The 72089-nt window shown below is 39.2% G+C and overlaps 2 pseudogenes; both read left to right on the top strand.

The window, feature by feature from the left end:
- The first annotated feature begins 29332 nt into the window (after positions 1–29332).
- On the top strand, positions 29333–62449 carry LOC141495809 (uncharacterized; annotated as a pseudogene).
- On the top strand, positions 42485–44039 carry LOC141495795 (trafficking protein particle complex subunit 6B pseudogene; annotated as a pseudogene).
- Positions 62450–72089: the final 9640 nt, after the last annotated feature.

Below are 72089 nucleotides of genomic sequence, written 5' to 3'. Positions count from 1 at the left end.
ACACATGGGGGTGAGTCGCTCAACACATAGACCCCTATACACATAAAAGTGTATGTTAATATTTTATATACTATGCCGGGTTTTTATTTACAACGCCGGCTTCTTAATGCTAGTCCGTCCTCTTACTCACCAGTCCAACGCGTGGTGAGTCTTCGGGGTACCTCCGGCCCCCACTCTTTGATGGGGGAAGAACCAGACAGAGCACCTGAGGTGGGTCATGAGTCTTTATTCTTCTGTGATCACGTTCCCGCTTCCTCCCCACCTCTCAGCAGACACTTTTATCCCCCCTGTCCTCCCTCCCATGAACTCTTAAACAATGAGGGGCCGAGTTCTGTAACATTCCTTTATAAGGGGATTATTTTATCCCTTCTGTCCTCCCTCCCATGAACTCTTAAACAATGAGGGGCCGAGTTCTGTAACATTCCTTTATAAGGGGATTATGTTTCCCCCGCTAAGCGACCACCAAGCCTCTTCCCCCCGCCCCCAACATCTCCCCCTTTCTGTTTTACAAGGTTATCACTTGGTGTGACCTTAAGCGGTGCTGAGGTTAGCCTTAAGCGGTGTCATTTCTACTGGCCTCTGATAGCCGGGGGCGAGGAACCCTGTCTTAGGTCATCTCCTTCAACCCAGGACCTTGCCCGTCCTAGGCGCCCGACACCCTCAGGGCCTGTCTTAGGTGGCTGGGTCAGGAGAAGTTGCCCGTCTTGGGGTTTACCTCGTCTTACCCCTAGGTGTCATATGTCATGCATGGCGGCTAGCCAGACTTGGGGATCCGCCGGGGGCGAGGAACCCTGTCTTAGGTCATCTCCTTCAACCCAGGACCTTGCCCGTCTTAGGTGTCTGGGTCAGGAGAAGTTGCCCGTCTTGGGGTTTACCTCGTCTTACCCCTAGGTGTCACATGTCATGCATGGCGGCTAGCCAGACTTGGGGATCCTCCCCCGTCTCCATGGCCATGAAGGCTTTCTGAGTAAGAAGCATATAGCCCCTCTGTCGCCTAGCTAGGCGGCAGAAACAGACAACAAGTAGGGTGATTCCCAGAATCAGCGTCCTTGTTCACCCTCAAGGGGGTATCCTCCCGCCATCTGGCAATCCCTCCATGGTATGGGATCCTCGATGTCTTCCCCTGTGGCCACACATGAGGGGCCCCACCGAGGCAGAAGGGAGCCCCATCGATGTATTGGTCACTAGCAGGCGAGGGTAGATCGGGGAGTTCCGTGCTACCGGAAGGGGAGAGGGAATAACTCGGAGTATTCCCCATGTCGGATTTCCTTCAGATGGAGCACCTCCAAGGATCCCTACGATGATCAGAAGGCCTGAAAAAGGAAGAAATTCCTCTCACCCCGTAGGGTTGGGCATTAATCAAGGTCTCTTATCTTGTAAACAGGGAGCCATCTTTCTGGCTCTTCTATCTTATCCTCGGGATGAAATGACAGGTGGCCCTGTCTTCTGTTCTTTACCGTTACAGGGCCATGCCAACCTCCCTCTTCATCTCTCCACATGACTTTAGAGCCTGGTAGGGCCTTGGTGGGAGAGGGCAGGAGCGTTGGTTCTTTCTTAGCATGTCCTTTTGGGGAGAAAAATCTCTGGGCGGCTGTAGTGCCGTCATCCCTGACTTGTAGGAAATTCATGGTAAATAGTACCTGAGACAGGTCTGAATGGGTCAGTGACCTGCCAACTCCCCCTTTCTGTTTAAAAAGATAGGATGTAGCAGAGTATCCATGTAGGACGGTGAACTGATAACGTTTACTGGGGGCTTGGAAATTGATCGCGGGGAGGGAAAAGGCAAATTTTTCTTTGTCCTCCGGGTGGAGGGGAATGCTATAGAAGCAGTCTTTAACATCAATCACTATAATAGTCCACCCTTGCGGGACTGCAGTGGGCATAGGGAGACCAGGTTGGAGGGTCCCCATGGGTACCATGTTGGCATTTACTGCCCGAAGATCAATCAACATTCTCCAACTCCCCCCTTTCTTTTTTATGACAAAGACGGGGGAGTTATACGGGCTAAGGGACGGTTCCACTTTGTTCTCGTGCAGGAGGGTCATTACTATGTCTGTGAGGGCGATGAGCTTTTCTTTTGTCAGGGGCCACTGCTCAACCCAAATAGGTTTCTTATTAATCCATGTTATTCTGGGGGAAAAGCTCATCTCTAGAGTGGCCCCAATTAATTTCCCCGCAGGCTATCAGGGGTGGCAAGTGTCAGGTTAAGCTGGCTCAAGATATCTCTACCCCATAATGCATAAGGGAGGTCGGGTAGGCACAGTGGGGTGGGGGTTTGTGACCCTTACGGATGTGGGACTTCCGGGACCAAAAATGACCTGGGTATGGGTGACTAAGTCCACACATCTCTCAGCCCCTGTGATGAGCGCTGGGAAAATATTTAGCTCAATGGGAATCATCGAGGTTTCCCAAGGCCCGATCTCTCTCTGCTGTGTCCCTTCTCTATAGTCAACCCTCACGGGGATAGTCACAGTAATGGGGCCGCTGTCTTCGAGCACGGGGGGGGGGGCCCCGCGGCCGGGCCCCTCCCTTTCCCTTTTCCCGACTTCCCTTTGGATCGGCAGAACCTGGCTATGTGACCTGGCTTTCCACAGGAATAACAGGTCGGAACTGAAGTGGAGGGGGGCCGCTGCCTGCACTGTGCTTTGAGGTGCCCTGGCTTTCCGCACCCAAAACAGGTGGGTCTCACCTGCATACCGTGAAGGGCGGTCAGGAGGCTATCCTCCCGGTTCTCCATGGCAGTCACTAAGGCTTGAATTGAATCCTCGCTGGGCATGTCCAGCAATTTGTCAACAATTCCTTCTAATGAAGCGTCGGGGGGAAGGCTGCTAATGGCTGCGATCCCTTTGGGGCGAAGACCCTCTTTAATCAATTGTCTCATAAGTAGATCAGATCCCGGGGTGTCTCCCATTATACGAGTCACTGTCTCTTTAACCTCGTTCACAAACGAGAGGGGTGTCTGATCTGCTCTCTGCTTCAGCCCAACCAACTTCTGTGTGGCTCTCCCCCCTTTCATGGCTCCAATCTTATCCCAAGCTGCAACATGTGTTTCTTTAACAGTCTCTAGCTCAAACTGGCCATACTGGGCCTGAACAGCAGGGTCAGTATAGGCTCCAGTTCCACACAGGAGGTCAATGGCTAAATCCAGGGGAGTATAACCCCGGGATTTTGCCAGCTTAGAGGCCTCTCTGCGGGCCTGAGCCTTAAAAGCTAAATATGAGGAGGCATCCAGGCACGCGGCTGCAATTTCGTCAAAGTCAGCAGGGGTCCAAGGGTGCGTAGCGAAGAGGTTTTGCATCAGTCTTTTTACATAAGGGGAGCTTGGGCCGTATTTAGTCACGGCCTCCTTAAGTTCCTTAAGCATCTTAAAAGGGACAGGGCGGTAGTCTCGGGCTCCGGTAAGGGGGTCCGTAAATACCGGGTAGAGGCCCCAGTCATCCCAGTCCACCTCCTCCCCTTTCTCTATAGCTATGGAGGCACTGGTGGCAAGTAGGCCGGATGGGCGGAGCCCTTGAGGGGATCTCTGAAGGGCGGACAAGGAACACGGGGGATTTTTTGCCTCTGTTTCCTGGCTGGGCCGCCAAGCCTGGGGCGTGGCAGCTGTCCAATCAGCGCGGACTTCTCCCTCCTCGTCAGCAGCCTCCCGGTCCCACCTACTCACGCTCCTCTTCCTGCCACCCCTGAGGACTGTTTGCACCCCTCCCTTCCCGCGCTCGGAAACTTCCGGCCCTGAATCTCTAAGTGTGCCACATTCATCGCCCTCCCCCTTTTCATTCTGTCTCGGTAAGGAGGGGCATGCGGCATTTTCTTCTCCCTGGGGGCCCCTTGTTCCCCCATTGTTTCTTCTAAGTTCCTCCCACGGATACAGGGGAGGGAGTGGCCTTCCCTCTTCCTCTGGGCTCTCTGAATCCGATCCCGCCAACGAGCTACCCACCTGAGTGCTGATTGTTCGTGCCAAAGTCACCTTTTGGGGATGCAGGGCTGCATCCACTATCTTATACACTGTAAAATCCTTGGGGGTTAGTTTTCCCGGGCAGGTGTCATTATAGGAGGCCATCTGCTGCCCTACCACCTTCCATTTATCTGGTTGGATCCCACTATGTTGCACCCAAGGGCAGATGTTCCAGATATTCTCAACAAAAGCACGGCACGTCTTGATAGGTAATTTACGGCCATGCTTAGCGCAGAGTTTATAAAGCTGCGCTGCAACGGCCTCTTTTTCCTCCGGCTCAAAGGCGGGAATACTATTCCGGCCCCCTATGCTGTCTACTAGCCGAGGCTGCAATCCTAACAGGTGGCAGAACTGGAAAGTTCCCGTTCGGCGAAAGAGAAGGAGGCAGCAGGGCACAATCAGACAGGCCAGCACGGCAAGGAGCGTGATTAGAGCAGAAGGAGAAAGGGAAGAGAAAGAAAGCATAGTCAACACAATAGGGATATGTCCCTCAGGCAATATCTGAGAGTAAACGCCCTCTCCTTCCTCCCGGTCAGAAACGACCGAGGCTGTCTGGAGAATCCGACCAGCGGATTCAGACGTTCCCTAGCAAAATCAGGTCCCGGGTTTCGGCACCACTTGCCGGGTTTTTATTTACAACGCCGGCTTCTTAATGCTAGTCCGTCCTCTTACTCACCAGTCCAACGCGTGGTGAGTCTTCGGGGTACCTCCGGCCCCCACTCTTTGATGGGGGAAGAACCAGACAGAGCGCCTGAGGTGGGTCATGAGTCTTTATTCTTCTGTGATCACATTCCCGCTCCCTCCCCACCTCTCAGCAGACACTTTTATCCCCCCTGTCCTCCCTCCCATGAACTCTTAAACAATGAGGGGCCGAGTTCTGTAACATTCCTTTATAAGGGGATTATTTTATCCCTTCTGTCCTCCCTCCCATGAACTCTTAAACAATGAGGGGCCGAGTTCTGTAACATTCCTTTATAAGGGGATTATGTTTCCCCCGCTAAGCGACCACCAAGCCTCTTCCCCCCGCCCCCAACAATACTATATATAATTATTTTATATATTGTTATAGATAGGTTTAAATATTTATGGTCTAGACATCACATATTTGCCCACATATTTAGACAGTTATGTATTAACTATCCATATACACATCCATCATATACTTTCACAATGAGCTATGGTATATAAATATATATCACAGTTTTCTCTCTGTGTAGCCTTAGAAGCTCTATATAACTGAAGAGCATCAAAGAGGTCTTTCAGTCCCTTTGAATGGAAATAGACCCAGAGAGTTTAAGCCAGGTTTGAAAGGTCTCCCAAGTAAAAAGAAGCTTCCCTGTCCTCTGACGTTCTAGTACCCCCACCCCCCCACTCCCACCCCCACCCCAGGTTGCTTCTCCACCTGAGCTCACAGAGAAGGAAAGAAAGGATCCTGAGGGAATTTGGCCCCAGATGAGCTTCTCTGACCTCTCCAGCTCTGACAGGAGTTATAACTATTGAGAGTTATTGTCTGTGTCTGAGAGGAAAAGAGGATTCTACCTTTACATCTGTCCTGGCAGAAACCCTCTGCTTATTTGCTTGTTTTCCTCAAGGACAAGACCAGCTTCAAAGAACCTCATGATGGGCAGAGACCAATCAACTAGAAAGAGGGTAGGGACAGAAGGTGGGGTCCTAGGCTCGACTGCTCTGAGGTTCCATTGCTCTGGATCTCAGGGGACACACTATGAAGGGGAAAAAGATGACAGATTAGATTACAACCTACTGCACACTGGGCAGCTTTTTGACTATTGGGGCAAAGCTATGAGGAAAAGAATTGAGTCTGATTAATAGTTTTACCAAACAATGTTGTTTCTGTCTTCCAAGACAAAGCAGTCTGATCACTCATGGGCATATGTATCAATTTTTTTCCATGTTTGTTGTTTTCTCTCTCATTTCATGATCCCAGGGAGCTGTTGTGCTGCTTTGTCACCAGCCTCCTTGTCAGTGTCTCCAAAAACAGTCACCATCAAATGCAAGGTAAAATGCAGACATTTCTCAGGACTTTCAAAGGGAAAGGCACCAAATCTGCTTCTTTACAGCTCAGTTGGCCTCTAGAGTAGGCACCCCTGCTTACTTCACTGGCAGTAGATCTGAGACAGATTTCACCCTCTCCACAGGCTGTGTTGAACCTAAGGACATTGATGGACAGGTCACTATCTTGCCTCCAGTACTACAACCCCAAACGAAAACCTCCCAAGAGGCAGATCACCGTGGTTTAGCTGCCCCAGCTGGTTCCATCTACCCTGACAGCTGAGCTGGAGACAATCTAGTTGCCCATGTCCAGATGAAGTGTTGCCTGGGCTCTGAAGGCCCACTTGTGACCCTGGATCTGGCCTTTCTCTCCTCAGAGTTGTATATGATTACAATGGAATCATATGATGGCCAGAGATGTGAGGATAAAGACAAATTCAGAAAAAACTGGGAAGGCCCCTATTCACCAATACAGAGCAAGGTGAGCAGAGTTGGGAGAGCAATTTAAACAATGATTAACAAGACAAAGAAAGACAATTTGGAACTTAGAACATGGGTTAATGCAATAATAAATCAGAAGTCCTAAAAATTAAGGATGAAACATCCCTCACCTTCTCCAAAGAGAATTTTTGCTCCTTTGTATGTCTGCTCCTCTGTCCTACATGGCATCCTATTCATAGAATATACAATTGTTTGGTTTTTTACAAATATCAGTTCTAATCAATCATTATTTTCAAGCAAGATTTCAGTATTTTGGGGTGTATCTTTTGCCAAGTTTTTAATTCTTACTTCACAATTTTCTTACATTACTCTTAATTCTACCAAATTTTACTCTACCACACTTAATTTTTTTTTTAGATTTTTTTTGCAAGGCAATGGGGTTAAGTGGCTTGCCCGAGGCCACATGGCTAGGTAATTATTATGTGTCTGAGACCGGATTTGAACCCAGGTACTCCTGACTCCAGGGCCGCTGCTTTATCCACTATGCCACCTAGCCGCCCCCACACTTAATTTTTAAAGTTTGTTTTTAAACTCTCAAAATCTCTCAAGTTCATCTAGGAATTCTTCTTGGTCTTGTTTCCAATCTACATTTTTCTTTTGAGACTTTGCTTATAGATATTAACAAGTCATTGCTTCTGAGTTTATGTCTCAAGCTGCCAGATGCCCATGGAAATTTTTATGGGCACTTTTTTTGGCAGTTTGCTCATTTTTCTAGCTTGTTTCTTTGAGTTTGGACTTTTTGTTAGAGTTGGGTTCTCCACACCTTTGGAGGCAGGTATACAATTTAGTCTTGATTCTTATGTCTTGCTGTTTTCTGAGCTAATATTTGGACCTGAAAGTTGTTGCTTCCCAGTTGGTGTAATATAAATTACATCTTCCAGGTCTACAAGTTGTTCCTTAATCAGGTAAGGTAACTGCTCCATTGCCACTGTAGCTACTCCTCTCTCTTTGAAACTGCAAGTCAGGTAATGGGTGATGGAGCTAACAAATTGAACTGTATTATGCACCTAATCTACCACAGAGATCCTCTGGAACCTCTTTCTGGCCAAATGTTCAGTACCCTTACCTTCCTTGGGTGCAGTTTTAAAAGTTGTTGTATGGGGGTGTGTTGGGAGAGCTTGGCAAAAAATGTTGACATCACTTCACCATCTTGGCTTTTCCCTATATATTAAAGTTGAAAGCCTTCCTATATTCACATATTAATATTAATTCATAACATTACTCTAATATGAATTCTCTGTTGCATACTAAGGAGTGTCACCCAATCTGAAGATATGCTTACATTAACTGCTTTCAGAAAGCTTTTCTCCAGTAAGAATTCTCTAATGTTAAGTTCTGTAGTCCAGCTGAAGACATTCCTATCTTCATCACATTCTTGAGGGGGCTTTTTGGTTTTTTTCTTTTAGGTTTTTGCAAGGCAATGGGGTTAAGTGACTTTTCCCAAGGCCATACAGTTGGGTAATTATTAAGTCTCTGAGGCTGGATTTGAACTCAGGTACTCCTGACTCCAGGGCTGGTGCTCTATCCACTGCACCACCTCGTCACCCTACTTCCTCACATTCTTAATGTTTGTCTTCCATTTGAAATCCTTGGCATTAATTAAGTTCTTAGTTCAGTTGTAAGACTTTCCCAAATATATTATATTCACAAAATTTCTTTCAAGTAAGACTTCTTTAGAATCAAATAAGTTGAATTATAGTGGAAGGTATTCCCAAACAGCTTAGTTTCATAAGGAATCCTTACAGTAGAAATTCTGTGATAGACAGTAAGTTATATCTTACTTTTGAAGGTCTTCCTGAATTTATTAACATTCTTAAGGTTTCTCTTTCATATGAATGCTCTGAAGTCAACATCTGAACTCATGACAAAGTTCTTTACTCATACATTACATTCAAAGATGTTTTGTATAGGATAAAATTTTTTGATGCCAAGTAAGATCTGTTCTCTGAATACCTTTCCACAATGACTACATTCATAAAGCTTCTCTCTAGTAGGCAATCTCTGATTGTGAGAATAAGTTGTTTCCTCAATCTAAATGCCTTTCCACATTCACATTTATAAGACTTCTCTGCATTATGAATTCTCTTATGCTGAGTAAACTGTGCCCTCAGTCTGAAGACCCTCCCGCTTTCATTATATTCATATTATTTTTCTCTAGTATGAATTCTCTTATAAATACTGCAATCTAAGAGAAGGTTTTCCTAGTATGAATTCTTTGATGTCAAATAAGTTCTGAGTTCCAAGGAAAACCTTCTCACATTCCTAATAGTCATAAGAAATCTTCCTAGGATAAGCTCTCTGATGGTGACTAAGTTATATATCTAATCTGAAGGCTTTGCCATGTGTCTTCCACTTAAAAGATTTCACTCTAGGATAAACTCACTGATGATGACTAAGTTGTGTTCCCAGACTGAAGACTTTCCCAAATTCATTGCATTCATAAGGTTTCTTTCCAGTATGAACTGCCTAACACTGAGTAAGGTGTTGTCACAGTCTGAAGGTCTTCTTACATTCATGAATAAGAAAATGAAATTTTCTTATAAGTAAGTTCTCTGGAGCCTGTATGATGACATTCCTTCCTCATGAATTTACCTTCCCCCCCCACTCTGGACATGCCATACATGATTTGGCTGCATTCCAAAGATTCCAGGAGCCAGCCACTCCTTGGAATACAGATAGTATGGTGGAGAACTGGCTATTCTCACAGTATTGACTTTATTTAAAGTTAAACCTTCCAGCCCCCTATGGCATTCCTTTGAAGTCATAAAACCTGTAGACTTTTCCCATATTTCTGTTAAAGAAATCGGGAATCCCTCCCAACTGAATTAGCAATTAGCCTTCTTTGTTCTCCACTAATAAATACTCTGAGGCTCCAAGCATTAACTTTCTTTCTCTCTTTCTTTCCTTTTCTTTCTTTCTTTCTTTCTTTCTTTCTTTCTTTCTTTCTTTCTTTCTTTCTTTCTTTCTTTCTTTCTTTCTTTCTTTCTTTTTCTTTTCTTTTCCTCTCTCTCTCTCTCTCTCTCTCTCTCTCTCTCTCTCTCTCTCTCTCTCCCCCCCTCCCTCCCTCCCTCCCTTCCTTCCTTCCTTCCTTCCTTCCTTCCTTCCTTCCTTCCTTCCTTCCTTCCTTCCTTCCTTCTTTCCTTCCTTCCTTCCTTTCTTTCTCTCCCAGTCGGGACTCAAGGCTGAAAAGAAGAAGGGATTCCCCCAGCCACGGAGTTGGTGCTCCCCCGAATTGGTGATGTTTTCTTTATCTTTTTCTTCTACTTTGATCATAGTATTAATAATCTTTTGTCTTTTTTTGTATTATCTGCTGTATTGGATGTTATTGCAATCAATCTATTCCTTGTGTTGTGTAATTAAAGTATTTTCATTTTTACTGGTGTCAGCGAGAGTGTCATTTGCAGGAACGAATCTGAACCTCATTTAAAATCACAATACAATTCATTACATTCAAAAAGTTTTTCCCCAATATGAATTCTGAATTGTAATGGAAACAGTATGAACTGTCTGATGCTGATTAAATTGTAACTGTAATGTAAAGGCCATTCCATATTGCTTCCATTTATAAGGCTTCTTTCCAGAATGAATACTCTGATGCACTTCAAGACAATATCTTCCTAATTCACTACATTCATAAGGTTTTTCCCTGTATGAATTCTTTGAAGTTCAATAAACTATGAATTGTAATGAAAAGAACCCTTTCTAGACTCCTTATATCTATAAGACTTCTCTTCAGAGTTCATTCTTTGATGTTGAATAAGAATCTCTCCAGTATGAATTATCTGAAGCATATTAAGTTATATCTTACTCCTCAAGACCTGCCCACATTAAATAAGTCTTTTACTCTCTGAAAAAAAGAATAAAGGATCAACCCTTCTTATTTTTCCTTTCCCAAGATTCCTAGTGGCTCAAAGATTTTAGAGCTATTCTCAGCCTTCCCACTTGAGAAGACTAGGCTCCCTGGTCTTTCCCTAAGGATCAAAGTTTATCTTATGTGACAGTATTAGGACACACAAGTAGCTATTATATAAACTAATTGACAGGATGAAATGACCTGGAGAGATAAGCCTTTATTCTAGTAGAAATAGATGACATTTAAATGGGATAAGAAATTGGAAGACTATCTACAAAAAAAAATAAGCCTTTAAGATCTTCATCTGAGGTGAAAATAGAAAGGGAAAAACACTGAATAGAAAGAAAAAGAGAGTCATCAAGTTTAGAGTGAGGAGAGATAGGAAGAGATGTGAAATAAGTAGAAAAAAAGAAGAAATATGAAGATTGTATCAACTAATTTTTGTCATAAATTCCTGCTAAAAATTTCTAGTTGTCTACTCTGAAAGGAAATTCATTAAAATATGTAATACTATTGTTCAGTAAGAAATGATGAGGAAGATCGATTAAGAAAAACCTTGGAAGATTTGTATGAACTGAGGCAAAGTGAAGTGAGCAGAACCAGGGGAACATTGTACGAAAAAAAGAGCAGTACTGGAACAATGATCAACTGTGAAAGATCTATCTACTCTGATTCATAAAACAATTAATGAAAATTCCAAAGAACTCATGATGAAAAATGAAGAGAGGACTGATATATTTTGATTATGGGTTAAAACATAATTTTTCACTTTCTTTCATTTTTTTTTAGGTTTTTGGCAAGGCAAATGGGGTTAAGTGGCTTGCCCAAGGCCACACAGCTAGGTAATTATTAAGTGTCTGAGGTCGGATTTGAACCCAGGTACTCCTGACTCCAGGGCCGGTGCTCTATCCACTGTGCCACTAGCCGCCCTATTTTCTTTCATTTTTCTAACATTTTTGTTTTATTTTCGACATGACTATCAGGAAATATTTGCATAATGGGTATTTCCTATTGCTCGTCTTCTCAATGGGTAGGAGAGGAGCTAGAAGGAAAGAAAGAACTTAGAATTCAATTTTTTAAAAAATAAATGTTTAAAGAAAAAAAGCCAATATTTGGTCTTTTTTTTTGACATATGGGAAGACAATAAATGGACAATTCCTGTTATCTTTTAGCTCTAAATGTGTAATTTTTGATGGGCACAATTTCTAGGGTTATAACATATGAGAAAGAATTCCATGGTCTTTGAACTGAGATGACATTTCAGTAAAGAAATAATCCCTAGGGGCAGCTAGGTGGCACAGTGGATAGAGCACCGGCCCTGGAGTCAGGAGTACCTGGGTTCAAATCCGACCTCAGACACTTAATAATTGCCTAGCTGTGAGCCCTTGGGCAAGCCACTTAACCCCATTTGCCTTGCAAAACCCTAAAAAAAAAATAATAATTCCTACTTTCCTGGCTGTTACCAGTACAGGGAGTCTTCTGAGAAGAGGATGGAGGACAATGGAAGCGTGAGCTTTGGCGTGGGCTTCGTATTGTTGAAAATCCAGGGAGATGAGGTCCTGGGCCCCATTTGGATGCGACTAGGGCAGAAGGCAGAGTGGCTTGCTTCCAGGAGACTGACCCAAGGTCACTAAGGTGGTATTGGGAGCATGCCCACCATCTTGATCTCCTCTCCAAGGAGAAGTGAGACTATCCAGCCCCTGAGTAGGGGCTACTCATGGAAGAACAAGAGGCAGTGTTCTGGGGAGGAAATGAGAATCACAAAGAGTGGAAGTTATATTATGCGTCCCCTACTTGGAGCTGGAAATTCTCATTTTTCGACTGAGGTGGAGATGAGGGAGTGGGCATGGGGCTGGGAAGGGACCAGAAGGAAACAATCATTTCTGTTGTGGAGAGGGGCAGGATCTCTTTAGAAACAGAAAAGCTGGTACCTTCTGCAGGGGGAGAGCCCGGAGCAGCAGCATCCTCAGAGAAGGCTTCCTAGAGGAGGGGTGCCCAGGAGAACGCAGGGAGGAGGAGAAGGAGGAGCGGCCACGGAGAAGCCTGGACCAAAGCTGGACACGCGTCAGTGGAAGCGTCAAGAAGAGGGGCGTCACGTGGCGAGGGCGTGTCGGGGCGGGATTTGACCCTGGCCCCGCCCACATCTCTACGCATGCTCCCTTCTCGGTCTCCCCCCTACGGCCCGCCCATCTCTGTGCGATTGGACAATCGCCCTCGGTACTCAGGACCGCCTCCCCTTAGGGAATCCTGTTGCCCCTTGGTTGAGAGACCAGGAAGAGGCCAAGCATGGCAGGCGAGGCCTTGGGAAATGCTCCCGCGGCCTTCTGGGAGTCGTAGTCTGAAGCCTTCTGCATCCTGTGCGCATGCCCGGAGCTGCCTTCCAGTCTGCCCCGCCCCTTCCTGGCTCGGAGCCCCGCCCCCGCCGCGCCTCCTGCCATCTCGCACGTGGTCTCCGCCTTGGGGCCTCGTCCTTCCGGGGGGCGCCTCCCAACGCAAGCCGTCCTCGCGGCCAATCAGCAGTGGTCCTCAGGCTCCAGATCCGTGCTTCCCGCGCGCCGGGATCTTCCCAAAAGTCAGCCATGGGGCCGCGAAAGGAAGCCGGGCGGGGGGAGCAGAGCGCATGCGCGCGCCGGGGCTCCCGCGGGGAGGCGGGGGCGGGGCCGGGGAGCCGCGCAGGCGCGGGAGCGCCAGGGCCCGGCCGCCCAGGGAGACCCCGGGCCCGGGGGAGCCGCTGCCTTCCAGGGGCCCGCCGCGCCGTCAGGAAGGCGGGCGGGGAGCCTCGCCGCTCCGCAGGGCTGGGCATCCACGACGGAGCGGGTGCGGCCGAGCTTGGCATCTTCCTGTAGTGCCCCGGGGCGAGGCCAGCCCGCGCCCAGCCCAGGCCCCCGGGGCCCGCTTCCCCTCTCCTGCCCCACCGGGGCCGCACCCCGGGCACCTCTCTGCTGTTCCTACCTTGTTTGTAAGACTTCATTTGGGGCGATACAGCGGATAGCGCACCGGCCCTCAGTTTACCCCCCCCAAGAAGGCAATTTGCCAGACTTTACATTGTTTCTGTTGTACATTGATCCAAATTGAATGTGATGAGAGAGAAATCGTGTCCTTAAGGAAGAGACATGAAGTGTAAGAGCTAGCATGTTCTTCCCTTGTTCAGGGACCTCGACTTGACTCCCACGTGCTTCCCTTCAGCCTTTCTTCCCCTCAGCTTTTGTTAGGTTCCCTTTAAAAAACTCACTATCCAGCTGCTTCTCCAAAGGCCTTGTGAACTAGTAGTTTGCAGACTTTTTGTGGTAACTTGTAAACCGCAACCCGTAAATTAAAACCTCAGCCTTTCTTAACCTCCCAGAGTCAGTGTGAAGTGATTCCCCCACGAAAGGAACCACAGCTGTCCCTCGACAGGCTTTCCCTTTTTCTCTTTTTTTAAAATTATTCCCCCCCCCCAGTTATATGTAACCATTTTTAACACAAGTTGTTTTTTATTATAAGTTTTGATTTTCAAATTCTAATACTCCCTTCTTCCCCTTCCCTGAGAGAGTTAACAGTCGGATATAGGCTACACATGTGCAATCGTTTGATCCATATTTAGTCATTTTGTGCAAAAAAAAAGACTCAGATTTTTAAAAAGATGAAAAATAGTATGCTTCAGTCTGTATTCAGTCAACATCAGTTCTTTTTCTGACAGTAAATAGCATTTTTTTTATCACAAGTCTTGGATCATTGTATTGTGGAGAATAGTCAAATCATTCAGTTATTCATTGCACAATATTGCTGTTACTGTGGACAATGTTCTGGTTCTTCCCCCTTTGCTTTGTATCAGTTTGTGTCTTTCCAGATTTTTTTGAAATCATTTTCCTTATTATTTCTTATAGCATAATAATAATATTTCATTATTTGTATGCCATTCCCAATTAATGAGTATCCCCTTAATTTTCCATTTATATCTACCACAAAAAGTTACTAGAATTATTTTTTTACAAACAAGTCCTTTTGTTTTTTTTTTAAATCTTTTTGGGATACAGATCTAGCAGGGTTATTGCTGAATCAAAGAGTGTAGATAGTTTGATTGCCCTTTGGTCAGTTCCAAATTGCTCTCCATGATGGTTGACTCAATTTACACCGCTACTTATAATGCATTAGTGTTTGAGTTTCCCCGTATCCCGTCCAACATCTATCATTTTCCTTTTCTATCCTATTAGTCAATCTGATACATGTGAAGTGATAGTTCAGAGCTATTTAATTTGTATTTATTCTATTATTAGTGACTTAGAGCATTTTTTATTCATTATATATAGCTTTGATTTCTTTGCTGAAAATAGCATGTTCATCCTTTGACAGAGCCACAACCTGGGCCAGCCAGTCTTTTTTCCCCCCTTTACAATCATGTCATATATATTTCTACATTAGGCATGTTATATGAGAATCAGAACAAAAGGGGAAAATCCTGAGAAAGGGGAAAAAGTTAAAATAGTATGCTTCTATTTTTCATTTAGACTCCATAGTTCTTTCTCAGAATGTAGTTAGCATTTTCCATCTTGAGTCTTTTGGAATTGTCTTGTTGAGGAGAGCTAAGTCTATCATAGATGATCATCATACAATAGTGCTGTTACAGTTTATATTATTCTCCTGGTTCTCATTTTGCTCAGCATCAGTTCATGTAAGTCCAAGTTTTTCAGACATCTACTTGGTCATTTTTTAAGGAACAATAATATTCAATTACCTTCATATGCCAAAACTTATTCAGCCATTACCTAATGGATGAGCATCCCCTCAATTTCCAATTCTTTGCCACTACAAAAAGAGCTGCAATATTTTTGTACATATGGGTCCTTTTCCCTTTTTTAAGAACTCTTTGGAATATAGTTCTAATAGTGGTATGTCATTAGATCAAAAGATATGCCCTTCCTTTTCTTTCATATTAGCCAATCTGATAGGTGTGAGGTGGTATCTCAGAGTTCTTCTAATTTATATTTTTCTAATCATTAATGACTATAGAGAGCTTTCACATATAATAGATAGCTTTAATTTCTTCATCTGAATACCACTGGACCAGCCATTCTTGAAAATAATTTGTAACTGCTGAAATTGCTAAACTGTATATACTCTTTAATACAGTAATACCGGTACTAGATCCAAAGGGATCAAAGAAAGAGGAACATGACCCAAATGTATCAGTTTTTTGTGGTGGCAAAGAATTGGAAACTGGTGAGGTTCCCATCAATTGTGAATGACTGAACATGTTATAGTATATAGGTGTTAGAAAACTATGTGCTATAAAAAATTATTGGGGGAATATTTTCAGGAAACCAAGGAAGACTTGTATGAATCGATACAAAGTGAAGTGAGTAAGCCAGAAGAAAAATATGACCAATGTGAAAGCATTTTAAAGACAAATAACTTTGAAAAAGTTAAGAACTTTTAACACTGTGACCAACTGGTTTTTTTCTTTTTTAAAAATTTATTTAGTATTTTATTTTCCTCCTAGTTACATGTTAAAAACAATTTTACCATTCATTTTTAAAACTTTTGAGTTTCAAATTCTCTTGCTTTCTCCATCCCCATTCCCCCATCATTGAGAAAGCAAATTCTGGCACATTCGTGGAATACAGTCTGAAATGAAGACTTAATGAGCAATTAGAAAATACTTTTTTTTTAAATAATCCTTTTTTGCTATTTTACCACAATCATTTCTGGAAAAAGTCTTCTCTCCCTCATCCTCCAAATCTAATCCTCTAATTCAAAGAAATAACAATTACAAAAAATTACTATTGATTCTACCTTTCAGTTCATAAAACATTCTCCATTAATGGTCTCCAACTTCTCTGCTACGAGCAATAACACTGCTTATTTCACACTGCATCAGTTATTCCACATTGTCAGTTCTCCGAATTCCTTGTATTTTTCATTTTTACTTTGTAATAATAGTCCATGTTTTCCTAGCCATTTTTTGATTGTGAGAACATTTTGATGCCAGATCTTAACTGTTCCCAAAGAATGCCCTTATGAATATGTTTATTGATAAACTCAAGTTTTAGCCTTGATCTGGCTATAGAGAAAGGGTACCTAACATGGTACAGTGAGAGTAACTCCGGATTTAGAGTGAGGAAACTGGACTCAAAGTGCAGATCAGCTATTATTTGCTAATACCTCCAAATTGGTTTCATCTTTATATCTTTGATTAGCAGAATTTGAATAATCTTTCTGGTATTATTTCTTTTCTGAAAAATACCTATATGTCTTGATCATTAACTTTATTGGAATTATATCTTATTCTTACAAATTTAGTCATTTCCTTACAAAGTAAATATGTTGGATTTTCAGCCAAAATTTATGACAACAGCTATCTGCTATTATCCCTTTTCCTTATTCTATGTCTCTTTAGATCTCTCTCCTCCTAACTTTAAACTCATTAAGACTAATTTTTCTTTTTCTTCAGTCTTTTACATTCATATTTTCACCTCAGGTGGCCTGGATACATTGGCAAACTCTGTCATCTATTTTTTTTTTTGCAAGGCAAATGGGGTTAAGTGGCTTGCCCAAGGCCACACAGCTAGGCCTTCAGAAGTGTTATACAGAGTGCTTCAGAGAATTCCTAATGGAAAGCTCTTTTATGAATGTAAAGAGTGTGGAAGACTTTCCATCACAATTCAGATCTTATTCAAAGAATTCATACTAAGAGAAACCTCAAGAATGCATTGAATGTGGGAAAGTCTTCAAGATGAAGGCATATTTTACTTTGCATGAGAAAATTTATACTGAAGAACTTTATGAATGTAATGAAGTTTTTTAAACATTTTTTTAGGTTTTTGCAAGGCAAATGGGGTTAAGTGGCTTGCCCAAGGTTACACAGCTAGGCAATTATTAAGTGTCCGAGACCGGATTTGAACCCAGGTACTCCTGACTCCAGGGCCAGTGCTTTATCCACTGCACCACCTAGCCATCCCTGTAATGAAGTCTTTATGATGAAGGCATATGTTATGGTGCATCAGAGAATTCATACTGGAGAGAAACTATGAATGTAGAAAGGTCTTCAGGTAGAAACCACATCTTACAGAACATCAGAGAATTCACACTGGAGAGAAATTTAATGAGTATAATGCACTTGGGAAAACCTTTAGACAGAGAACACAATTTTCTGTCCATCTGAGAATTCATTCTGGAGAGATTCCTCATGAAGGTAAGGAATGTGGGAAGTCTTGCCTCTGCAATGCAGATATCACTTATGGATTCACACTGGAGAAAACTTATGAATATATAGTATGTGAGAAAATCTTCAAACTGAAATCTTGTTCAGCATCAAAGAATCAATTCTCAAAAGAAGTCTCAGGTGTGTAATCCATGGGACAAAGCCTTTCGACCTAGGATACCACTTTATGTCTATCAGAGAAAATATACTGGAGAGATTCCTCATGAATGTAAGGAATGTGAGAAGGCTTTCCACTACAACACAGACCTTATTGGAAGAATTCATATGTCAGAGAGTCTTTATAAATATAATGAATGGGAGAAGACCTTCAAACTGAGAATAGATCTTACTCAATATTAAATCACTCTTATGGAGAAATATAAGTAATCATTGTTGAAAGACTATCAGACTAAGCCTCAGCATCAAAGAATTCATTCTGACAAGAATTATGAGTGTAAGGCATGTAGGAAAACCTTTATAAAGACTTAGGACAATACTTTATGTCTATCAGGGACACTGATAGACACTGGAGAGAAACCTTATAAATGTTGTTAATATGGAAAGGCCTTCAAGAAGGCCTATCAGAGAATTCTGATTTCAGAGTCAATGTACATTGTGTTACACTGTGGCTGATCAGATCAATGTGAACTCAGAAGACTAGCAAAGATTAGGCATAAAATAGTCCATATGAACTTTTAGAGTGGAGATGGCTGTATATGTGGTCATCTCACATTTCTTTTTAAGTTACTGCAAATATGCATTGCTCACAGAGCACTGCACCTTTTTTTAATGAAGGTATGCCATGCTTTACCAGTGTCTCACAATCGGTTCCAAAGTGCTTCGGAAAGACCTTGAGAATAATCTTATCTCATATCTTCTGATCTCTGTATAAATGCTTGGCTTCTCTGTTTGGCATTGAAACAACATAGCCAGCCCATTGGAGTTGCACTCTTTACAACAGAGTTAGAATCCTTAGCATTTCTGCTTGACAAAGGACTTTAATATCTGGTACAACAACATCTTGCCAGGTGATCTTCAGAATCTTCCTAAGACAATTCAGATGGAAGTGATTCTGTTTCCTGGAATGTTACAGGTATTCTATCCAGGTTTCAGCACAATGGCTCTGTAGAACTTTTAGAGGCAATCTAATAACTCTCTTTTCCTACCCTTTCTCTGGAGCCTTCCAAACTCTGAACTACCTCTGTGAACCTCATTATATGTACATCTCTGTTAAGTGTATTGCCAAGATAAATGAATTTATCCACAGCATTCAAAATTTCACCATTTGCTCTAACATTGGTACAGTAGCTGACTTTGATGACATTTGTTCTTTTTGTTTGAATGTCAAACATTACTGGAAATCTCATGCTAAAATGCATGAGAGCAAGCACACTACCCTACTTCTCCAACAGTGAATGGGAAAGTGTGACAGCATTATTCATTTTCCAGAACCCATGCAAGCATGCTGTCATGAAACTGATATATAATAATAATGAACTCCAAGTAATGATATTTTACCATGATTTTCCACAAGCCCTCATGACTGACAACATCAAAGGCTTTGGTCAGATCAATGAATGTTATATACAGACCTCTGTTCTGCTCCTGATATTTTCTTCTGGAGTTGTTAGGCAGCAAACACCAAATCAACTATTCCTTGGCCCTTTCTGAAGCCATGCTAATTCTCAGGTATATGCACATTTCTAGGTAAAGGATCAGCCTATTAAGGAGAATTCTGGCAAAAATATCACTGGAAATGATTAAGAAAGAATACTCTTGATTCCCACAACTCCTTTTTTTTAATAGAGATGGACAATGGAGGTATCCTTGAATTCCTAGGGGATGACCTCCTCTGCCACATAACCTGGTAAACTTTAATCAGATTTTGCGTGTGCAGAAGACTCTTGCTTGATTAATCTCAGCTGGATTAAAGCACCAGGTGCTTTGCCACCCAAGAGGATCTTAATGGTTTTCTAAACTTTTTCAGTTGGAAGGCTTTGAGACTGGGGACAGAACTTACTGATTATCAGAGAATTCATATTGGAGAAAAACTTTATAAAAATAATGTGGAAAGACCCATGCCTTCTCCTGAGTATCATACTTACTTGACATCAGAAAATTCATATTGGAGGAAAGTTCATGAATGTAATGACTATGGGAAGACCTTCAAACTGGAGTCACATTTTATTATGCAGCCCAGAATTCATACTAGAGAAAAACTATGCATATAGTGAAGGAAAGCATTTATACTAAGAATTTTGAGGGAGAGGAGCAGCTAGGTGGCACTAGTGGATAGAGCACTGGCCCTGGAGTCAGGAGAACCTGAATTCAAATCTGGCCTCAGACACTTAATTATCTAGCTGTGTAGATAGCAGAATTTTTGCCTTGCTCACAGAACCACTCTACAATTTAAAAGACATAGTAAAACAGATTCTGAGTGGGAAAGTCAAGAATCTGCTACAGGAAGTCATTTTTCAGCCCAGGGTACCAGACAGAAAAAGGACTATCTTGATAGTGGAGTGGAAGTTAGTCAAGAGTGAAGCACATAATATGTAACACCAGAAACAGAGTAGTAGCCCTATACATGGGAAATTAAGGGAATGGAACACCTGGTCAAGAAGAGCTTTCACTGTATCCCTATGCTACCACAGAATGCAGGATTGTGGACATCTGGCAGCTAGCTCCCTTGGCTAATCCCCAGTTCTGATTTCCTTGAAAATTTAAATTGGTTAACTAGGAACATAAGGACTCTATGAAATATCAAAAAAATAACAAAGGAATGTCAGAAGACAGAAAATATTAGAAGGAAAATGTGAAATCAAAAGTGGAGAGGAGCATTTCTGGTGGAAAGGAAGTAGGACCCCTCCATGCCCCCACACTTAGCTCAGAAAGTAGACCAAAAAAAAAAAAAACCCAAGAACAGAAGACTATGCCAATTACCCACTCCCCTAGAGCTGACCAGTTCTTACATAATGTTCAAACTGAAAATAGGCTGGAAAAATAAGCACCATAAAGAATCTGGCCATAAAAATCTACTCTGGTGAATGGGAGCTCAAGAAACAGGCTTAGAAGAAGACAATGACTTAAAAATATAAACAAAACCTGAGCAAAAAATGTAAATTGGACACAGGCCCAACAAATATTTCTAGAAGAGCTTGGAAAAAACTTTAAATGACTTTTAATATTTAAATGTCAGAGAAAAAATTGGGAAAAGAAATGAGAATAATCCAAGAAAATTGTAAAATGAGATTTAACCACTTTATACACAAGAAACAAAAATGCTGGAAAAGAAAAATAATCCCTTTAAAAAATCAGAATTGGCCAACTAGAACAGTTAAAAAAAACTCAGAGAAGAAAATAATTTTCTTAAAAATTGAAATTGGTTAACTAGAAACTTAAAGACTATGAGATATCAAAAAAAAAAATAACAAAATAATGTCAGAAGACTGAAAACATTAGAAGAAAATGTGAAATGTCTCTGTGGCAGGGGGGAATCTGAAAAAGAGACCAAGGAGAGATAATTTAAGAATTTTGTTTTGTTTTTGTTGCAAGGCAATGGGGTTGTGATGTGCCCTAGGTCACAAAGGCAATTATTAAACCTCTAAGGTTGGATTTGAACTTGGGTCCTCCTGACTCCAGGACCAGTGCTCAATCCACTGTGCCATGAAGTGCCCCTCTATTAAGCAATTTAATTACCTAGCTGTGTGACTTTGGGCAAGTCACTTAGCCCCATTGCCTTGCAAAAACAAAAAAATTATTAAATTATCTTTCCTTGATCTATTTTTCAAAATTTTTTCCCCCTGAGACATTTTACCTACCCAGAAAAATTAATTATAATCCTACAAGGCAAGGGGGGGGGGAAGAACAGATATATATAAACGTAGATATATCTATATATAATAAAATAGAGACTCTGAATAACTCCGGATGAAAAGACCAGAGCTGAATAGAAAATCTGGCATTCAAACAGGAAGGGGAAAAATCATATAAATATTGAAAATTATCTTTACATATAATTGGGAAAATATAAAAGAAATTTTAAAAATAAATTCTATGTTAAATAATTAGATTTGAAGAAAAACTAATGAGTCTCATTTTTAATGCAGAAAGTTTCTATTTTAAAAAGATACAAGATATTCCCCAGCTGATAAACGGTCAAAGGATATGAACAGGCAGTTTTAAGACAAAGAAAAAAGGTATCTATAGTCTTATGAAAAAATGCTCTAAATCACATTAAAATAATTTTGAGGCTCTACCTTACCAGATTGGCTAATATTGAAGAAAAGGAAGAAAGGGATGTGTGAGAAGTGGAACTCTATTGCATTGCTGATGAAACTATAAAGAGATCCAACCATTGTACAGAGCAATAATTAGGAATTATGCTCAAAGGGCAATAAAATTGTATACCCTTTGATCCAGTAATGCCACTGCTAGTGTGTATTCTAGAGTTTTTTTTTAAAAGGGAAAAGGACCTATTTGTACCAAAATATTTTTAATTCTTTTTATAATGATGAAGAATCGAAAATGGAGAAAATGCCATCAATTGATGAATTGCTGAACAAGTTCTGTTGTATAGTTGCTGGGGTTTTTTTTTTTATTTTTTTGCAAGGCAAATGGGGTTAAGTGGCTTGCCCAAGGCCACACAGCTAAGTAATTATTAAGTGTCTGAGACCAGATTTGAACCCAGGTACTCCTGACTCCAAGGCCGGTTTTTATCCACTACGCCACCTAGCCACCCGTGTTGTATAGTTGTGATGGAATATTATGATGTAATAAATGAGAAGGACAGTTTGAAGAGATGAACTGATGCAAAGTTAAATGAGCAGAATGAGGATAACCTTGGACATAATAAAATTAGAGAATGGCTGAACAATTGTGGTAAATCACTGTAATGGAATATTGTGCTATAAGAAATGACAGATTTCAGAAAAACCTGGAAAGACTTACATGAACTGATGCAGATTAAAGTCAACAAAACCAGAATATTATATATATAGTAACAGCAATGAACACCTGTGAATGACTTTGCTCTTCTTAGCAATACACTGATCCAAAATAATCCCACATGACTCATAGTGAAAAGTACTATCCACCTCCAAAAAAATAATTGGAGTGAACAGACAAGAAGTCTATTTTTCACTTTCTTTTCTTCAGTTTTTTTGGGGGGGTTCAATATTCTGGCAAAAAATGAATATGGAAATGTTTTACATAATTGCATATGTATAACCTATATTATTTTGCTTAACTTCCCAAGGAGAAGGACTGAGAGGAGGGGAAGTATAGAATTTGGAACTCAAGACAACAACAAAAAACTCAAATTATTTTTTAAATGTAATTGGGAATTTCTTTTCAAATGAGCACATAACAACAAAAATAACCTGACCATAAAATGCTACTATGGGGACAAAGGAAGATTAAGGCAAAAGAAGACAAGGTGAAAACATCTATAAGCAAAACCTCAAAGGAAAAACACAGATCAATTGAAGCCCAACAAGAATTTCTGGAAGAGTTAAAGGAAGAAATTTTCTAAAAGAAACCCCCCAAAATTTCTTAAATGGCAATAGTTCCTCATTGGGGTCCTAACTATGGATTTTATTTCTCTTTTGAACCTGGATTCTCTTTGCAATGCTCTTTGATCTTTAGATAGTCTAAAATTCTGCACTGTTGATTCCTTCAGTTGTTTAACCATGTTTTGGTTTTATTCCTGAGTTTTATTCATTCTTCCTTTTTAGGATCTTCTTAGGTGTTTTACCTGTTTAGTCTTCTATTGACTGTAATTTTTTCATAGAGTCCCTCTATCCACTAGTAAAGACCTTAAGGTTTGCCCACCATACTGCCTTAGCCTCTTTATACTTGGGGGGGGTGGGATATGAAAGTAACACACTCTTTTCCTACTCTGAGTGGCCTCTTCAGTGACTAACTTCGGTCCCAGTTGGTTTCCCAATTCCTTCTATGTCAAGTCCAGTGATTGACTTTCAGAATTTAGTGCAATGCCTGGCAAATAGGTATTTAACAAATACCAAATGATTGATTTACTCTGTGTACCTTCTGAGTTATTCTTAGGTACCCAATCTAAGATTTTCCTTGTGCTCTCTATGACTTATGTGTGCAGTTGAAATGCATTTAATGAGAGCTCTAATCATTAAAGTTTTTCAGCATCCCTAGCATATTTGCCTCCCTTAATAGTTCTATCTACTTAGCTTGGAATCATTTGTAATTTCCCTAATATTAGCATATAATTACTTCCATTTGAGGATAGAGAATATTTGCCAAAAGTTACTAATTTACCATCTTTTGGATCATGTAGAATTAGCCTATGAATGTTAGCAGTTATGATTTCGGTGGACCCCCTGCTTGTGAGATATACCATTTTGGGATAAAAAGCTCAACTTTTGTCATTCATAAGGAAACTCAGTTAATATCCCACATCCCCTACTGTGAATGTGGAGATGAAGATTAAATTACTTCAAGCAAATTCTCCATGTTAGCAAATCCTATATTAACCCTGAATTTGCCACATTGTACTTTTAACTCTCAGCCCTACCTTACTTGTAGAATGTGGAGTATGAATGCCAAGACAGCATGACCTCTGGTAGGAAGATAGAGTTGGGGATCAATAAACCTTATCAATAAACATTTATTAAACACTTAGTGCTAGACAGTGAAAAAGACATTCTTAACCCCAAGGAGTTTGAATACCAATAGAAGACAAATCAGGAAAAAGAAGCTGAAAAGAGTCTATGAGGAAGGTACCTTATGTAAGGTCATGGTTGAGAACTCAGGAAATACTCAGAGGAGTACAACCAGACAATGTCTGAGCCATACTCTGTCCTTAGAGGACTGGCATTCTGGGTTCCAACTTCCAAACAGAGAGGCCAGGCTGATTTATGAGGTGGAGTTCCAAAATGGATGAGATCTTATAGGATAATGAGATAATTTTACTGGGGCATGGTGGGATGAGGGGCTTCCAGCTACTCTCAGTACAGAACACAGGGCAGTGGATTCTCTTCCTTGAGGGACCTGAAGGAAATAGAAGTTCTATGCTGAAACTGCCAAGGGAGGTTTGTGTATCATGATAGAACACTGTGGCTGACAGCACAATGGCTGACAATAATAGACTGCAACAACTTTGACTTCCAAACTGCTGATTATAAGGGAAAAATCTGTCCCAGATCCACTGCCACTGACCAAGCAGGGACTGTAACGCCCAGGCTGGATATGTTATAAATGAGAAGCCGGGGCGGGGGGGGGGGGGGGGGGGGATGCCTTTCCTGGATTCTATGGGTACTAAACATGAGCTGATTAGCCAGGCCCTGTCCAATGCTGATCCCTGTGGTGACGAGGTCATTAGTAAGGGTTCTGAACACCAAAAAGAAAACCAAAGTAGTGGGGGAGAGCACACAAAGCAGGATAGCCTGTAGGGGAAAAGCTGAACTTGAGGCTACACAGTTTGCTCACCTTCTTCACTCACTCACTCCCACCGATTGAACTCTCCATAAAATATATCTTAAATATTGTCAAATATAATAAGTTTCTCAAAAATACAATCCTGGTAAAAACAATTGATTCTTTACAGGACTCAGCCTTCATATTAGTCACTTTGTCCACTGTTAATTACAAACTCAGGAGGACAATGATCAGGATGCTGGGAGACTTGTCCTGCCAAGAACAGACAACAAAAGATCAGATAGCATTGTACAATGATAGTAGTCTTTGAGAAGCATTTCAGCAACTTAATATTGTGTAAACTTCATGGTCAAACGACAAAAGAGGTTAATAATTTCCCCTATTTTCTGCTTTTGCATAAAAGGTCCACTCTGCCAATTCGGGTTTGGTCATTATCTTGATGACTACCACCTATGGGTAAAGGTAAGATCTTAAGAGAATGAAACTTTAAAATGTCTAATCTATATTTTCTGTCATTTTATTTTAACCCTGTATTTTTAAGGTCTTTACAGTTTTAGGATTCACAATATAGCAGTCCTGTTCATGCACACATCTTCAATGCTGGTAATTTAGGCGGGGAAAGCATTCTAAAGTAAATCAAAACTAAAAATCTTTTCCCTCTATTCTACAATAAAGGATCCTTCTCTCTTTTTGCAACCCTATTTGATTTTCTTTTCCACATTAACCATTGACTTCAATGCCAGAATCCATGGTCTCAATGGATGTTTATAGAGTCTACTCTAATCAGCACTAGAATCTGGGGGTTATTTTCAAGAAAATCTGCCACAGATATAACAAAGTTATCCCATTCTCTAGTATGTGTTGCCTTGGGGTTCCATCTCCCCTTCCTGACATGCTAGACATGTTATGTCTGTGGGGAGCTGTTTTCCTTTTTTTCTCTCTAGAAACAGTTTTATGACTCAGTTCTCATGGTAGAATGAAAGGACCAGCATGTCTTACTCTACCACAGATTAGGCTGAAAGCTCTCTAATCTGTGAAAGATTATAAAGTACCATACCAAAATAAGGAAGTTACTTAAGAAATTTCAGGCAGGATACCCTTGAGGCTATGAGCCTTCTTTTTGACTCCTGTTTCTGAGGTTGATCCTTAAAATCTATAGGGAAAACACATGTTAGAATTTATATAAGAGAGGTACAAGAATCCATACCCTATTGGTACTCACTAAAGACTGTGGGAGTGGGGAACTGTACAAGTTGGAAAATGATGGAGCCTAATGTTTTTAGAAAGATTTGATTTATTTTGAGTTTTACAATTTTTCCCCCATTCTTGCTTTCCTCTCCCCACTCCCCACAGAAGGCATTCTGTAAGTCTTTACATTGTTTCCATGGTATACATTGATCTCAGTTGAATGTGATAAGAGAGAAATCATACCCTTATTGAAGAAAAATAAAGTATTAGAGATAGTAAAATTACATAATAATATAATGCGTTTTTTTTTTCTAAATTGAAGGTAATAGTCTTTGGTCTTTGTTCAAACTCCATAATTCTTTCTCTGGATACATATGGCACTATCCATTACAGATAGCCCAAAATTGTCCCTGGTTGTTGCACTGAAGGAATGAGCAAATCCATCAAGGTTGATCAACACCCCCATGTTGCTGTTAGGGTGTACAATGTTCTTCTGGTTCTGCTCATCTCGTTCAGCATCAGTTCATGCAGATCCTTCCAGGCTTTCCTGAATTCCCATCCCTCCTGGTTTGTAATAGAACAATAGTGTTCCATCATATATATATATATATATATATATATGTATATATATATACCACAGTTTGCTAAGCCAATCGCCAAATGAAGGACATTCACTTAATTTCCAATTCTTTGCCACTACAAACAGGGTTGCTATGAATATTTTTTTACATGATGTTTTTACCCCTTTTTATCATCTCTTCAGGGTAGAGACCCAGTAATGGTATGGCTGTATCAAAGGGTATGCACATTCTTGTTGCCCTTTGGGCATAATTGTTCTCCAGAAAGGCTGAATCGGTTCACAGCTCCATCAACAATGTATTAGTGTCCCAGATTTCCCACATCCCTTCTAACATTGATCATTGTCCTTTCTGGTCATATTGGCCAGTCTGAGAGGTGTGAGGTGGTATCTCAGACGACAGTATACTTTTTGTTGAGGTGAACAGATGATGAGATTGAATCACACATTGCCAGACTAGCTCAGTGTTTGGGAAGCTCCAGAGAAAAGAATGGGAGAGGAAAGGCAGTAGACTGCCTACGAAACTGAAGAACCATTGTGCTGAGCTCCTTGTATGCCTGTGAAAGTTGGACAGGAATTCTAGCTTTATGCAAGGAAACTGAAGAGCTTCTAACTGCAATGTGCTAGCAAGGTTCTGAAGAATGCCTACTAAAATAAAGTACTAGAAATTGAAGTCCTTTCTTGAACTAAACTGACAAACATTCAAACTCTACTTCACAGAGAAACTCTGATGAGCTGACCATGATATTCAAATGCCCAATTTATGTTTGTCTAAAAGATTATTTTACAGAGAACCTCATGTGAGGCATGTGCTTGCAGGGAGGTCAAATAAGGCCATACAAAAACACCATGACATGACAAGCATATGAAATGGATTTGAGTGAAAGGGATACTGTGCTCAACCACCAGCCTCACTTTCTACTCTAGAGCCATCTGGGTGCAGTGGCCATGTAGGAAGCAGAGTAACTGGAGATGATCCTAGGTACAGAGTGCTGGCCCTGAAGTGAGGAGAATTTGAGTTCAAATGTGACCTCAGACACTTATTAGCTGTGTGACTCACATCCAGAGCCATTTCCAGTTGTCTGAGGTACCACCTCACACCTCTCAGATTGGCCAATATGACCAGAAAGGACAATGATCAATGTTGGAAGGGATGTGGGAAATCTGGGACACTAATAAATTGTTAGTGAAGTTGTAAACTGATCCAAACTTTCTGGAGAACAATTTGGAATTATGCCCAATGGACAATAAAAATGTGCATACCCTTTGATCCAGCAATACCACTACTGGTCTATACCCTTTGATCCAGCAATACCACTACTGGTCTATACCCTGAAGAGATCATGAAAAAAGGGTAAAAACATCACTTGCTCAAAAATATTCATAGCAGCCTTGTTTGTGGTGGCAAAGGATTGGAAATCAAGTAAATGTCCTTCATTTGGGGAATGGCTTAGTAAACTGTGGTATATGTATGTCATGAAACACTACTGTTCTATTAGAAACCAGGAGGGAAGGGAATTCAGGGAAGCCTGGAGGGATTTGCATGAACTGATGCTGAGTGAGATGAGCAGAACCAGAAAAACACTGTACACCCTAACAGCAACATGGGGGCAATGATCAACCTTGATGGACTTGCTCATTCCATCAGTGCAACAATCAGGGACAATTTGGGGCTGTCTGCAATGGAGAATACATCTGTATCCAGATAAGGAGCTGTGGAGTTTGAGCAAAGACCAAGGACTATTACCTTTACGTTTTTAAAAAAAAGTTGCCTTATGTACTACATAATTTTTCTATCTCTAATATTTTAGTTTTTCTTCCAAAATATGATTTCCTGGGGCTAGGTGTTGCACAGTGGATAGAGCACCAGCCCTGGAATCAGGAGGACCTGAGTTCAAATTTGACCTCAGATACTTAATAATTACCTAGCTGTGTGACCTTGGGCAAGCCACTTAACCCCATTGCCTTGCAAAAAAAAAAAACCTAAAAAAAATGTTTTTGTCTCAACACATTCAGTTTTGATCAAGGCATAGCATGGAAAGAATGTCGATTATCAGACTGCCTTCTGGGGGGGGGAGGGCAGGGAGTGTAAAATTCAAAACCTTACAAAAATGATAGATATAAACTACTATTGTATACAATTGTAAAAGAAATAAAATATTTACATAAATAAAAAAAAAAAGCTACAGTGAGTGGGGGGGGGGGGGTCCCAGCCGGGAAAAGCCCGGCAAGGCAGGACCACACTCAGGACAGAGATGCTAGAATCGTAGGCATGCGCGAAAACAACAGCATTCAGACTACATTTCCCAGAAGGCCATGCCAGCCCTGCGAGCATTTCCCGAACTTCAGGGAGAAGGCTGGGCTTTCTCTTACGTCACTTCCGCTCCGTCCTCTTCCCTGCTTTCTTGTAGCCGCTTCCCTTTCTCAGTCTTTAACCGGCCTGTGACGGGGTGAGCAGACGTGAAAGAGGGTGCAAAGCTAGCCGGCGGCCGCCCTCGGGTGCGGTGGGTCCGAAGCCCCGGGGTCTGGTTAAGGGGCGCCCGCCGGAGAGCGATGGGAGCCCGGTAGCCACTGACTGCGGCCTGCGGCGGCGCATGCGCCGCGGCCGGCGCCGGGGTGGGGGGGCGGAGCCCGGTTTAAATGCAGCCTCGGGCACGCCCTTGCCGCGTGACCCCCGGCGGAGAAGCTTCGGGAATGAAGCCCTCCCGGCTGCGCTGAGGCCTCCCCCCTCCGCCTCCTGGTTGCCCCCCACCCCAAGGACGCGGGCTCTGGTGCTGGGGGGCCGCCCTCCCCCCAGCACCCCGCGGCCGGGAGCTCCCCCGCGGGGGAGGCGGGGACTTCCGGGGCGGTCGGAGCCCCTCCCCCGCGCCTCCCGCTTCTCTGCCCCCAGAACCCCCGGCCCGGCGGAGCCCGAGCAGGAGGGCATGGCGCCTGCCCCGACGGCCGGGCCCGGAACGGTGAGTGCAAACGGCGCCTTTCCCCAGGCGCGAGCGAGGCCGCCGGGCAGGCCGGGCACCGGTGACTTAAGCCCCGAAGCCGCCCCGGGCTGCGTCCGCCAGTGACGTCACTTGTGCCAGCCCCGAAGCCGCGGCCCCTCCCGCCTCCAGCCCAGGCCCCCGCAGCCCCGGCCCCCCCCGGCCCCCGCGGCCCCGGCCCCCTCCGGCCCAGGCCCCCTCCGGCCCCGGCCCTCCGCAGCCCCGGCCCTCCGCAGCCCCGGCCCCCGCGGCCCAGGCCCCCCGCAGCCCCGGCCCTCCGCAGCCCCGGCCCCCGCGGCCCTGGCCCCCCGCAGCCCCGGCCCCGTTGGGAGGTGAGGCGGCGAAGGGCTCCGCAGGCACGAAAAGAAAATGGAGAAATGGCCCCGCACGGCGCCGAGGCCTTGGGCGCCCCTCACTTTGCAGCCAGCAACATGGCCGTGCCCCCCCCTCGTGTCCCCCCTCGGGGGCCTTATTACAATCCTGCTGTTGGCTGAGTTGTCCCAGGCCTCTCTGAGCCCACTGCCCTTATTTCTCATTCGCCCATTCCTCGGATACTGGGCTTTCACTCAATTTCCAATTGCCACCAAAAACAGTCTACCATTAATATTTTGGCATTTAGATTCTTTCCCCTTTCCTTTGATCTCTTTGGGATACAGACCTGGTAGCCTCTTCCAAATGATTCTCCAAGAATACTTGAAGTGACTCACAACTACAAGTGCAGTGTGGGCCAAATTTTCCTATATTGATGATGTACCTTTTTTGTCATGTTAGCTAAGTCGAAAGGCATAAAGTGGTATCACTGAGTCATTTTAATTTTCATTCCTCTAATCATTAGTGATTAGATCATTTTTTATATCACCATTCATGGCTTTGATGTCTTCTGAAAAGTGTCTGTTCATATGCTTTGGTCATTTTTCAATTGGGAAATGGCTCTTAATTTTTATAAATTTGGTTCAGTTCCCCAAATATTTTCAGCATTGAGGCTTTGTCAGAGTAACTTGCTGCTGCTGTTATATCCTTCCCCTCTCTCCAAGACCCACAGTGAGTGTTACTGTCTTGTGAACTCTAGAGCAGACCCCAATACCGTGTCACAGGTCACTTCTTCTGACCCTTATTCTTGGGCTTGAAAAATCTCTCATTGTGACCTTATGTCGACTATGCCCTTCCAGAATTTGATTTGATGCATTATTTTAAAGTGTTTAGGAAGGAAATTTTGGAAAAACTTGAGAAAGTTCCCTCTACTCTGCCACCTTGGCTCCACCTCACACTTAGATATGTTTTATATGTATAATACTGTATGTATGTGCAATTTGTTTCCACTCGAGGAATGTACACCCCTAGAAAAATCCTAGGAAAGATTTTATTTTCCTTTGTGATCCATGTACCTATCAGAATACCCCTCACATGGTGGGCACTTAATACCTGCAGATTATTATTAAAGGACCAGTCAAGACTCTACAGTGGAAGTAACTGAGTGGTGAGGGAGAGCCAAGATCCACACAGAGTAAGAGCACAAAGTTTTCCTCAAAGGTATATAAACCTCAGTTCATAAAAACCTGTCCTTGACTGTGATTCCAAAATCAAGACTATCATGCTTTCTGAGTGCCTACTGCCCTGGACACCCAGCTTGTACATATTCAATTTGTTCACTCATTCAAGGCTACTGTTTGGTCATTTTTAAAGGGAAATAGAGGTAATAGCATCAAATATAAACTGATTTAAGATCAAAACAGTTTCCTTGAAAAAAATGATGGATATTAATAATACCATTTAACAAATAAGAAAACCGGTTTAGGGAGAGGAAACAACTTTGCAAGGGTCATATACTGAGTATATTAAAGCCAGGAATCCAAAATATCTATAAGGACCATGAGCCTACTCCCTATTTTTCACCTTTTATTCCAAGACCAGAGGAGAAAAACACTACTGGTTGAATTGATGTGTCAATACTACAGGGAAGTCAAGATTAAATTTCAAGGAGTATCTTTAAAGGACCAAAGTATTGAGAGAAGGGTAAAAAAACTTTATAGTGGTTTCTGATGTTTTCCTTTGTATCATTTGGTTCCCATCAGACTAATTTCAGTGTTACTTTGTAGGAAGAATCAAACTTTATCCTTGATTTTAGCTTTAAAGTCTTTCATTCTTTACTCAGAATACAAGTGGTTCCGGGGAGAGGCACCCGTTGACTCAAAGAGATTCTCCTCCCATTTCATTCAGATCTGATTACAAAAAATAACATCTGGTATTTAACCAAGGTCATCTGGGCAGTTTTGAAAGCTGTTACAAACACCATAAAAAAATTTGCCTACTAGGGGAGAAATGGACAGAGGACGCCTCTTATCCATGATATTGTATCTGCTTAGAACATTGAGAAAAACTTGATGAGCAGTTTGAAATAATCAGGGACAAATACCTACTTCTTCAAATTTTATCATTATGATGGTAACCTTTAGCCTCATTTACTCAGTTTTGGGGTTTAGTTTTTGTACCTTGCTCTTTTTATGCTCTCCAGAATATTTGTATTCATTAGTTTGAGGATCTTAACTTGATCCTTTTAATCATTATTTTGTTCCTTAGGCATTCATAGAATCATTGTTGGGAATCATCATTTTATCAGGTATTGATTAATGTGAAATTCTTTGTGTTTAAATGCTTATATAATGAATGAAACAAAGGAAAAGAACAAGAAAAAAAGCTTCTTTTAGAGTGACAGCCAGATGCCAAGTGGTATGAATGTCATGAAGCATTGCAAAGATTGTCATAAGAACAAAAGTCTTTTTCATCTATGGTGGTGCAGAAAAAAAAATTACATGGGAAACACAGGTGCCAACTGCTCTAGGCCCTAACTATTGTAGAATCTAGGTCTGAGTTTCTGTTAATTAAATAGTATGTAGGAGATGTATTAAGAGAGTAGTCTGTGAGTCTATCAGTAACAAAAACAGCAAAAATCATCTGATTATGTCAAGAGATGCCCAGAAAGCTTTTGACCAAAAAACAAACTTTCCTACTAAAAACACTAGAAACTAGCAGAGAAATAAAAGTAGCTTTTTTTTTTATAAGGATGGGGGAAAACCTGAAGCCTTCTTAGTAAGGTCAGGTGTGAAGCAAGGATGGCCATTATCACCACTATTATTTAATGTTATACTAAAAATGCTCACTATAGCAACAAGATAAGAAATTGAAGGAATAAAAATAAGCATCTAGAAAACAAAACAATTTTTCTTTACCAAGTGATATAATGCTATGCTTCAGCATAGTCATCTAAAAATATTAGTTGAAAAAAATGAAGAACTTTAGTAAAGTTTCAGGGTATAAAATAAATCCACATCACTTATCAACATTTCTATACGCCACTAAGAAAGCCCAGCAGGAAAGGATAGAAAGAAAAATTCCATTTAAAGTAACTGTAGACATTCTATAAAACACTTGGGAGTCTACATGTCAAAACATATCCAAGGACTATATGGAGTCAATTGCAAAAAAACTTTTCACAATTAAAGACAGATCTAAAAATTTGGAAATTATTAATTCCTCATGGATAGATCAAGCTAAAATAATACAAATGACAGTTCTACTTTATTTATTTTATCATTCCAATCAAGTTACCAAAAAATTATGTTAGAGAGCTAGTGAAAATATTAAGAAAATTCATCTGTCAGAAATGTCAAGGGAATCAATGAATGAAAATGTAAAGGAAGGCAGCCTAGCAGATCTAGATTTCAAACTAGTAATGAAACTATTAATTATAAAGCAGTAATCATTAAAACTGCAGGAAAAGCTAAGTAATAGAGTGATAGAGCAATGGAATTGATTAGCTACACATTACACAAAGTAAATGAGCATAGTTATATTGTATTTGATAAACCTAGAAATCAAAGATTTGGGAGTAAGAAGTCCCCATTAGTCAAAAAATTTCCAGGAAAACTCAAAAGAAGTTGAAGAAACTAGACAGACCAGCATCTCACACTATATACATCAAGGTAAAGTGAAAAGGGATAAATGATTTAGACATAAAGGGTGATGTTATGAGTAAATTAGAGGAGCATGGAAAAAACTACCTGCCACATCTATGGGAAAGGGAAGTAAAATGAATAATTTTTATTACATGAAATTAAACTTTTGCACAAACAAAACTAATGCAGCCAAAATTACAAAGGAAATGGGGAATTTTTTTATAAGTTTCTCTAATAAGGCTTTAATTTCTCAAATTTATAGGGAACTGAACCGAATTTATAAAAATAAGAGTCTAAAATCAGCAACAGGCAGTTTCCATTTTTAAAAAACCCAACTTGTCAATGACCATGGGGGAAAATGTTCTAAATAATTTTTGAATAGAGAAATGCTTATTAAAACATCTCTGAGGTATCACTTGACAGTTACAAGTTTTGCTAATATGACAGAAATGCTGTAAAAGAGTTTGGGAAAATTGGGGCACTTATATGTGTGTGGGTAGAGTTGTGAATTTGGTAGAGTAATTTGGATCTGTGCCCCCAAAATATAAACTTGTGTAAACCCCTTGACCTAGCAGTACCACTACAAGGTCTATATCCCAGAGAGTTCAAGTATAAGGAAAAAGGACCTCTTATTTATAGTGCCCTTTTTGAAATCTTAAATAATGAATGAGTTTAAGAATAAATCAAAAGACAATAAATGTGTGAAAGACAAAGATAATGACAAAAATACCTGTTTGGGTTTTCTAGGTTATAGCTAAAGCAATCCTCAGAGAAAACATTATATCCCTAAAAAACATAAATTAATGAAAAATAAAGAATTAACAAATTTAATATGCATTTTTAAGTGAAGCCATTGAGGGACTTTAAGCCCTTGAACCTTGGAGCAGATTGCATATGAACTGGGTAATATACTGTGAAGTGTGAGATCAGTACTACTCCCTCCCTTTATAAAGAATCTAATCAATACATGCAGGTTTCTAGAATAACACCAATTATTTGATATGAATTTGGGATTAAGGGGACTTTCTGTCCTTTAAGGATGGAAGGCAGGAAGGAAAGAAGGAAGAAAACAAGTATTTATTAAGAGCCTACACCAAGCCAATTACTGTGCTAAGCCCTTTACAAATATTTCATTTGATCCTCACCACAGCCCTGGAAGGTATGTGCTATCATCATCATCATCATCATCATCATCCCCTTTTTACAGATGAGAAAACAGGCAGGAAAAAGTCAGTTGATTTGGCCAGGATCATATTTCAAGCTAGATTTGAATTCAGGTCTTCCTGTCTCCAGGCTTACTTACTCACCAAGCTCTCTTAACAAGTTACAGGATGGTAGCCTATTGAAGGAAAATTTAAAAAAAACCAACATCAAGTTTTTATTTAGTGTTTCCTATGTTCCAGGCACTATCAGATTCCATTAGAGGATAAGATTAGCAAAGTGACAAGAAGCTGACTTTTCTTTTGGGAAAATCCACCACTTTATACTTGCTATACCTGAAGGAAATTACTCAGTCTACTGGGCAACAGAATAATGTTATTCTGAATAATACCAAAATAATATCTTTGATCTATTCTAATTTCAAACCACTTGCTATTTTCTCCTTTAACATAAGAATTTAGATTTTTTTTTTTAGGTTTTTGCAAGGCAATGGGGTTAAGTGACTTGTCCAAGGCCACACAGCTAGGTAATTATTAAGTATCTGAGGCTGGATTTGAACACAGGTACTCCCAACTCCAGGGCCAGTGCTTTATCCACTGCGCCACCTAACCACCCCTAGAATTTAGATTTTTTTAGTTATCTTGTTTTATAGTTATCTTGTTTTTAAATGTTTCCATTTAATTTGTTAAATATTTCAACAGTACACAAAGAAAAATTTTTAACGTTCAATTTTTAAATTTTGAGTTACAAATTTTTGACCTCCCTTCTATGTCTCCTCCCTTGAGAGGGCAATTTGATATCGATCATAAATGTGAAATCACCTAAAACATATCTCAACAGATGCAGACAAAGATTTTTACATGATACAGTACCTGTTTTTATTAAAAATTTAAGTTATAGCATTCCCCAGTTGACAAATGGTCAAAGGATATGCAGAGGCAATTTACAGATGAGGAAATCAAAGCGATCCATAGTCATATGAAAAATTGCTCTAAATCATTACTTATTAGAGAAATGCAAATTAAAGTGTCTCTAAGATACCACCTCACACCTCTCAGGCTGACCAATATGACCAGAAAGGACAATGATCAGGGTTGGAAGGAATGTGGGAAATCTGGGACCAATACATTGTTGGTGAAACTGTGAACTGATCCAGCCTTTCTGGAGAGCAATTTGGAATTATGCCCAAAGGACAATAAAAATGTGCCTACCCCTTGATCCAGCAATACCATTACTGGGTTTATATCCTGAAGAGATCATGAAAAAGGGTAAAAGCATCTCTTATACAAAAATATTCATAGCAGCTCTGTTTGTGGTGGCAAAGAATTAGAAATTGAGTGAATGTCCATCAGTTGGGGAATGGCTTAACAATTGTGGTATATGTTTATTATGGAACACTATTGTTCTATTAAAAACCAAGAGGGACAGGAATTTAGAAAAGCCTGGAAGGATTTACATGAAGTGATGCTGAGCAGGATGAGTAGAACCAGAAGAACATTGTACACCATAACAGCACCATGGGGTTGATGATCATTCTTAACGGTCTTGCTCATTTCATTGGTGCAACAATCAGGGACAATTTTAGGGTATCTGTATCCAAAGAATTGTGGAGTTTAAACAAATACCAAAGACTATTGCCTTTAATTTTTTTAAAGTTATCTTATTATGTAATTTTTCTATTCTTATATTTTATTTTTTCCTTTAGGATATTATTTTTCTCTCAACACATTCAATTTTGATCAATGTATAACATGGAAACAATGTAAAGACTATCAGACTGCCTTCTGTGAAAGGGGGGAAGCAAGATTAGGGGGGGAAATTGTAAAATTCAATAAAAATAATAAAAAAAATTAAGGCATAGGAATGAAACTAAATTAAGACTACCCTGATATTCTGCTTCACACTTATCAGATTGGCAGAGCTGATAAAAAATGACAATTGCTGGAGAAGGCATGGAAAAACAGGTATATTAGCATACTGTTGTTATAACCAAGGGTCAACTATTCTCAAAAGCAAATTGGAACCATGCTGCGAAAATTACTGAACTGTGCATATCCTTTGACACTAATAATTCCAAATGGATCAAAGAAAATAAGAAAGTACTATATAAAACCATTTATAGCAGTTCTTTTTGTGTTGGCAAAGAATTGGAAACTGATGAGGTTCCCATTAGTTGTGGAATGGCTGAATACTTTAGGGTACCCAAAAGTGATATGAAATGATGTAACATAAGAAATCACAAAGGGAACATTTTCAGTTTGGGGAAGACTTCTATGAATCATTGTAGAGTGCAGTGAGTAGCCCTGGAAAAAAGTTTATCCAATGGCAACATTGTAAAGACAACTTTGAAAGATTTAAGAACTCTCATCAATAGTGATGAACCATTCTTCAAGAGGACTTAAGATGAAATGTACCAACCAACTTCTGATATTTAGTGTGATTGATTTGTAGGGAACAGATTGAGACATATATATATTTTGGACATGGCCAATAAGAGAACTTGTTTTGCTTGCCTATGGATTTTGCTTGTCTTCTCCCCCCCCCCCCCCCCCCCCAGTAGAGTATAGGAAGTGGAATGCTAAGATAAGTTTTTCTTAATGGTGGTCCTCCTTCCTGAGACTGGAAAAGGAAAGATAAGGCGAATCCCCTTTTGGTGTCAGTAGCCCTCTTTGGAAGCAAGCAAGAGATCATAAAGTAGTGAACAGGTTTAGATATGGATGGAATGATGGTGTTTTGGAGGGACCCCTGCAAGAAGGCAAAACAAGTAAAATCTTCTTGGGCTCTAATTTTCTCTTTGAAGAATAATGATCTTTGAACTGGAATGAAAGACCAAAATTGGTCAACAGGAAGTGGATAAGTAAAAAGAGATAGGCAGGATCAGCCAACCTCAACTGAGTTGTTTGTGTGGGAAATTTACTTGTCCCTGAAAGATCTTGGAGAAGGGGGCAGGGGGTGCCACAGGACTAGAAAAGATGACATGCCAAATTTCAAAAAAGACTAGATTCTTCAAAGCCTAGACCAGTAACTTCAAATTCTGACAAATTCCTAGACTACATTACAAAATGAGTAGTTAAGGAGCAATTAGAAAAGGATGTTATTTTTTTCTCTAATGCTTTTCACTATTTCACCAATCATTTCTAAGGAAAAAAATCTCTACACAATCCAAATTTTACACTGCTTTATACCAAAGAAAAAGTTACATGAAAGTGCCCATTATGGTGACTCTGCCTGATAATTTACAGTATTTTTCTTTGATGGTCTCTTATTTTCTCTGCTATGAAAAGAGGTAACATTTTTTAATTACTCAACGTTCAGCATCTTTTCCATTTTTTAAAGTATATAGTATATTTTTATATATTTTATAGCTCTGTTGGCTCTTCTTATTTCACACTGCATCAGTTAATGTTCACCTTCCAGTACTTCTCAGAATTCCTCATATTTCTCATTTAGTCCATTGTATTCATATGCCTTTTTTTGTAGCCATTCCTTTTTTAATGAGAATTCAATTTGTTTCTGGGTTGTTTTTTTTGGTGGCATGGGGGAACAGAAACATACTAGCTCTTTTTGTGTTCATTGCTGCCCCAAAGAATGTTTTTGTATATTAACCTAGTTGTGTCCTTGTTCTGGTTCTAGAGAAAAGATTTGGTAACATGGTACATTGAGAATAGCCCTGAATTTGAAGCCAGGAAGACCTGGACCCAAAGCCCAGATCTACCATTTATTCCCCTTTTGACTTTCAGCAAGTCACTTTCCTAATTTGTAATGTAAAGCTGGACTCTAAAGATTCTTGCAGTTTTCATTATGTGATTTGGAAAATCATGGTCCAGCCCCTGCTCTCAAGAAGCTGACAACAGTTACAGCAGCAGACCCAGTACTGGTTACTAATAGTTCAGTGAAGCATAAGAACCAACATTTTGGTGTTTCAGGAATCAGTGACCTTCCAGGATGTGGCTGTAGAATTCACTTGGGAGGAGTGGGTCCAGTTGAATTCATCTCAGAAAAACTTGTACCGGGATGTGATGCTGGAGAACTATAGGAACTTGGTCTCTTTGGGTAAGTACAGCTACCCCTTTGGAGTCTTGACTTATATCATGGAGACCTTCACGATTTTAACAATTTGCTCTTTGGAATACAAAAAGAAGATATTCCATTTCCTTTTTTTTTTTTAACCAAGAGATAAGAGTTCTTGTGCCAGGAAAAATGACTTTGCTTGTTATCTTTGAGAATGTATCTTCTCTCTGTTCTTTCAAATCCACAATTTTTTATTTAACCCCAGTATTAGCTATCATCTAAGCAGGAAGTGAGTCAAATGAAGTTCATAAATCCCATTCGGTTACCCATTCTCTCATAGTATAGCATATCTTTCAGTGTCCTTTATAACTCTCTTTGGGGGTTTTCCTAGCATGTCTATTTTTTTCCCAAAGAGAGTTTGAACTTAGTTTTTAATTTGTTTATTGCCTTTGGATGGTTTTTTTAATGTCATTTTTTTCCTTCCCTTTCCCCCTTTGCCCCCTAAAAAAGGGCAAAACAAAAACAAAACCCTATCTTTTCCTCTAAACAGCCTATTAGGCCCTCCCTGGTTAAAAAAAAGAGACAAAATTAAGTAACATAGCCAGTGCCCTTGATATATTGTGCACCCTTATCACCTTACCTCTCTACTAAGAGATAGAAGGAGTATTTCATCTATCTGTTCTCTGATGGATTTCTGAGATAATTGTCTCTAGTATATTTTCATTTTCAACTGACAGGATTTGCAGTTTCCAAACCAGTTGTGATCCACCAATTGGAAAGAAAGGAAGCATCTTGGATTCCAGAGACAAATATTCCAAGCAGCAGCTGTCCAGGTGACTATATAAAAAATCAAGCAGATGGGTCATTTAAAATATAACTCTTTGGGTCATTTTAAGTCAAAGTTTTTATAAAGTGTTGAACAATGTGATTGTATTAAAACTTCTTGAACCTGGGGAGAGAAGTTGAGACTTTAAAACTTCATTTTTTAACTCAAAAAGTTAGTTTTTTGTGCATCTTGTTACTCACATGTGCCTCCACTCTCAAAGAGTTGTTGCTTCAGTATGCGGTAGATATTACTCTTAAATTCATTGAAAATTGTCTTTTCTTAAACATGCATTCTCATCATTTCCATCCATTAATTCTCCCTTTTAAAATAAACATATTACTTAAGTTTTTAACAATATGCTCTTTACTTTAAAGTCCCATTCTGATATTTTCTTCTGTCTTATTTTTTGCATTTGTTTTGTTCCTGTTCCTTTTAAAAATAGTTAATCATAACTTAATTCCTCTTTCTTCATTCTTAAGATTTTAGATGTTATTCTGTTTCTCTTAAATTTTTTTTTAAAGGTTTTTGCTAGGCAATGGGGTTAAGTGGCTTGCCCAAGGGCACACAGCTAGGTAATTATTAAGTGTCTGAGACCAGATTTGAACCCAGGTACTCCTGACTCCAGGGCCAGTGCTTTATCCACTGCGCCACCTAACCACCCCATTTTTCTCTTAATTTTTAAAAGTAATTTAATTTCTTTAATTTCTTTGAGATTATGTTCATAAAAGTACTATATATTCATATGACAGGATTTGTTTAGCCATAACTCCATCATTGGACTGTAGATTTTCAGTATTTTGCTATTTCACAAAAAGCTGCTGGTATATTTTTCTAGAAAGATCTTTGTTTGCTTTGCATAACATTTTGAAGGTAGACCCAGTAGTTGAATCATTGGGTCAAAAGATAAGAATAGTTTGGGAGATTTGCTTTAAAAAAAAAATATTGACCACAACTTAGTAAGTACCTATTTCTACATTACTCCCCAAATTTGTTATCATTTAAAAGTATCTTTGCTAATCTGAAAGTTCTTTGATGATACCTTCAATCAGAATTTGAGGACTGCTTCTGCTAATTATTTCTCTTGTGAAAAATATTTGTATGTCTCGATCTTTTATTTTTTTGGTATTGAATCTTAACTCTTACAATTTTGAATCAATTTCTCATTTGGATTTTTAAAGCAAATTTAAGGCAACAATTGTCTGATATTATTTCCTTTTCTTATATTGCTTTATTCTGTTTAAAATCTGTCTCTTTTTATCATTCATCATGTAAAACTTACCAATTTTTTTATTGTCTTTTTCCCTTTCTTTTTCATCTTACATGGGAAGGATATATGTGCAAGCTCTCAAATGAGCTACTTTTTAATGAATAGTCTCTCATTTCCTTATTCCATTCTTAATGTCAGCCATTTACAGTACAGGAAGGACTTTTTTCATCTCCAGGTAATTTTATCCTGTCAATTCATTTACATTTGTTAACTTTGAGGCATCATACTTTCACATAAGATAAACTGATCATTAGTGAACGATCAGTGAGAGCAGCTTTCTCAAAAGGGAAGGCAAATCTTTGAGCCACCAGGTTTCTTGGGGAAAGTCATTTAATCAGATCTTTATTCTTTCTTTCAGAGAACAAAGAATTTAATGGAAAGAAGCCTCATGTATGTAGTGAATGTGGAAAGGCCTTCAGAAGGCGAGCACATCTTACTGTTCATCAGAGAATTCACACCGGTGACATTCTTTATGAATGTAAAGAGTGTGGGAAGGCTTTCCACTACAACTCAGCACTTATTCTGCATCAAAGAATTCATACTGGAGAGAAACCATATGAATGTAATGAATGTGAGAAGGCTTTCAGGAGTAAAACACAACTTACTGTGCATCAGAGAATTCATACTGGAGAGATTCTTTATGAATGTAAGGAGTGTGGGAAGACTTTTCACTACAACTCAGAACTTATTCGACATCAAAGAATTCATACTGGAGAGAAACCTTATGAATGTACTGTTTGTGGGAAGGCCTTCAGGAGGAAGCCACATCTTACTGTACATCAGAGAATTCATACTGGGGAGAAACCTTACGAATGTGGTGAATGTGGGAAGGCCTTCAAGAGAAAGGCACAACTTACTGTGCATCAAAAAATTCATACTGGAGACATTCTTTTTAAATGTAAGGAATGTGGGAAGGCTTTCCACTACAACTCAGCACTTATTCTACATCACAGAATTCATACTGGAGAGAAACCTTATGAATGTACTGTATGTGGAAAGGCCTTCAGGATGAAGGCACGTCTGACTGTGCATCAGAGAATTCATACTGGAGAGGTTCTTTATGAATGTAAGGAATGTGGGAAGGCTTTCCACTACAACTCAGAACTTATTCCACATCAAAGAATTCATACAGGAGAGAAGCCTTATGAATGTATTGTATGTGGGAAGGCTTTCCGTCGGACTGTAGATCTTACTCAACATCAGAACATTCATACTGGAGAGAGACCTTATGAATGTAATGAATGTGGGAAGACCTTCACACTGAAGAAATATCTTGTTCAGCATCAACGAATTCATTCTGGATAGAAACCTTAAGAATGTAGTTCATGTGGGAAGGCCTTTAGACTGAGAAAACTACTATATGTCTATCAGAATTCTTCCTAGAGAGATTCTTCTTGAATGTAAGAAGTATGAGAAGGCCTTTCATCACAATTATTTCTAATTAGGCTTCAGAAAATTCATACTGGAAAGAAACCTTATGAATTTAGTGAATGTGGGAAGACCTTCAGGAGGTAAGCACATCTTATCTTCATCAGAGAGAAATGTTATGAATATAGTGAATGTGGGAAGACCTTCAGATGGAGGACACAATTTCCTCAACACAAGAATATTCATTCTGGAGAGAAATATGAAAGTAAAAAGATACTTAGAATGAGGACCCAATTTACTCAGCATCAGGAAATTGAGGTAGTTTCTTCTATGCCTCCAGTCGACCCTGACCTTGCAGCTGGGCTCCCAGGTCAGCATGCCTTTAGATGATGCCGCAAGATGGGACCTGTAGTGGGGTATGGTGGCAGCCCCAGAAGTGGCAGCATCCATTGGAGCAGTAGCCTTTCTCAAATCCTGACTTCTGCCCAATAAAAAAAGCAGCTAATGGTAGACAAGGCCCTCTTCTTGCTCTTCCACCACAAACTGGTGACCAGTGTCTTCAAGTTTGCAGAGCAGGGGAAGGTGGAGAATGGTAGGTGTCTCCCTAAGTTGGAGTGAGACAAGGCTCGATAGAAAGGTTTACAAAGGACACTGCAAGGTCCAAGGGTGAATTAGATAGAATATAGTTCATTTGCAAGGTTTTAGGGACCAGTGTTTTAAAAAAAACAAAGTGATAATATAAGGACAAATTATCAGTGTATCTGTGTGCTTAAAGACAACAAATTTTGACTCTCAACTCAGATGTCTTCAAGAAAACAGTATTTAGATCATGCACCTAAATATTTATATTTACATGTAGCTTAATCAGAGATGGCTTATCAAATTTGGGGATTAAAAAATATTGTGATTGTTGAAGCATCAGCAATGCCAACATATAAATTTCATGTATCAAATAATGATACAGAAGATAAAGCATGCACTCAAATACTTCTACAATGAAAGGAGATTAAATACTTGATATAAAAAGGGTTTTGAGTAATAACTTTTGACCTATTGTCATAAATTTTTACAATACATTGATTTATAAAAGCTATAATGTTAATTTATTTTATGAAGTAATTTGTACTCTTAAATAAGTTTACCATATTTTAGTATATATATATATATCTATATATCATCTGATGGAATGGGAGAAAAATCAAAGAAAATTCTATTGAGACATTATACTGTAGTTCTATTACAGTATACCAAATGCAACTTTATTTCATTAAAAATTTTATTTAAGTACAGTGATCAAATAATTACATTTCTTTGTGCTTCTGCTTCATGATAATATCTGTTAGGCATTTAGAAAGGCAAAGCTAAAGTCTTCTTGAACTAGCAGGGGAGAAAATTATATCATTTGTATATTTTCAAATTCAGAAGTAAAAAAGGCAATGCATCTTTAAAGTTGGAGGTACACTTTAAAAAAATTTAAATGACACTAAGTGACACAAATTTTGTTCATAGCAAAAAGCAATTTTTTTATATTTGTAAAAAGGCTTTATATTTCAATCTAGTCATGTGTCTACAAAAACTAGGAGTAAAAGATGACTTCTGAGATCAGCAAGAGTGAAAAGAAAGGAGATTAACTAAAAAAATCAGATGAAATAAATTGATGAATTGGGTAGAAGATTAGATAAATGGTTAAAGGACTATATCTCTGAAAATATAAGCAATTAGGATGGCTTCATATATAAAAGGTTAGTTGTCCAAGTCAGTTCTACTATATCCAACTAATGAATAATTGAGAATGTCCCTTTTTCAACTATACTAGTTAATATTGAGTTCCAACATTTTTAAACATGTTCCAGATATTAAAATCTCTTTTGCATTAAGACTCTCCTATGGGTTTACCAGTAGTATGCAGTAAATGTTGTTTGATTTCTTTTTTAAAAGCTTTAAAAATCAAAGAATTTACTCTGTACTGTAGTGGGAAGACCTTCCTGCGGACTGTAAATCTTACCCAACATCAGAACATTCATGCTAGAGAGAGAGACAGTTTCATAAGCAGTAGAGCATTCATTTTATAAAGAAACCTGGTGAATGTAATCACAATTATGTACCACAACTTGTTCAAGCCATGCCCCAATTGATAGGCATCCTTTCAATTTCCAAGTCTCCCACACAAGAAGAGCTGCTATAGTTTTACATGTGGTCCTTTTTTTTTTTAATTTCTTTAGGATACAGGCCTAGTTGGTCTTAAATTAGGTCAAAAGGCATATATGGTATTATAGCCCTGTTGTATAGTTTCAAGCTGCTTGCCAGAATGGTTTACACTGGTTTACAACCACACCAAAATTTAACATTTTCCTTTTCTGTCATATTAACCAATCTGATAGGTGTGAGGTAGGTCCTCAGAGTTGTTTTGATTTGCATTTCTCTAATCATTAGAAATATAAAGCATTTTTTCATATTATTATAGATAGCTTTGATTTCTTCTGAAAACAACCTGTTTGTATCCTTTGACCACAAATGAGAAATGACTTGTATTAGACATTTGGATCAGTTCTCTATGTATTTGAGAAATTAGACCTTTATCAGGAAAAATTTGCTACAAAATTTTACCCCAGGTTTTCTAGTTTCCATCTACTCTTGGCTACAATTAGTTTTGTTTGGGCAATTTTTTATTTAATGTAATCAAAATTTAGCATATTATCTTTCATGATTTTCTCTATCTCTTGTGTTGTCATAAATTCTTCCATTATCCATATAGTAAAGAGCAGTTCTGCCCAGAAAGTCCTTCCTAGTACTAAGTAAAGCTTATTTCTTTATATCACAAACTGGTTATTAGCTACCTCTGGAATTTGCAGGTCAAAGTTGTGAAGCAACTTCTCAGCTGCCTTTTTCATTACTATTACTTCAAGTCAAAACAACCTCAAGATTTTGAAATGATGTTGACTTGTGGGATCTGGGGTTGGAGGTAGGGAGGTAAAATAAAGGAAAGAAGGGGCAAATAATCACTCCTTATCAGCCTTGTATGAAAGCATTGTTGTCCAAATCATGCCCCCATTTTGGCTTCATCTTGGTGTCTACTATGAGATTCTGGGCTATACTTAGTGTCTGCCAAACTGCCTGCTACTTTTCCCAGTAAGTTTTGTCACGTAGTTCTTGTCATTAATATTTAGATCTTTGCATTTATGAAATACTAGGTTACAAAGATCATTTAGTACGGCATATTGTGTACCTCATCTTCCACTGATCTACCATTGTGTTTCTCATCCAGTACTTGTTTTTTGATGATGTGTTTTGAAATTTGGTGCTGCTGGACTAACTTCATATTTTTATTCATTGATTGCCTTAATATTCTTGACCTTTTTTTCTTCCTGTTGAATTTTGTTATTATTTTTATCTGGCTTTACAAAACAATTTTTTTAGAAGTTTGCTGTGACCCTGAATAAACTGACTATTTTAGATAAAATTGTCATTTTTATTATATTGGCTTGTCCTGCACATGAAACTATTTTTCCATTTGTTTAGATCTAACTTTGTGTAATAAGTGTTTTGTAATTGTTTTCATATACTTCCTGGTTTTGTGTTGGAAAGTAGACTCTCAAATGTTTTATATTGTGTGCATTTATTTAAATATAATTTTTCCTTCTATCTCTTGCTGCCAGACTTTGTGGATAATATATAGAAATGCTGATGATTTATGTAGATGTATTTTATAACCTGAAATATTGCAAGGTATTGTTTCACCTAAGTTTTAGTTGATTTTCTAAGTATACCATCATATCATTTGCAGATTGATAGTTTTGTTCAATTTTTTCTTATTGTTATAGTTAGCATTTCTAGTATAATAATAATAATAATTATGATCTTATTGGGAAGGCTTCTGGCTTATCACCTTTACAAATAATGTTTGTTGATGATTTTAGACAAATGTCTCCTCAATATCCCTCATTATTTAAGGAAAGCTCCATTTATTACTGTTTTCTAGTGTTTTTAACAGGAATGTATGTTACATTTTGTCAAAAACTTTTACTGTGTAATCATATAATTCTTGTTAGTTTTATTATTGATGTGGTCAGTTTTCCTAATGTCAAACCAATCCTGCATTGCTGGTATAGATCCCACCCGTTCACAATGTATGATCTTTGTGGTTTATTGCTTTAATCTTCTTGCTAGCATTTAAAATCTTCCTATCAATATTCATTAGATAAAATGGCCAAAAATCTTTTTTTCTGTATTCCCTCTTCCTGGGCTAGGTATTTTTGCCATATTTTTGGCAAAGGAAATTGGTAGGACACTTTTCTTTGTCTACTTTTCCAAACAGTTTATATAGTATTGGAATTACTTATTCTTTAAATGTTTGGTAGAATACACTTGTGAATTCATCTCGCCCTGGGAATTTTTTTTTAGGGAGTTCATTGATGGTTTGTTCAATTTCTTTTTTTAAAATGGGATTAAGTTTTCTATTTCCTCTTCTGTTAATCTGACAATTTCTATTTTTGTAAACATTTATTCATTTCACTTAGATTGTCTGCTTTATCGACACATAATTGAGTAAAATAGCTCATAATAATTGCTTTAATTTTCTCTTTATTAGTGGTAAATTCATCCTTTTTACTTTTGATACTGGTCATTTGGTTTTCTTTTTTTAAAAACAAATTAACTTAATGTTTATTTATTTTATTTTTTTAATAAAACAAGTTCTTATTTTCATTAATTAGTTTTCTTACTTTCGATTTTTTAACTCTCCTGTATAAGTTTTCAGGATTTCCAATTTGGTGTTTAATTGGGGATTTTTAATTTGTACTTTTTCCTAGGTTTTTCCCCTTTAGTTTAATTCCCAATTCATTCACCCTTTCTCTGTTTTATTAATTTAGGTGTTTAGAAATATAAATGTTCACCTAAAATTTTGGTATGTTGTCTTTGGTATGTTTTAATACTTTTTAATTGCTTATGTTTATGATTTGTTTTTTGCACTCATAGGATTAGATTATTTAGTTTCCAGTAATTTTTAATCATCCTTCCATATCTTTTTTTATATAATGTAATTTTACTTGCATTATATGAAAAGGACAAATTTAATATTTCTGCTTTTCTGTATTTGGTTGTAAGACTTTTATGCCCTAGTATGTGGCCAGTTACTGTGTATGTACCAGGGGACACTGGGGGAAAAAAATGTATTTTTTCTATTTTTAATTGTTTTCTCCAGAATTCTATCATGTATAATCTTTAAAATTCTATACACTTCCTTAACTTTTGCTCTATTTAAAATTTATTTCTTTAGTTCTTGGAATTCTTGTTGGACTTGTGTCTAATCTGCATTTTTCCCTCACTGAGACTTTGCTTGTAGATGTGTTTATATTGTTGTTTCTACTGAGTTTGTCTTTTTTTATCTTAAAAATATTTTATTTCCAATTGCGTGTAGTGATAGTTGTCAAAATTCATTTTTGTAAAATTTTCTCTCTACCTCTCCTCTCCCTTCCCCAAGACAGCAAGCAATCTGATAGTTGTACATGTACAATTATGTTAAACATATTTCCATAATAATCATAGTATGAGGAAAGAATCAGAACAAAAGACAAGAACCAGGAGAAAGAAAAAACAAATTAAGAAAAATGAAAATAGCATACTTTATTTGGTATTCAGACTCCATAGTTCTTTCTCTGAGTGTAGTTAGCATTTTCCATCATGAGTCTGTTGAAATTTTCTTTTCTTTTTCATTCTATTGCTGAGGAGAGTTAAATCTATTATAGTTGATCATCACAGAATGTTGCTGTTACAATGTACAGTGTTCTGGTTCGGCTCACTTCACTCAGAATCAGTTCATGTAAGTCATTCCAGGTTGTAAGCAGCCCTTTGCCTCAGGTCTACAGACCTATCCTCCTGTATTCTTAAGATGCCCTATTCCAGAAAAATGAATCATTATGACTTTTTGTTGACTTTTCCACTCAAAATTTGACTTGGCATTTTCTGGGATCATTTTATGGGAAAGGTTTTTGGGTAAATTTGTCAATTTTGACTCTTAACTCTGTCATCTTAGAGTAGTGCCTTCAGTTTATACTTAAGAGTCCTAAATGGACAATAATCAGGACTGATGCCCCAAAAGGAGAGGCCCTTCAAAAAAATTGCTGATGCTTTAAAAAAATTTCTAAATTTTTCTTTTTTTTGTCTGTATTTTCTTTTGCAACGTGGCTAATATATATTTTGCATGGAAAAAAAATTTCTGAGGCCAAAAACCACTTACAGTGACCTCATTTCTAAAAGACAAAATAAGTCAAGTCCCCTGATGTTTCATGAAATTCAATGAGCCCTACATCTGAACATGACTAGCTCTTGATCACAGCTGCTGGGGAAATCATACAGCTGGGACATCTAAGTCACAAGGATCAGCTGCATACAGAGACTTGTTCTAGGCTGTTGCATGCTTTCTTTGGATATGCTTACAGTAATAGACTAAAGTATCTTCAGTCTCCATACTGCTCATGGTGAATGTGGCATCTCTCCCATACTCAAGTGCACTGAACAAGAAGGAGATCCCATCGTGCAGAATAACTGATCACTAGATCAGGAGCTTGGGGACCTACCTTGGCTTTTGTTGGCACCAATCAGATTCATAATTAACTTCTGAGCTGGTTTTATAGGTGATGATAATTCTCTTGGAGACATGGCTTAGAGAGACTGAGTGACAACATCCCTTTGGTATCCAGATTTTGAAGAAAATGGTCAGTCAGATAATAGTAATTCAGTGCTTTCCATAGGACAGTCCATTTGTGCTAATCACATGGGATAAAAACACAGGAAAAAGTTCATGGCCTCAGTTTACTTTCTAATAGGAGATGTAGCTTGCAAAAACAACATAAAAGATAATATGCAGTATAAGGGATTATCTCAGAGAAAAGGCACTAGCAGTGGGATGGGGAACTGGGGGATGGTGTCAGGAAATTACCTCGTGTATTAGGTGATTGCTGATCTGAATCTTGAAGGAAGCCAAGGACCCTAAGAAGTAGAGTAAGGAGCAAGAGACTTCCAGACATGAAGGAGAGTCAATACAAAGGGAAGAACTTGGAGGTAGAGTGTCCTCCATAAGGAACAGCAAGCAGTGAAGAGCGAAATGCCAAAGAAGTTTGATTCTTTGATTCCAGAGTTAAAAGAGATCCTATGAATCAGAAAGAAACAGATCAGATCTGTGCACATATGCATCCATCTAAAGAGATTTCCTAAGGTCACTGGAGAAGGGACAGGCTTTGGGGGGTTTGAGACTCCAGTCTCCTTCACTCGCCTAAAATGGATCAAGTTCTAGATGTTTTCCTCCTAACAAGTAGGCTCCAAATATTAGGCAGAAGCTGGGGGCCGGGGCCGGGGCCGGGGGGTGAAGCAGGGCCACCAGAAACTAGAAAAAGACCAGAAACCAAGAAATGAGAAGATTCCTAGGATCGCAGATGCAGAACTGAAGATCTTTAGAGGCCATCTTGTCTACCCTTATTTTACAGATGAGGAAATAGGCACATTAAGGTTAAGTAACTTTATACTTGAAGAACACTTAAGAGATGAATCCAAGTCTTCTGACTCCATGTTCAATGTTCATTAAATGGGAATTAAGATACAAAGGAGAATATGTGAGTTCAGTGACTAGATCACCAATCAGGTAGGAGAAATAAGAGATCTGAGGAACATCTGAGATGTGGCTTTGAAAAGAGCACATTTGTGAAAGGGTATTATGTAGTACATTGTGCTAAGCTTTGCTTGCCCTGAACTAAGTAGATAATTTGTTAAGTGTTAACTTTATCAGCCAGTGAGTAAGCACTGGAAATATAAACACAAGCCAGTAAACCAATCCTTGCCTTCAAGGAGCTTACATTGCCAGAGTAGAAGAGGACCTGGAAAGGCAAGAGTACCTAAAGTGAAGATGACTGGGAGGTGATATGAAGATCTACTTCCAGGAAAGATGAGTCAAAGCTTATCTCTTAGAACTCTGCATCCCAGGGCAACGTGCAAGGTTTTATTGAGAAGAGAGTATGGCTGATGAATCAAAATGAAGCAGCCTCATGTGGATATGGCCAAGAAGTACAAATATTAGACCCTACTCTACACCAGGTGAGTAAACCATCACTATAAAGTTATTCATTGCTCCAAATTATATTCTTCCAGTCACTTTTTTTCAGATTGTCTTGTCTTTACTGACAGTGTAGGTGTGACCTCTTCCCTATACCCCCATTGAAAGTAAACTTGAGGGAAGGTCTTGTTTACATCTTTTTACCCCTAGTATTTAGATAACTTCTTTACATCAGTTACAAATGTAAGAAATGGTTGCTTAATTTATTGGGTTTCTACTGATAATTGGTGCTCAGCTTAGGCCATAATAAATAGTAAAATGTTCAAGAAAAGATACCCCAGCTCCTTTTTGATATTCCTCCCCAATGTCCTCCCAGTGATCTGTGAAGAAATTAGAAAACAGTACTCTGAAACTGACCTGCCTTTTTCCATAAGCTAGTTAGATAGCCAACCATCTATCAGGTAATGGCTGTTTCTTAACCAACGTTGTCTTATAACTCAGGGAGACCCAGTCCCTCATCCCTTTCCCATTCAGCACTGTTAATTTCCCATAAAAAAAAAATGCTTCATTTTCAATTGCAATTACCAGTGGAACTGAAGCCAAGTTCCTCCCATAGTCTTTCCTTTTCTCCAACCCTTCCTGATGTACCTCAGGCCTTCTAGTGATATATGAAGCAACTTCAGCTCCTGCTTTCCTCTACCCTGGACCAAGCTTAGGTACACACAGCAGGGCTGTTCCCTGTCAGTAGGACAGGGTCTTCCTTTCTGAGGAGAATCACACAGTGTCAGAATGGAGAGAAACCCTGATGCACCTATCTCCAGTTGCTGCCTTCTTACTGGCAAAACCCCAGGGGGGGGAATAATTTCAATAAATTCTCAGGACTTAATCTCTGCCTCTAAGACTCAAACCTAATTTCACATCCATTTCTTCTGTAGTCCTATAAACAGAAATGAATTGAAATAAACTGGATACTACAGCAACTCATGTCAGAAAAAATGTTACTGGGGATGTACAAGGAGGAGAAAATAGTTCTATATAGAAAAACCATCTTCAAATAAGATCAAACTTTGCCATTTCTACCTATACCAGGTTTCACAGCATAGGGCAAAATAACTTCTAAATAATTATTTTAATTTCATCTTCATTAGTGATGCAGTCCCATCTTTTTTATTTTCATACTTGAGTTTTTAAATACATTAACCACCATTGTTAGGGTTTTTCTGTTATTAAAATAGTTTCTAATTTTATTCATCAGTTGAGTAGTGTTTTTACTTTCAATTTTAGTAATATATCCTTTGATTTTCAGGATTTAAGTTTTAATGTTTAACTGGGAATTTTTAACTTATTCTTTTTCTAGTTTTTATTAGTTACATGCCCAATTCCTTGAAGTGCTCTTTTTCTCTTTTTTTGGGGGGGGTGGGGATTTATGTTTACTTTTACAACAAGATTATTGTAGTAATGTGAAAATAAAAAGATGAACATTCAATAATAAAAAAAGAAATAGTCATCCCATTAAGTGCCTTGTCACTAACCATTTAATATACAAAAATATCTGCATCTGAGCTTGATACTAGGGCTGTAGGACAAGAGAACAGATCAGAACATTTCATTTGTATTTTCATTTTTTATGTCATTTTCAATTACATTAATATATAGTTATAGAATAAAACAAGCATTTCCATAACATAATGTAGTAAGAGGTAAAGATTATACCTGAACTATGGATTCTGTCTCTATGATGCCTCTTTCCCTGGGCTAATGCCTGAGTGGGAAAAATAACAGGTACCACTGATAAGAGCTCTAACAGCAGGAAAGGAGAGCAGAATGACTTAGGGGGAGGAAACTTGTAAAGCAGGTTGGCCCAAATGAAAGGTTTGGAGTTTTTAACTGCAAATCTGTTTTCCATCCAGGGCTCAAAATATGGACAGTCCTCCACTAAACATTTTGAACATAACAGTGAGACAAATTCAAGTTTGGGGATCTTTGTTTCACTTCCAATTTTCCAGTGGCAAATAATTACCCTGTACTATCCTTGGTCTTGCAAAGTGTTATCTATACACTAGAGGGGCAGAGGATAGGAAAGCTGTCCTAAGCCTTTTTGTCCATTCCCTTTTTTGACCAAGCTCTCTCTTCTAATATATTGTCATCTAAATGAGCCATGACGATTCCTACTTTCCCACTTTTGTTCATCTCCACAGAGTAGACCCCTTCTTGTCATGTGTCCATTTAAAATTTTTGAAACTAATCCCACTATGGTTGTGTTGCTTTACAAAACCATTTCAAAGTGAGTTTAAAAAATCCTTTCATTCTGTGAATCTTGTGCTCAGTAATGCAGTATTCTCCCCTCCTCTTCTGACCTTCTTGATTTTGATGTCCATCTCAACGAACAGACTACCTCAGTTATTGGGGAACGTACCTCCAAGATATTGGGGTTTGGTGTTGAATGTCTGACAAAGAATTCACTAGATGTGGATTCTCTCCTGGGTAAGCTGACACTTTATTGGGGACTATGATGGTACAGTGGGCTGAGAGTAGGGAGATCCTCTAGCAGAGAGCGATCTGACATGTTCTCATTTATACAGGGGAGAAAAGAAGACAGAAGATAGAAAAATGATCTCAATCTGCTTGAAGTGGGTCTGGAGGTCAGAAATTGGTGCCATCAAGGGACAGTTAGCAGAACTTCCAATTAAGTTATAAAACATGCTTGTAAGAGGGACTTTTGGGAGAAGCTAGGTGGAAAAGTAGATAAAGAGTACGGGCCCTGGAGTCAGGACCTGAGTTCAAATCCAGCCTCAGATAATGTGTCTAGCTGTGTGACCATGGGCAAGTCACTTAACTCCACTGCCTTGCAAAAAAACAAAAACAAAAAATAGAACTTTTGAAGATCAAGAAGACCCTAGGTGCTAATAAGTCATTAAATCTTGGTAGACTTAGACCTTATCTTCACATAAAAGATTAAAGGGCAAGGATAACTTCTCCTCCCAGCATCCTCCTCTTTCTGCCATCACACCAGTCCTTTGAGGAAGCTTTCTCTAATGCTGCTAAGAGGGATGCATGCTTTCCTCACTCCTAAAGTGTCATCTGGTTGTTCTCCTGTTTAATTTCTAAAGAAATATTGTTCTAAAGACAGTGTCTCCACCTGAGGAGAGATGATTGTTTCCTTCTCATTTCCCACCCCCACCATCCAGAACCATGCCCCCCTCCCTAATCTCTACCTGGGGAAGAGAAATGGGAAGACCTATAGCATTACCCCTGCTTCTCATGATTTTCTTTCCTCCCCAGAACCTCTGCACTGGAGTTTTGCCTAGGCCTTGAGAGGGCTTGCACCCTATGTTGTTCTGAGCTTCTGGAGGCCCATTCAGGGGACTCAAGAGTTTACCTTGGCTAGAATTCCAGTCTTCGTATAGTTCCCTGTACAGCACACCAAGTGTTAGGGATCACACTCCAAAATATTGGGGGTTTTTTAATTCTTCATAAAGTCTATTTCAAAGTTTGTATTTCTTCCATCACTTAAAATATATACTGTGAAGACCAGGAATATGGTGGTTGTGTTTTCTAAATAAGACTAATTTATTCAATATCCTTGAAAAGTTTTCATTAGAAGTCTATGAACAGCATAAAAAGTACAATACAGATTAGAAGCTTTTAAATTGGAACTTTTCTAAGTTTTCCAATTGATACAAAGTGCATGACTACATGCATTACATCCTACAGGCAAAATAACAGGTGGAGGGTGAAGATGACTGGTTGAGGTTCAGTAATAAATACAGAAGTAGAGAGGATCTACATTATGCTCTATTCTATCAAATTGCAGCCATTAAAAATATACAAAAGATCCATTTCAAAATAACTCAGAAAGAAAATGACAATGACTAGGACTCATGCATGCACTTCAAACATTGTAGCTCCATACTGGTAATTATCCATTTTATTATATAGTATTGTGCATGGAGAGTATGAAATTCATATATATATAGTTTCTCCAAAAGGAGGAATGTATTGACTAAAGGTGTAAATTTTAAAAACTAAACCTGTAAAAGATGGCTCATTTTTTTAGTTTTTGCTGGGCGATGGGGTTAAGTGGCTTGCCCAAGGCCGCACAGCTAGGTCATTATTAAGTGTCTGAGGCCGGATTTGAACTCAGGTCCTCCTGACTCCAGGGCTGGTGCTCTATCCACTGGCCCACCCAGCCGCCCCTCATTCCTCATTCTTATGTTGCTAACATTATCAAACTTGCATAATGCAATCTGAACAATAAGCACCTTGAATTCTCATATTAAGCTTCCCTTTGTTCAGATCTAATTTTTAAGGAATTATTTTATTTTATTCGGGGAATTTTTGAAACTCCTTTTCCATTTGTCCAGTTCCATTTTTTAGAGAGTTTTTCTCCTCATTGGCTTTATGGACCTCTTTTACCATTTGGTCTAGTCTTGTTTTTAAGGCCTTCTTTTTCTGTGTGTTTTTTGGCAAGGCAATGGGGTCGCCAAAAGGTCGCGCATGACTTCAGCTGCCCCAAGGAGCGGTTCTCTCTCCCTCCTTTCCCGCACTCCTGCGGCGTGTCCGCGGCCCGTGTGTCCGGCGGCTCTGCTGAGCCCCCGGTGGGAGCTCCAAGGGCGGGAACACAAATCTCTAGAGAATTTCCTTAAAGAGCGAGGAGGCCAGAAAGCTCCCTTAGGCTTCCGGGCAGGGCAGCCTGGCAGGGGCGCGCCGCCCAGGGGCCGCCGCGGGCAGGGAGGCCGTGCCCGCGGCCCGACACCCTCGGCCGTGCCCGGCCCCGCCGGCAGGTGGCGCTGTCCCGCCGGCCGGCTCCCTCGGCGTGGGCTTACCCACAATGCACCCCGCCTGGGCGGGAGCCTCAGTTTTCTCCGTTATAAATGAGGCGTGCAGTGGGAACCTCCGGGATTTACGTCAGAGCCACGCGGCGGGTGACGTCACGGAAACGCCCACAACTCGGTGCGGCTCCTTTACCCGCGGCTCGGCTCCTCCCCGGCCCGGCCCGCCGCCCCTTCTCGGAGCCCCCTGGGCCCGCCCCCACCCAACGGGCCGAGCCGGGGCTTCCCCTGGGAGAGGGAGTCGGGGTGGGCGGCGGGGCCTGCGAGCGCGCGCAGGGGGCACAGGCGGGCCGCGCGTGGCCAGAGGCCCCCTCTCCGGTCCCGGCTTCAGGTGCCCCCCTCCCGGGGACCCCCGCCGGAAGCCTCCGCGGCCGGGGCAGATCCGCGCCCCCCCTCCCCCAGGGCCGGGCTGGGCCGGGGGCTTCCCGGCGCTGCCTTCGTCCCCGCCCCCACGAGCTTCCTGTCTGGGCCAGAGCCCCGCCCCCCGCTCCTCCCGCTCCTCTCACGCTCCTCTCACGCTCCTCGCGCCCCTCGCGTTCCTCACGCACCTCACGCTCCTTACGTTCCTCACGTCCCTCACGCTCCTCGCGTTCCTCACGCACCTCACGTCCCTCACGCTCCTCACGCTCCTCACGCTCCTCACGCTCCTTCCGCTTCTCCCGCTTCTCTCTCCTCCCCAGATCCCCGCCGCGGAGAAGGAGGCCATGGCGCGGGTGCCGGCGGCCGGGCCCGGCAGGGTGAGTGCGGCCGCTTCTCCTTCTCCCTGAGCTCCCCGCGCAGCGTCAGAGGGGCCGGCGGCCCCGGCCCCGAGGCCCGCCGGCGGCCGGCGCGGCCCGGGCAGCCGCGCCGCAGGAAGGCCGAGAGGCGGCGCCGGGCTGGCCTGGGCCCCCGCCCCGCGCGGCTCGGGGTGTGGGAGGCGAGGGGAGGCGCCGCCTGGGGCGCGGCGGGGCGGGGCGGGGCGGCGCGGCCCTGGGTCTCCGAACCTGGGGAGTAGGTGAGGCTGGGGACTGGCTGCCACCTCCCTGCCGGCAAGGACAGGCGGCGGCAGGACCCCATCCTGACCCGTGTCCGTTCGGGGCTTTGGAAGTGACAGCATAGGAGCTATATTAGTAGCAAGAACAATAAAAACCATGGTTATAGCCTGCGGACAAAACTTAGCAAGACAGAATACCCATTCCTGTTAGAAATATAAAGCTAGAAATAAAGGCTAATTAAGGCAACTTTGAGATTCCACCTCGTAGCCATTGGATTAAGCAACATTGACCAAGAAGTCAAATGCTGCAGGAGTTACATGAAAATACATACGATGTACACATTGTTGATCGAGCTGCAACCTAAACCAGCCATTTTTTTTATTTTATTTAAGGCAATGGGGTTAAGTGACTTGCCCAAAGTCACCCATCTAGGCAATTGTTAAGGTTGGATTTGAACCCAGGTCCTGTCTCCAGGGCTGGAGCTCGTATCGCACCATCTAGCTGCCCCTAAGACCAGCCATTCTTTTTTTTATTTTTTTTTAATATTTTTCAAGGCAATGGGGTTAAGTGGCTTGCCCAGGGCCACACAGCTAGGTAATGACTATGAAGTGTCTGAGGTCGGATTTGAACTCAGGTCCTCCTGACTCAGGCCAGTGCTCTATCCACTGCCACTTAGCTGCCCCAGACCAGCAATGCTACTACTAGGCCTAAAGGGCCCAAAGAAAAGGATTCGTAAAAAAATATTTATAACAGCAGTTTTTGTGATGACAAAAATTGGAAACTGAGGAGATTCCTGTCAGTTATAGAATGGGTGAACATACCATTAAAATCATGAAGGAATTGTGCTGACAGTGAAGTGATTGACTTGTGGGGTGCAGATTGAAACCTACATATTTTGGACTGAACCTTTTCAGGATTTATTTTCTTCCTTACTGATATTTGTCTCAAGGATTATTATCATTTTTTCCAAATAAGGTTGGGGAAGTGCTGGAAGATAGGTTTTTGAATAGTCCTCCTTCCTGGAACTGAAAGAGAAAGGATATCATTCTTTTTTGTTTCTCTATTTAAGGTCACACAGTTAAATATTAAGTGTCTGAGGTTGGATTTGAACTCAGGTCCTCCTGACTCCAGTGCTCTTATCCACTGCACCACCTAGCTGTCCCATATGTTATATTTTTTTTATATAATGTATGAAAGGGGTTTAAGACTTTAATGCTTGATTCATCTGTTTTTTGAGGAAGTGTTATGTTAAGTGAAATGAATTAGAGAGTAAGAAGCAAAAAAAGTATAAAGAAAAGAACACCAGACTTTGTATCAGAAGGCTTGTATTTGAGATTCAGCTATAACTATTTACAGCTGATTGACTTGAAGCATACTGAATTGTGATAATAAAAATGTTTTTAAGTTCCATTAATAGAGAATTATTTTTAAAAAATATAACTATGTAAAAAAAGTAGTGGAGAGACAACAGAGTTTTGAAAGAAATTATTTTAGTGATAAAGATTTTAAAAACCTAATTTGGAGGCAAGGAAGCGCTCAGAGAATAATGAGAGCTGTATTTAGAGTGGATGGGATGATGGTGCTAAGGAGATAATGTAAGATGACCAAACAACTAAAATCTTTCTTGGCTTGAGTTTTCTCTTCAAAGAGTGACAATTTTTGAACCATGAGAGTCCAAAAGTTGACAGTAAGTAAACTACTGACTCCCACTTTATTGATTGCTGGCTAGCCTAAGCCAAAATAGAATTTAACTGCTCTAGTAAGAGTTGATAATGCATTTGATTGTTTAGATCTTTTCACATAAAGTGACTTTTCATATTTCACCACAGTCATTTCTGGAAAAAGTCTTCTTTCCTTACTCTCTCAATTCTACCCTCCTTTATTCCTAAGAAACACATAAAAATATCCATCATAGGTAGTCTCCATCTTTGTTCTGAGAAATGGCAACACTTATTTCAACTATTCAGAATTCAGCATCTTTTTTGTTTATAATTCTATTTTGTTTGTATAATATTCTGTTGGGTCTGCTTATTTCACACTGAATCAGTTAATACACATTTTCTGGTGCAGTTTGGAATTCCTCATATTTGTCATTTCTTACTATATAATAAGTCTATTGAATCCATACACTAATTTGGGGAAGTTATTCTTTATTGAAGAGAATTCAGTTTATTTCCAGTTTTTGGTTACCCCCAAAGAGTGCTCTTATGAATTTTTTTTTAATAAACACGGTTATGACCTTGTTCTGATTATAGAGAAAGGGTATGGCAACGTGTACAATGAAAATAGTTCTCTGGATTTGAATTCAGAAGGACCTGGGTTCTAAGACAAATGGAAATCCCAAGAAACAGTTTCTGGGTAATTGATTATCAACTTAATAATTAGGCTAGCCAGCAGTCAATAAATTGGTAGTTGGTGGTTTCTCTCCATCATCACAGACCCCCAAGGAAGATCCTGAAATGCTTAAATTTCCTTCTGAAAAGGAATCTTCCTGACAAGTGAAAGTCAACCTTGATTGGTGGACATTTAATGAGGAGGTACTGAGAATGCAGCTTGATTTTGAAAATCAGCAGCCTCCCAACAGTTGGCCGGACCGGGGAAGCAGTTTCCATCCTTACCACTCTGGCTGGTTTGCTCTTTTATATGGTCAATCCCTCTCAGCTTCCATTTCCCAGAGTTAAAGGCTCACATTTGTTTATGTATTGAAACTATATTACAGAGAATGAAGGGCGAGGGATGGGTAGAAATGACTAATTATTAATCTAATGAATGATATTAATTTCTCTCAGCTCAAGAGTGTGGAACTGCAATTTTTTTCCCCTTTTGTCACTAACCAAGTTGCTTTTCCTCTCTGGACTTGACTTGCCCTAATTTTTAAAATGAAAAAGTTGGATTTTAAAATCTCTTCCAGCTCTAGGATTCTTGAACTTCATTTTCAGCTGTGCCATTTTTGATGTGGTGTTTCAGACAGGAGATGGCTGTCCTTTGTGCTCACCTTTGCTCTTGTGGTTCCAGAATATTGGAGACAAGTGTATTCATGTCAGAGCACTGGAATGAGGAGAGAAAGACTGCTGAAGAGATCAAGCTGATTGATAGAAGGGACTGTGGAAGAGAAGACTTGGGGCAACCTGATAGTGACCTTCAGCTATTTCATTTTCATGGTTTTACATCAGCAAATAGAAAAAGAATTAGGCAGATTCCTGCTTCAGCTCAGATGATAGCAATGGGAACCTTAGGTGAACATTATAATAAAAAAAAAAGCCACACTTTTGAATCTGATTGTTAGTGAATCCATTGATGATTGTAAACACTAAGTACCTGCATGTCAAACTGTGCTAATTGCTGAGGATACAAAGGAAGGCAAAAATAGCCCTTAAGGAGCTTGCAGTCTAATGAGAGGAATTCTCAAAGTGACTGCTATGCATCAGGCACTGTAACAGGTTACAAATAAATGCAAGAAACGATCCCTATTGGCAAGGAGTTTACATTTGAACTTCATAACAGAGTTATTCCTTGGTGAACAAATATTTTTGTTGTCTCAGGAATCAATGACATTCCAGGATGTGGCCGTGGAATTCACCAGAGAAGAGTTGGTACATTTGAACCCATCTCAGAAAAAGTTGTACAGGGATGTGATGCTGGAGAACTATAGGAACCTGGTCTTTCTGGGTAAGAACAGCTACTTCTTTGACACCTTGATATTAACTATGGAAACTTCCGAGATATTTACAGTTATTATTTGGCACTATAAAAAAGAAAAGTATTCTAATTCTTATGTAGCTGAGAGAAAGGTACTTGAGCTGTTTCCAAGAAAGGGGACTTTGCTTAATATTCCTGGAAACCGATGGCTTGATTTTTAATTATCCTTGAGAATGTATCTTCCCCTCTCTGTTGCTTTAACTACTTTCCCTATAATATAGAATATCCTTCACTGGTCCTTTGTCTATCCTTGTAGTTTCCTAGCATGTTCCCCCCGCCCCAAAGAGAACCTGAACTAGTTTTGAATTCTTTTATTAAGTTTAATATAAGGGTGCTTTTTTAAAAATGTCATATTCCCTTTGCCTACTTCACCTTTAAAAAAACCAAAAAAAAAAACCATGTCCCTCCATTGAACACCCCAGTGCTAAAAAAAAAATAGCTAACATAGTACCTTTGATGGTATAGGATACATTCTGTACCCTTGTTCCCATTTCTTTCTGCTAAGAATTGCGAGGAGTAAATAATAAATCTATTTGTTCTGTGATGAAATCCTGAGATGACTTTCCCTAGCACTTTTTGATTTTCAATGAACAGGATTTGCAGTTTCTAAACCAGATATGATTTGCCTTTTGGAAAGAAAGGAAGTATCTTGGATGCCAGCACCAGATATTCTAAGAAGCAGCTGTCCAGGTGACTACATAAAAACCAAGGAGAATGGGTCATTACAAAGTACAGCTCTGTTTGCCATTTTAGATCAAAGCTCAGGAAGTTAATTTTTTATGCATGCCTTTACTCACATGTACTTCCACACTCAAAGAATGTTGTTGCTTCTATTTTGTTCATTGAAGATTATCATTAGTGTTTGGGGCGGCTAGGTGGCATATTGCTAATATTTATGTGATTTTAAAAGAGAAAATGAATTAATGGAAGTGAGGCAGGGGAATGCCCATTAATGAGATAATATATATTAGGTTTTTGCAAGGCAATGGGGTTAAGTGGCTTGCCCAAGGCCACACAGCTAGGTAATTATTAAGCCTCTGAGGCCAGATTTGAATTCAGGTACTTCTAACTCCAGGGCCGGTGCTCTATCCACTGTACCACCTAACCGCTCCCTTATTCATCTTTCCATTTCCAGGTAATTTCATTCCAAGTCAGTTCCTTTACATATGCTAACTTTGAGCCATGATACTTTATAAGATAAACTATGATCCTTAGTGAAAGATCAGTGAGACTAAAGCCTTTTTAATTGGTAAAACAAGAGAATAGCTATAAAACCTTTGAGCTTTCCCTTGGGAAAGGGAAAAAGCAGAGTTAATCAACTCTTTATTCTTTCTTTCAGGAAGGGAAAAAGTTCTTGGAGAGAAGCCTTATGAATGTAGTATATGTGGGAAGGCTTTCAGGACTAAGACACAACATACTGTGCATCAGAGAATGCATGCTGGAAAGATTCTTTATGAATGTAGGGTGTGTGGGAAGGCCTTCAGAAAGAAATCAGACCTTACTGTTCATCAGAGGATTCATACTGGAAAGAGTCGTTATGAATGTAAGGATTGTGGGAAGACTTGTCAGTATTACTCCTCTCTTATTATACATCAAAGAATTCATACTGGAGAGAAACCTTATCAATGTAGTGAATGTGGGAAGGCCTTTCAGAGGAAGTCACAACTTACTGAACATCAGAGAATTCATACTGGAGAGAAACCATATGAATGTAATGAATGTGGGAAGGCATTTAGAATGAAATCATTTCTTAATGTACATCAGAGAATTCATTCTGATGAAATTCTTTATAAATGTAACGAGTGTGAGAAGGCTTTCCCCTACAACTCAAGACTTATTCAACATCAAAAAATTCACACTGAAGAGAAGCCTTATGAATGTAGTGAATGTGGGAAAGTCTTCAGGAGGAAGCCCCAACTTATTCAACATCAAGCAATTCACACTGAAGAGAAGCCTTATGAATGTAGTCAATGTGGGAAGGCCTTCAGGAGAAAGGCATATTTAACTGAACATCTGAGAATTCATACTGGAGAGAAACCTTATAAATGTAGTGAATGTGCAAAGGCCTTCAGAAGCAAGGCACAACTTAATGAGCATCAGAGAATTCATACTGGAGAGAAGTGTTATGAATGTAAAGAGTGTGGGAAGGTTTTCTATCGCAACGCAAATCTTATTACACATCAAAGAATTCATACTGGAGAGAAACCTTTTGAATGTACTGAATGTGCACAGACCTTCAGGAAGAAATCATATCTTACTGTCCATCAGAGGATTCATACCGGAGTGAGTCTTTATGAATGTCAAGAATGTGGGAAGGTTTGTCACTACAACTCAGCACTTATTCTACATCAAAGAATTCATACTGGAGAGAAACCTTATGAATGCAGTGAATGTGGTAAGACCTTTAAACAGAAGCCACAACTTAATCAACATCAGAGCATTCATACTAAAGAGAGGCCTTTTGAATGTAATGAATGTGAGAAGACCTTCAAACTGAGGAGATATCTTGATCAACATCAAAAAATACATTCTGGAGAGAAATCTAAAAGAGTGAGAAAACCTTTAGATTGAGTATACTCCTTTGTATCCATTACAGAATTAATACTGGAGAGATTCTTCAAGAATGTAAGGAGTGTAGGACGGCCTTCACTGAGGCAATTTCCTAAACTAGTTAATATTTATTAGCAATGGCATGCAGCATTCCATCAGTGCACAATGAGGCACAATTTGGGGGTATATCCGATGCGGAATACCATCTGTATCCAGAGAAAGACCAAAGACTATTATCTTTAATTAAAAAAAACCATTATCTTAAGTAATTTTGCTCTTAACACTTTATTTTTTTTCTCCTTAAGGATATGATTTCTCATGACATTCAATTTAGATCAATGTAAAGACTAACAGACTGCCTTCTGTGGAGAGGGAAGCAAGATTAGGGAGGAAATTGTAAAACTCAAACCTTTAATAAAGGTGGGGTCATCCTAGTAGCCTTGTCAATAAATGGGTCGGTGTAAGGTAGATACGTGGTGCAGTAGATAAGAGTACTGGCTTTGGAGTCAGAGGACCCGAATTCAAATCTGCCATCAGGCAGTATTTTAGTGTGACCTGGGGCAAGTCATTTAATCCCATTCCCTTGACAAAATTAAAAATAAATGGGGTGGTAGATTGCCTCCATTTATGCCAAAGACTGTAATCAAAAGCTTAGTATTCCATTTATAGGTTTAAAGAAGCACAGAATGAGGTAGGTGACATCATGGGAATAACAACAAAAGTGAGGTGTGGAGACAATGAAAGTGTTGCAATGGGAGCTAGCTGTGACCCCCACCCCGATTCTCAGAAGGGTTTTTTATTCAACTCTAGGTGCAAGAATAATGGCACAGACATAAGACAGAAAACCAATCTGTCTTGGAGTTTGCCTTGGTGGTGTAAAGATACTATATCTAATTCTAATCTGTTCACATGCTTTCCTAAAGATCAACTAATTCCTTCAAGCAAGAATATAGTAGCAAGACAGTTGGATTTCTAAACTTGCCCCATTACAGAATCACTGTAACAATTGAACTATGACTTAAGCACTTACAAGACAAAAGCAATAAATTGCAAATAGGATCAATAAGAAAATGATAAAGTATCGATTCAATCTACTCAATTTCCCCTTTGATTAACAAAAGATAAGTATCTCATAGTTCATTTCTATAAGCTAATTCTATAAGATCATTAACAATCATCAACAGTAGGGTGCAACAATATACATTTTGCAGTGGAAGTTCAAAATAGGCTTTAACTCAAAGTGGAAAAAGAATAGCAAGACTGATTAATCATAATGCAAGTCTACATGGGAATATCTAAGCCATGGACTGAATTTAGAAAGGAGATTTACAGTATAAGAAAAGCCAAAGTAATTACAAGTCTTCCTGTATCCCAGTAACTACTCTTGTAAATTAAATTTATTTTTCTTAGGTTCCAAACTCTCATCTCCTTCCTAATCCTACCTGTATGTACATATGAATGTATATATTAAAATCATACTTTGTGTACTTTTTTTTTCTGGAGATAGATAGCATTTTCTTTTCCTTAGGTCCTTTGTAAATGATTATGATGCTCATAATAGCTTTTTTGTTCACAGTTATTCCTCAAATAATATTGCTGTTACCATGTCCATTCTCTTGGTTCTTCTCATTTCACTCTACTCTTTTATGCAAGTCTTTTCCATGTTTTTCTAAAACCAACCAGCTCATCATTTCTTACAAGCATTGTCATAGTTATCATAACTCACTTCCAATGTCAATTTCTGTTAGCACATTTCATGTTGATCCCAGATACCCTATATAGCTGTCTGCTTCTGTGTTTTCTTGAACACTTAATAACTGAGATTGATATTTTAGCCCAACAAACTTGAAAAATCATTACATTTGAAAAATTTAGGAGCTTTATCTTGCACATAAATATATGAAAGTAACAGACAGATGACAAACTTCTTAGTTGTTCAGAATAAGGTATTACAACAATAGGATTCATCAGAAAAATCACAACTTGCCCTGGTTAAAGAAGATTCAATATGAAAGGAAAATGCGGGGACACAATTATAATAGAATCAGTATTGGTATTCCAGGCCTAAAGACAGAATGATTCAATACATTTATGTCAAAATAAAATATCCTTCGTTCCATTTGATTTCAGATAAGAATTGTATGCGCAAGCATGTGTGACGATAACTACAAACAAGTTCTGAACAGGTGGGAAGAGTTCTAGTATGAAAAAACTAATGTCAGGAGTGTCCAATCTTAGTCTTCCCAATGTCTTTTTTACAAGGTTTTTCTCCCACTCTACTAAAAAAGTAAGCAATTATTCTACCTTTTTAAAATATATCCAGTTAAATGCTTTACAAATTCTTAACATTAGGGGGAAAAGCCTTCCAAAAACTTAGCTAATAATATGATAGCATTCAATTCAAAAGGAATTTGAATCTCCGGTGATTTACTCTTAGTTCTAACTATAACCTATCAGTTGTTTCATGTTTTATTTTAACTTTTTCTTGGCCTACATACAGGTTCTGCAAGATACAAATAAGATGATCTGGTACACACAAAGTCTTTAGTGTAGACAATGAAACAGAAGTGATGTTTTCTAAGTTCCCTTTCTCCAAAATCCAGTGAATGTTGGCAGTTTTGGTCCCTAGTTCCTCTTGAAACACTAGCCTGCTCTTCTGGAAATTCTCAGTTTACATATTACTGAAGGCTGGCTTACAAAGTCTTAAACATAACCTTGCAGTATATGAAGTGAACCATTTCCTTGACACCAACCCCTTTTTTAGGATTATTTCATAAACTGATTTTTTCCAATCCAGTGGCCACTGCTGAGTTTTTCAAATTTGCTGTCATATGGAGTGCAGCATTTTAACAGTACCATCTTTAGGATTTTAAATAATCATCTGGAATTCCCATCACCTCCACTGACAGGATTTTTAGCAATACTTCACTTCATGATGTAGTATGTCTGGCTCTAGATGAATAACCCCACCTTCATGATTGATGATAAGAATTTTCTTGTATAGTTCTTTTATATATTCTTAATTTCTTCTGCTAAGTCCCTACTCTTTTGGTCTTTTATCACACCTATTTTTACATGAAACCCCTTGGGTTTCCCATTCTGTTTTCTATTTAAAGAAACCTTTGGGATTCGCTGGGATTTTGCATTGTTGGGTATATTTTTCCCTTTCTCCTTTACTTTTACTTTGTTTCCTCATTGTCAAGCCTTATTAGTCATCTTTCTTCTTTTTCATTGTAATGTTTTGTCATGCCTGTAGGGTATTACAAATATCTGTTCATATTTCTAAAGGCACTCTATCAACAGTATTTGATTTGTTGAATTTCTTCATCCCTTCCACTTCAAAAATGGATGTTGTTGTGGTCATACTTATATGGCTGATGATTTTCCTCTGCTTTTTCTAATTTAAGTCTGAATTTTGCAATAAGAAGCTTATGATCTGATCTACTGTCAGCTGCAATTCTTGTTTTCACTAATTGTAGAGAGCTTTGATTCACCTTTGGCTGCAAAATGTATAATCACTCTGATTTCTTTATTGACTATCTGGTGGTGTCACCTTTTGGGTTGGGTAAAAAAAGCATTTGCTATGACCAGTGACAGAACTCTTGTTATTTGCCCTGCTTCATTTTGTACTCCAAGGCCAAACTTGCCTACTATTCCAATTATCTTTTGATTTCCTACTTTAGCACTCCAGTCTATTTTGAGAAATATTAGATCTTTTATCAGTTTTATTTCTAAAAAATATTGTAGGTCTTCAATGGAATTGATCGATATAGAATAGACTATCCATAGTAGTATATGTAGCAGTCATCCAAATTAAACTCAACTCTTGTATATTTAAATTTACTGACACCTAGGATGTTGAATTTTAAATCTTTCCATCTCATTTGACAGTTATAAATAGATGCAGACACATGGCTATGAAAGGTCATGACCTCAATATTTCTTTACTGAAAAGGCTGTAATCACCAGCCTCTTGAATATTTTTTGTGATAATCTATATGCTTTGCTCAGAAATCTTTTAAAGATTTTATTTTTGGGGAGTTTTACAATTTCCCCCAATCTTACTTCCTTCTCCCCACAGAAGGCAATTTGCCAGTCTTTACATTGTTTCCATGGTATTCACTGATCTAAATTGAATGTGATGAGAGAGAAATCATATCCTTTAGGAAGAAACAAAGTTTAAGAGATAGCAAGATCAGATAATAAGATATCTGTTGTGGCTTGCTTCCATGGGGCCCACAGCGATGACCTACCTCCAGGAGGGGAGCTGAGATAAGGAGTCAAGCCACTACTGCTTTATGCCTCCAGCTCAATTTTATTATTGCTTAGCATTACATATATACTGTTAGGTCTTCCGGGGTAGAACAAAGAATAATGAGGTAATTTTGGGGGTGCAAGCAGTGTGTACGTGCAGTGTCTTGCATTACAGGATAGAAGGGTACGTTAGGGAGGAGATGATAAGGCACAGCTGTGTCTAGTGCCCTTGTTCAGTGGGGCAGAATGTCCAGCTCCCAAGGACTCTTGCTCACCTTATCTCTCAGGGTGGCAAGCCAGCTCCTGAGACTATCCAGGTGGCGGTTTACTTGGAGATGATTTGTATCATGGCTGTTAGAATAGCCTGTGTACCCACAGATAGCATGTTTTTTTCCTAAATTAAAGTTAATAGTCCTTGGTCTTTGTTCAAACTCCACAGTTCTTTCTCTGGATACAGATGGTATTCTCCATTGTAGACAGCCCCAAAATGTCCCTGATTGTTGCACTGATGGAATGAGCGAGTCCATCAAGGTTGATCATCACCCCCATGTTGCTGTTAGGGTGTACAGTGTTTCTCTGGTTCTGCTCATCTAACTCAGCATCAGTTCATGCAAATCCCTCCAGGCTTCCCTGAAATCCCATCCCTCCTGGTTTCTAATAGAACGATAGCGTTCCATGACATACATATACCACAGTTTGCTAAGCCATTCCCCAGTTGAAGGACGTTTACTTGATTTCCAACTCTTTGCCACCCCAAACAGGACTACTATGAATATTTTTGTACAAGTGATGTTTTTGCCCTTTTTCATGATCTCTTCAGGGTATAGACCCAGTTGTGGTATTGCTGGATCAAGGGGTATGCCCTGGATATGAGGCAGTCAGGGTTAAGCAACTTGCCCAAGGTCACATAGCTAGTAAGTGTCAAATGACTGAGGCTAGGTTTGAACTGTGGTCCTCCTAGCTCCAAGGCCAGTGCTCTATCTACTGTGCCACTTATTGCTAGCTATATCAGGATATTTATATATACACACAATACATAAATATATTCTCCTATACATATATACCTATATACATGTATATACATATATATATATATATATATACTACATATTCAAAGATCTCTTAATTGTATAGATATATTCTTACACAAATACATGACCATATTTTACTTATTTCTATCCTGTTTCTTTGAAGGTAGATAGCATCTTGCTTCATAAGTCCAAGTTTTCTGTATTTTTGTAGATCCACCAGAATATCATATCCTCCATCACAGCTATATTCCAACCTTATACTGTCCAATTATTTTAACTAATCTTACAACAATATTAATTCAGGACTTTTGATTGTCTCTTTTAGCTTTAATTTTGAGATCATGATTACTACCCCTGCAATTTTTACATAATGAATTTTACTCCTGAGCTTTAGTTTATGTTTGTATCTCTCGTTTTTATAACATTTCCTGAAAGCAAATTCAGATTGCAAACTATGAATTTCCCTTCATTTAATAATCTATTTATCTTCTCTTTGTTTTCACTCTTTCTTTAAATATCAGTTTTGTTTCAGACCACTGCCTCTTTCTTATTAGCCCCTCATTTTTCTGACCTCTCTCCTCTGAATTGCTTTTTAGGTAAAACAGATTTCTATATCCAACTGAGTTTGTATATATAATACGTAAATATATATTCTTTCTCTTTGAACCAGTTTGGTTAAGAGGTTCTTCCTCATTTTCTCAACATTAAAAAATAAGCTCTTGCTTGCATGCCTCTCTTATGTGATAGATTTCTCCATTTTTGAGTTTGTATCCACAAGGTTAAGAATTGCATTGAGGGTGTGGCTAGGTGGCACAGTGGATAGAGCCCCAGCCCAGGAGTGAATTCAAATCTGGCCACAGACACTTAATAATTACCTAGCTGTGTGGCCTTGGGCAAGCCACCTAGTCCCACTGCCTTGCAAAAAAAACAAAAAAATTGCAATATGAAGATAGTCTATCACTACTGAATTTCAAATTGAATTAAAAAGTAATCAAAACAATTTAGTTCTAGGAAATAGAGTGGTAAATCAATGGAAGAGGAAAAAGTATACAATATGTAGAAGTACATGACAAACTAATCTAGTATTGGATAAAAGCAAACATAAGCTATTGGGACAAGTACTCATTAAATGACAAAAACTGCTGGGAAAATTGGAAAGCAATTTGGCAGAAAGTAGGAATAGACCAATATCTCACCATATACCAAGCTATGATAAAAATGGATATATGATTTAAACATAAACGGTCATACCATGGACAGCTTAGGGGAACATGGAAATTTTTTCCTGTCAGATCTATGAATAAGTGAAAAATTGACCAAATTAGAGATAGAGCATTATGAAATATAAAATGGACACACTGACTACATTAACTGCACAAAACTAATACAGCCAAGATTGGAAGGAAAGCAGGAAATAAAGAAAAAAAATTATATAGTAAGTTTCTATGATAAACACCTCACTTTTTTTTTTAAGTTTTTGCAAGGCACTGGGGTCAAGTGGCTTGCCCAAGGCCATACAGCTAGGTAATTATTAAGTGTCTGAGGCCAGATTGGAACTCAGGTATTCCTGACTCCAGGGCTGGTGCTCTATCCATTGCGCCACCTAGCCACCCTAAAACCTCACTTTTTAAAAGAACTGAATTGAATTTATAATAAGTCATTATAGTCATTTATAAGTCATTTAATGGAAAATGATCAAAGGATAGACAAGTACTTTTCAGAAAAATCAAAAGTTATCTTTGGCCAAATGAAAAAATACTCTCAATCACTAATGATTAGAGAAATGCATATTTAAACAATGCAGAGATATTACCCCATCTTTAACTAATTAGAGAATGCAGGGGAGATACTAATCCACTGTTAGTGAAGTTAATGATTCTAGAGAGAGCAGTTAGAAAGTATTCTTAATTGGATCACTTCACCAGTAATACATTAGTGTTCCAATTTTTCCACATCTTTTCTGACAATTATTATTGTCTTTTTCTGTCTTATTGGGAATCAGATTAGGAATCTGATACATATATATATATATATATATACACACACACACACACACACACACAGTGGTATCTCAGAGTTTTTTAATCTGCATTTCTTTAATCAAGTTCCTTTTTTTTATTTTATTAGGTTTTTGCAAGGCAGGCGGGGTTAAGTGGTTTGCCCAAGGCCACACAGCTAGGTAATGATTAAGTGTCTTAGGTCGGATTTGAACTTGGGTCCTCCTGACTCCAGGGCCGGTGCTCTATCCACTGCGCCACCTAGCCGCCCCAACAGTTACTTTAAGTAGGATTTTAGATAAAATTTAATTTCTTTTACTGAAAACTGCTTGTTCATATTCTTTGACCATTAATCCACTGGACAATGGCTTGTATTGTTATAAATTTGATTCAGGCTGATTTTAGAAATGAAGTCTTTAATACTTTAATAGAAACATTGTAAAAATTGTTTCTCAGCTTTTTTTTTAAGTTTTTCAAGGCAAATGGGGTTAAATGGCTTGCCCAAGGCCACACAGCTAGGTAATTATTTAGTGTCTGAGACCAGATTTGAACCCAGGTACTCCTGACTCCAGGGCCAGTGCTTTATACACCTAGCCACCCCCTCAGCTTTCTTTCTAATCTTGATTATATTGATTTTGTTTATGCAAAAATTTTTCAATTAAATATAATCAAAATGACCTATTTTGCTTTCCTAATATTCTCTATCTAGAGTCATAACTCCTTCCCTTCTTCATAGATCTGACAGGTAAATTAGTCCTTGTTCTCCTGACTTCCTTACAGTATTATCCTTTGTCTAAATCATTTACCAGTTGGACCTTATCTTCACATTGAGTGTGGAGATGTTGGTCTATTCCTACTGTCTGCATTCTATTTTCTAATTTTCCCAGCAGTTTTATCATCAAAAAGTGAGTTCTTATCCCAGAAGCTGAATTCTTTGGGTTTTCAAACCCAGTAGACTAATCATTTACTACTAGCTTGTATACCTAACCAATTCTACTGATCCATCAATATTTCTTAGCTAGTACCAAATAGTTTTTTTAAGAAAGATTTTATTTTGAATTTTACAATATTTCACCCATTCTTGCTTCCTTTACCCCCCCCCCCACAGAAGGCAGTCTGTTAGTCTTTACATTGTTTACATGGTATACATTGATCTCAATTGAATGTGATGACAGAGAAAGCATATCCTTAAGGAAGAAAAATAAAGTATATGAGATTGCAAAATTACATAAGATAAGTTTTTTTTTTTTTTTCCTGAATTGAAGGTAATAGTCTTTGTTCAAACTCCACAGCTCCTTATCTGGATACAGATGGTATTCTCCATTGCAGACAGCCCCAAATTGTCCCTGATTGTTGCACTGATGGAATGAGCAAGTCCATCAAGGTTGATCATCACCCCCATGTTGCTGTTAGGGTGCACAATGTTTTTGTGGTTCTGCTCATCTCACTCAGCATCAGTTCATGCAAATCCCTCCAGGATTCCCTGAATTCCCATCCCTCCTGGTTTCTAATAGAACAATAGTGTTCCATGACATACATATACCACAGTTAGTTAAGCCATTCCCCAATTGAAGGACATTCACTTAATTTCCAATTCTTTGCCAACACAAACAGGGCTACTATGAATATTTTTGTACAAGTGATGTTTTTACCCTTTTTTATAATCTCTTCAGGGTACAGACCCAATAGTGGTAATACCAAATAGTTTTGATGATGGTTACTTTATAATATAATTTGAGATCTGGTGCAACTAGGGCACCTTCCTTTACATTTTTTCCCCTTAAATTCTTTGATATTTCTAACCTTTTATTCTTCCAGATGAATTATTATTTTTCTGGGTTTATAAAATATTTTTTCATATTTTTATTGTAATTTCACTAAGTAAATAAATTTAGGTAAAATTGTCATTTTTATTTTATTATCCCTGCTTACCCATGAAGAACTGATCTTTTCCCAATTGTTTAGATGTGACTTTATTGGTGTGAAGTATTTCATAATTGTGTTTTGTCTTATAAGGTGGACTTAGAAGTATTTTATATGATCTATAGTTATTTTAAATGAAATGTTGGTTCTCTAAGTATAACACCATCTCATCTCCAGGGTGCTAGTATTATTTCCTCATTACCTTTTCTAACTTCTATCTTTTTTTAATGTTAAAGTTAACATTCCTATAATGATATTGAATAATAGTGGTGATAATAGTATCCTTGTTTTATTGATCATCTTAGGGGGGATACTTCTAGCTTATCCCCATTACATATAATGCTTCCTAATGGTTTTAGATAAGGTATTGCTTGTCATTTTGAGGATAATTTCATTTGTTTTTCTGTTCTCTAGTGTTTTTATTGGAATGGGAGCTGTATTTGGTCAAAAGATTTTTCAATGTCTGCTGGATAATCATTTATTAGTTTTTTATTGATTTGCTCAATTATGTTATTTTTTCCTAATATTAAAGCTGTCCTGCATTTCTGGCATAAAT

Source organism: Macrotis lagotis, chromosome 1 (assembly GCF_037893015.1).
Source record: "Macrotis lagotis isolate mMagLag1 chromosome 1, bilby.v1.9.chrom.fasta, whole genome shotgun sequence".
Lineage (NCBI taxonomy): Eukaryota > Metazoa > Chordata > Mammalia > Peramelemorphia > Peramelidae > Macrotis > Macrotis lagotis.
The sequence above is the reverse complement of the archived record's forward strand: the minus strand, read 5'-3'. Positions and strand labels throughout refer to the sequence as shown.